At 43.5% G+C, this 72,089-nt stretch overlaps 1 protein-coding gene and 1 non-coding gene across 2 annotated transcripts in view; one reads left to right on the top strand and one right to left on the bottom strand.

The window, feature by feature from the left end:
• Positions 1 to 32,251: 32,251 nt before the first annotated feature.
• On the bottom strand, positions 32,252 to 32,434 carry LOC132956031 (U2 spliceosomal RNA). The gene has a single exon (XR_009665978.1). It is a non-coding gene; the product is annotated as a U2 spliceosomal RNA (small nuclear RNA).
• Positions 32,435 to 66,411: 33,977 nt separating this feature from the next.
• The window catches only part of dnah9 (dynein, axonemal, heavy chain 9), a 179,177-nt gene continuing 173,499 nt past the window's right edge, over positions 66,412 to 72,089 (top strand). Inside the window, exons 1-5 of the mRNA XM_061027577.1 lie at positions 66,412 to 66,762; positions 69,663 to 69,859; positions 69,948 to 70,106; positions 71,766 to 71,896; positions 72,000 to 72,089. The exon at positions 72,000 to 72,089 is cut by the window's right edge and continues 122 nt beyond it. Coding sequence (XP_060883560.1) covers positions 66,415 to 66,762; positions 69,663 to 69,859; positions 69,948 to 70,106; positions 71,766 to 71,896; positions 72,000 to 72,089 — 925 coding nt within the window. The 5' untranslated portion in view covers positions 66,412 to 66,414. The remainder of the gene's footprint in view (positions 66,763 to 69,662; positions 69,860 to 69,947; positions 70,107 to 71,765; positions 71,897 to 71,999) is intronic.

The following is a 72,089-nucleotide window of genomic DNA, read 5'->3' as shown; positions in this document are numbered from 1 at the left end:
TTTAACTGATTCCAATAAGACGGCTGTTATATTTATGTTTCCAGGACATTTTAATTCGTCTTATTATCTTCAGTCTTTCTTCTTGTTCCCTGTTTGTCAGAAACACTGATTACGACTTTATCAGATTATAATCTAATCATCTGAACATTGGGCTTTATTGAAAACCTCTGAACTTTAACACAGAAAGAAGCCGCTGCATTAAAGGGGTCGAGAGCGATAAACAACATAAACATTAAAAATCATCCCAGGCATGATCCTCAGAGGAACAGGGGGAAACATATAAATGCAATAAGGCTTTAGAGCGTTGGTATTAAACACGCTGAACGTTCTTCAGTAGCTCTGTTTGCACGTCACAGTAGCACGTGTTTCTGAGCTGGTGAGAGAAGTCAGAGAATCTGTGCTTTGAGACAGCATTTCCAATATGGCGACCGATGGGCTTTAAAAGTTTGCTTCAGAAACCAATGGGTGACATCACTGAGACTATGTCCATCTATACCTCAACACAGTCTATGCTCAAACAGGCCGTTTGGAGATTGTCCCTTCATGACATCATAAAAGGGCAGTAGCACCTCCCCCAGGTGGGTGACACTCCCACAGCTAGGTGTTTGTTCTGCCCTCTGAGTCTACCTTCTCACTGTAAACAATCGGACATGGAGTGAGAAAGCCCGAGACACCCAAGCCCTTCCAGAGAGGGGGCGTGGTCAGACACAGCTCATTTACATTTAAAGGTACAGACACAGAAACAGCCTGTTCTGAGCAGGGCTGAAATAGAGGGGTTTATAGACATGATCAAATACAGGATCAGAGTGGATTTAGAACAAGAAACTTCATAGAAATGAGGAGCTCTGAGACTTATTTACACTGATTAAAGAGGAGGATAATATGTGACCTTTAATAATAATGATCTTATTTACATTGTTACCTTCTACGTGAAAATGATCTGCAGGATGTTTCCAGCTTTGTACTGCCGCTCCTCAGCTGATTAAAATGCCAGCTCTTATAAAAACACATTAACATGAATCTGTGTACCGAGCTGACATGTAACAATGTGCTCCGTGCTGCTGGATGTTCTGGGACAATGGAAGTGAAAAGCAACAGATCTGTATTTGATTGATGTTCCTCTACAGAGTTTATTTTCTCTGATTTCTGCAGAACCAAACAAACAGCATGAGAGCTCGAGCTCCTCTGACACACACACACACGCACACACACACACACACACACACACACACACACACACACACACACACACACACACACACACACCAGTCAGGAGTCTTCAGACTGCAGCTGTTTGAAGAGAAGGGGAGAAAGAAACACGCTGCCTGATCCGTAAATATCTGAATAATTGGTTCATTCTGGTCGTTATTTTCTGCTCTCATACTTGTCAACCAACTACTTTGCTTTAGAAAAACAATCAAACTGTTGTTTTAGAACAGAATTACAAAGACAAACTCTGATAAACAAAACAGTCACATTGCTACAAACAGGATCGACTGAGAAATGATAATGATTATCGAGCTTTGCTGCAGCGTACTCGCCTGCTCCATACTTCAAAATAAAGACTGTTGGTTCTCTTCCAGCATCATATCTGGACATTAGGATCTATACTTTGGTTTTTGTGTGCAGTCCAAGTTAAGTGACAAAGTCTGAAGAGCAATGAGGTCTGAATTTAGTGCAAGTATGGGGAAATGAAGGGTTAAAAAAACGTTTAATTGAACAACAACACTCCAATCTTTGACGCCTCTTTAAATCACAACACCTCATTAGACGGTACTTTGACGCCAAACCCTGATATTTTCCTAAACCTAACCACCTTTACTTCACAAATCTAGTATAAGAGCATCCAAACCCTGCTTGTGTTTGCTTTGGAAGATGAATAAATAACATACCACAGACTGTAGATAATAACGGACGAAGCCTGAGTGATGTCCCCCGTCTGTTCCTGCAGGGGGCGCTGGAGTCTCATCGATGGCGGTCTCCATGCTGGAAATTCTGTCTCAGTCTAACTTTCAGTCAACCTAACGACAGGCTGAGAGCTGGAGCTGAGGCGGGTTTTAAGCATCCTGACAAACCGTTACACCGCGCCCGCCTGTCAATCAGGTCAGCTACGTGCCAACTCAAAATCAAAACAAAGCCGTTTTCAAAACATTCAACAAACGTACAGTGTGTGTCGATCGGGATATGAGCTAATCAGACCTATTTGGGTTTTTTTTTAACCAGGCTGTAAACATGTTAATCTCTGCTGTAAAAACAGGCTTTTTTGAATGGGTGTGTATGTGACTTCCTGTGCTTCTGCAGCCAGCCTCTAGTGGACACTCGAGGAACTGCAGGATTTTACACTTCAGCATTTTTCAACACCGGAGGTTGCCGCTTGATAAATACCTTTTATCCTGCTCTTTCTATGTTAAGTCTCCCCGTCTAAAATCTCATACAGAGACATTTTAAAACCAACATTACAACAAACAGCAGGTAAAAATAGATTTCAAGAGTAATGTAAGGGATTTTAAGGCTTTTCAACATTTTCTGTGGCCTTTACAGAGAAGCTTTATCCAACATTTCAGGAAGTAATATTTGTTTTCTGTCCTCTGGTTAGAAATAAAGTTGTAAACGTTCACTGCAGGTTTGAAGCAAACTCTCTTTCTGATTCAGGATGTAAACAAGACCAGGAAGAAGTCAAGTAAAAGCTAAAGGGGCATGAATGGTTAGGGTTAGGGATGCATGGAGGCATGGAGCTCCTTATGCACAGGGTCAAGTGTTGTGTTTTTATTACTGTTTCAAAGCCCATAATGCACTGCTGCGGTCCCTCCGTCGCCGCGGCTCGTCGTGACACTCGTGTTTTGACGGAGAACAGCGAAGCCCGCTGCCTGGGTAATCCCAGATTTCCTTCGGCGCAGCTCTGAGCTTAGCACAGGGCTTGACTAATAGCTTTCTTTTCAAATGATCGCTTTGCTACACGACTTCAGAAGGAGGCAGCCAGCGTGAAATTCAATTACGGCGCACACGCTCCGCAGCCCCGTCCTGAGCTGTCCGCTTTAATCCCTCGCCTGCCCTGAAGGATTCTGGTTCAGATGGACCCTCCTCTCCTCTCAGAGACTTCTCCTCATGTCTGTGTTACGTGTCCTGAACAACGTGTGTTTTCCTCCTGGCTCCGGCCTATCGCTGGCCCCCTTTGACCTTCAGAATCTCCTTTGGGTCTTTCTCCTCCCCGCTTCTCTGACCTCCTGCTAAAATATATATTCCTCTTATCCACACAATCTTAACCTCGCCACTCTTACTGTTATAATTGACTCTAAAACAAAAACGAGATTTCTCATTTGTCCTGAAAATGAATTTCCCAACGAGCACTTTTAGAGTCGGTTTAATTTGTTTCTCATGTATCTGAGGAAAAGCAGAAGAAGCATCGTTAAGGAGGAGGTCACATTGTATGAGTCAACATGAGTGTGTCATGGCGGATGGCTGTGTATTTCCTCTTGGCTTCAAAAAGTCCACATTTCCACCTCCACTTTCCCAGCTTCAACAATAGAAATACTAAATACTAAATATGACGGGCCTGAAATAAAATGTCCCGACCATTGACTGTATATCCTCAGTGAGATCAGCCATTGTTTTCTGAGGAGGCGTTATGAAATACCAATGGCGTGGTCACATTGGAAATGCTGACTCTGGCTAACTTTAGATCGAGCTAGTGTTGTAGTCCAGACCACACTAACCAAGATAAAGACAAACCCGAGACCAGAGTGCTCCTAGACCGAGACAAGACCAAGACCAAGGCAGGGTGAAACTGAGACGAGACCAAGACCAAGGCAGGGGGAGACTGAGACAAGACCAAGACCAAGACCAAGGCAGGGTGAAACTGAGACGAGACCAAGACCAAGGCAGGGGGAGACTGAGACAAGACCAAGACCAAGACCAAGACCAAGGCACGGTGAAACTGAGACGAGACCAAGACCAAGGCACGGTGAAACTGAGACAAGACCTAGACCGAGACAAGACCAAGACCAAGGCACGGTGAAACTGAGACAAGACCTAGACCGAGACAAGACCAAGACCAAGGCACGGTGAAACTGAGACGAGACCAAGACCGAGACAAGACCAAGACATTCAGGGATCTAGACCGAGACGAGACCAAGACCATAAAAATAACTAACAAATCATGATCTTGTGTGCAGGGGGCGTGTCACTCACTTAGATCGCAACACCGTTAAGGTTGCTGCCGTAACCGGGGGATAAAAATCAAACTACAAATGAATTGAAGTTATTTGTTTCTTTTAGAAAGAGGCGTGTTCTTTCTAATCTCAGTAATGAAGTGAAAAAAAGCCTGTCAGTGGTGGTCCTGACCGGTCTAGATTTAAATTTAATTCAGAAGTCTGCCCAGTCTGAGACCGAGTGAAAATGCTTTTGATTCCGAGACGAGACCGAGACCTTCAAAAAGAGACCAATTTCGAGTACTGCTACACTAGATCAATTTAAAAAGAGCAGAGGGGCACCTTTAGCGCCTCACGTGCCCACCTGTCTGTCAACTCAGCCATGCCCCTAATTATGCAAATGTAGCCATCCCAGGCAGTCCGTCCATCTGTTAATCCTTAATCATCAGCGGTCAAGGAAGCTGGAGGTGCTTTGAAACAGATGATAAACAGACACTAATAATGGGGGCCAGTAGAAAGCAAATCATTTTTTCGACCTTAGTATAGAAAATATTGGGACCAGTAGCTTAGTAGGTCAAAAGTCAGTAAAGGAGGCAACACATGGCACATAGTTTAAATATATTGAGAGGGGCTTACCTACCCCAGTTTAGATTGTAAACTCCTAATGTAAAGTGAGAACAGAGAGCTGAGCAGGCATTTCAAAAGTATCATGGGAGGCAGGATCAGTAAAGACACTGAAACTCCAAACATTAGCTTCTCTTCTCTCTCCTCTCAGGTTTAATCACGTCTCGTTTCTAAATCACTAATACAACCCAAGGTCAACAACACAGACCCAGACATGCGGTGGTCTCCGAGTCGGATGTCTGTTTAGGGGGCGAGGTTTGAAGGTGGGCCAATACCAGACGCTCTGAGCAGCCAGGACCGCCGAGAAATGCAGGGGAGGTTTCCTGCAGCGGATCCTGGGCTGGGAACAGAGTCTCCCAGACCCCTCTCCCATCCACAGACCCCCAAGAGAACGAGACAAAGAGGAGGGGGACCACACTGTTCTTGTACTCAAAATACCTCTGTTTAACTCTGCTGGCTCCTCTGCATGTCTTCTTCTTCCTCTGTCCTAATCTGGCTCTGTGTCCTTGGACTCTCACTTTTTTCTCACTATTTCTACTTTTCTCTTTCGCTCTCCTCTGCTGTGACACTTTCTCCGCTTTATTTCCTGTCCTGTGTGTGTGTGTGTGTGTGTGTGTGTGTGTGTGTGTGTGTGTGTGTGTGTGTGTGTGTGTGTGTGTGTGTGTGTGCGTGCGTGCGAGTCTCTGAGGGCTGGACTGGAAGCAGCCGTTGTGGTCTGGCCTGTGGTCAGGCGCTCATTCACTGATTTGCAAAGCGTAATGACATAATACTATGATTTGTGCTGCAGGGCAATAATGTTCCCGAGAGTGATTTTAGTTCAGATTTATGACAAAATGTGACATTTCTCTGCTGCAACACTGCAAGAAATAAAACAGAAACAAAGACAGAAACTCTTGACACTTCCTCACCGCTGATCCTTTTCATCCTTTTTTCGTATTCACACGAGGGACGACATATATCAGAGATTACGGCCTCACTGAACCGGTTCACACAAATCTGAGAAGGGGGAATCATTATTAAGAAACTGAACGGATATGAGGGGACATTAAGTCTTCTTATCAGATGGATGTATGGGAAATCCCATGCTTTCTGCCTCCACTGACAGTGGTGGTGTCATGAGGGCCGAGCGGCTGGGGACCCACAAATCACTTCTGTGAGTATCAGCCGACTAAATCCAATCTGAAGTCCGGCGGCTCCACGTGAACTTTCACACTGTCTGTTTACTCGGCTCTGGAAGTCTCCGGATCATCCAATCAAGATTATATGACGGCCTGTAATGATTTCAAAAAAGCCAAACAAAACTCCTGAGCCAAGGCCAAGAACGAAGGGCTCCCAGGGGGCCGCTGGTGTGGGGGCGGAGGTGGAGGACCGTGGAATGGAAATAGCTGTTTGTTGCGGCGGGGAAAGCCCCCATAGATTCTGGGACAGTGACCGCGAGCAGGCCTGATGGACACACAGCTGGAGCTAGCGGTGGTTGTAGGAGTGATGTTAAGTGACGGGCCCTTTGGCAGCACTGAGCAGCATATTTGTTTGGGTCTGTTTGTAGCCCAGAAGATGGGAAACAAGCTGGGTCTGTGTTCTCGGGAGGTCCTGGGGGAGCCGAGGACCGGAGGGAGGAGATTCTGCCAAAATGCCATGTCTGCTTGGCAAAGAAGACGTGCACGCCACGCCACGCTTGTCCTGCTCGCGGGGACGGAGTTTGTCTCGTCGAGGTCGATGAAAGAGAACAGTTTGACATCGGAGTCACAGCTCGCAGGAACATCAGGGTCAACGATACACACACACACACACACGAGACATGAACACAAATAAACAGCAGCAACACAGAGTGACACTCTGACGCTTCATATCACACTGATGGGAAATTTAGAGCACATTCTTTAAATAGTTGGAGCATTAAGTAATCCAATGAAGAGCCCCGCTTTAAAACCAGTTATGAGAAACCATGAATACAACCAGTAAGGCCTCTGAATTCTTACATCCATGTTTCCAAGACATCGTGTCCTAAACTTTGGTGAGATTAACCTCGACATAAACTGACGTCATTCTCATTTCAGCGTGCATGTTAACAGCGCTGATCCTTCATGCTCAGGTGCATCTCACACTTTGAGAATAGGAGACTCGCTGACTTTTACCACAAGCCACAGCAGTTTGCATATTGCATATTTGCATATTTGTGGAGCGCTTGCCTGTGTTAGTTAAGAGAAGGTGTTAGATTGACAGCAGTGTTCTTAGATGTCATAAGCCTGTTGGTTACTCCGAGTGCTCTCCCAGTCTCTCCCTGTTGTTTTTACAGGACCGGCTCAGCCATCATCATGTCTTTACGTTGATTCCACGACGGCCTATTATCGCCGTCCCAGTCTGTGAGTTCACGTTGTGTTTCAGCATTGCAGAAGCCCAGCAGGTGCTCCTGATAAACACACAGACATCAATCAAACAATCACTCAAACTTTATTTCTATAGCACCTCAGAGTGCTTTACAAAAGTGCAGAATATGTGATCGACAAAAAAGTAGTTTCATGTCATGCACACACACACAGCGCTGTGCTCCCCTCCTGGCTCAGCTGATCCCGTCTCTCCCCTGTAACGCCTCTGAAGACGGCACGGGGGGGGGGGGGTCACTTCATGCCTCAACTCAGCATGGCTGCACGTTATCGGACATGTCGGTCTACTGAATGACGGACGGCAACAAAGACCCCAAAGCTGCCCCCCAAAGTGCCTGGGTGAGACTTACTCATTACTCACCACAAATAACTAAAATGTTAGACATTACATGATGACTGAACAGTTTAATATACATGATATCAAAGATGCAACAGGAGAACGAGGGATGCCCAGTGTCCATAAACAGGCTTCACGTTACATTGTGTCCCACAGTTTCAGTATTTCATTTGTTTGTGCAGCTTCTTTCTGAAGCTCATATAAAGTGTATGTGCATATTTCTGCCTCACAGTCATAATAATAAAGCCAGCTGGTATTTAAGACTCAGTGCCAGCCTTCATTTCTGAATGACAGGTGATCTGTTGAGAGCTGTGGGAAAGCAGAGTCCTGCATAATGAATAACGAGGACGCTGCTGTTTAGTAAACGCTGGAAATAGAAAGATAAATGCACGATATCATAGACGCCTCACATCAACCTCAGTCAAAACGCCTCACTTGAAAAAATAAATCAGCTGATTGTTACTCCTCAGATTGTTTGTCAGACTGTGGAGGAGCGATGATCCTCTGACTGATTCCATCCGTTGATTAATGTGTAACCTGTTGCGACATCTTTCTGGCTCATCTGCAGCAAGATGGCGTCCTCTCGAACAGCCGAGTGAGAGACTTTTAAATGTAAGTAACTGATTTCATCTCAATCAAACAGCTGATGTTATTTGTGTTTTCTAGTTCTGGTGCAGCTGTTGAGGTTGCTAGGCGACAGGGGCAGGGCTTTGTAAATCCTCTTTCGACCATACCGTCTCATTTCGTTTCAGCCTGGCCCCCAATTCCCAATATAGTCTGTACACCCCACAGTCCATCAGGGCCATGGTTTTGCACCGTCTGACGGCGCGCAGTCTGCCTCACTGGACCCGTTTCTTGAACGTGAGCGCGGCTGAACGCAGCCATGAGCAACTGTACACACATCACAGGAGAACTACAAGATCACAGGAGAACTACAAGATCACAGGAGAACTACAAGATCACAGGAGAACTACAAGATCACAGGAGAACTAAAAGATCACAGGAGAACTACAAGATCACAGGAGAACTACAAGATCACAGGAGAACTAAAAGATCACAGGAGAACTACAAGATCACAGGAGAACTACAAGGTCACAGGATAACTACAAGGTCACAGGAGAACTACAAGGTCACGCAGGAATAAGGACAACAATGCTCAAACAACATGTTGCTTTGTCTCTCTGAGGATGATTTGTTGTTCATTCGGTGCCTGTTCTGACGTAATGTTGATAAAGTGATGGAAAACATGATCTTGAGTCTGTATGTTGTGTTTTATTTTGAAATTGACCGGACCCTCCGTGTGTTTCCTTGTCTGACTTCCTGTCCAGGAGCGACGCGTGTCGAGCTGGACAGGGCAATAGGACACAGCTATTGTTGCACCCTACGGTACTTTATCTATGTTACTGACATTCTGTTTTAGGTCCTCTCTCTTTGGATTGAAACGTCAGCGTGTCAGTGTTTCAAAAGACTTTCAGTGTATTGTAGGCATTACAAATCAACTTAAGCCTGATACCTTGTTGCATAATCAGAAGTTTCCACTTCTAGCGGGCAGGTTGTCAGGGGGGGAATGGTGTTTTTTTTTTTTTTCACATGGCAACAGGGACTTTAAAAACATGAGGCAGATACCCAGAGGATTAGAGAGATCTGTCTGAAGACTCTGACAGCAGGCTTGTTCCCCTTATCCAGTGACTGATGAAAAGCTCAAAACCCATTGGCTATTATCTGACGATTATATCCGCCTCTTTGAACAACAATCAAACTTGTCTGTGGACTTATACTGATAGAAACGTAAAAATACCTACCACCCCAAAGAACATGGTGAGGAGAAGTTTACGACTTCCACGGGCCTCAGGACGCTGGACGTCAGTCAGTAGCTGGTGGTGCTGAGAAAGTCACACAAGGTCACACCTACACATTCACACCCTGATGGTAGAGGCTGCTGAGTAAAGTGACATCAGAAGTAACTTATCCTATTCATACATTCACACGCCACCGCAGAAGCAGAGGGAGAAACTTGAGGTTCAGTTTCTTGCCCAAGGACACATCGGACATGTGGCTGCAGGAGCTGGGGATCAAACCTGCGACCTTCCGTCCACCACTGATCCACAGGTGCCCCAATAATACATTTGAATGATGATTATTGGGATGACTCAGAGTATTAACAGCAGTTCATACCGGTTTAAAATATTCAACATTTTACAGACACTTCCAAACTTCACACATACGGTGGCCCGGAAGGTCAACTGCAAAATCATTTCACAAAACGCCAACATTTCATACTTGTTTGTGATTGGTCAGAACCAAAGTCCTTAGCAACAGTCATACGTCATTTCCTGTTTACATTTGTAGAACTTTCACAGAGAACAAAATGTAAACAGGAAATGACGTTTTATTTTCAGAATAAAACACTCCGTTTTGACGGTTCATGCCAATGACCGTATATTTGTTTTAAATGGTTTCATACGGTTTTATACCACATAACTTCATATTATCTCGCACTGTCGCAAGTGAATCTGTGAACGCAGCCTGTGGGTGCACGCAGCCGTAACAGACCGGAGCGGATATGCAATGCACACGTATCTGGTGGAAGTTCTGGGTCAGTCTTTCTGAAATGTTTTTGGAGTTGACCTTCAGGGCCACCATAAGTTTTGCTGCTCAGTCTGCAGGATAGGCTGCAGTTGTTATCACAGACGTATGAGTGTACTACAGCTCTCTGTCACAAAAAGGGTCAGCTGCAGGTTTTTTTTTTTCTTTTGGGGGGGGGGGGACTGCGACACCCTCAGCACCACCAGCCCCCCCCCCCCCCCCCCCGTCTCCATTTCTAAGAGGAAGTCTGAGCCCTCTGTGGGTACCATAGTGGGCAACATGTACAGTGCACTCCAGAACATCAGATAATCAAAAACAAGTCTTGATTTAATGCACAATAACATTCCCCGTATTCATGAAGCATGTTCACAAACTGAACATGCATGCCAACTTCACCTGTTCCCATGGCAACAGCATCTGTGATAGGTAATTTTTCATGATGTGAGACCGTGTTATCTGATAATTCCCACAGTGCTTCATGCGGAAATCACACGAAACCAAACCACATGTGCAGTAAACATGAACGGGACGGACAGGCAGAGAGACGGCAGGCACGGTTCGAGAGCCGACCATGAAAAATGAAAACGTCTCCGTCATCCTGAGAAAGTTTTAATATCAGACCAATCCAATCTGTGATGCTCTGAGAGTCTGGGGAAGAGGAAGAGTAGTGATGGGGATGCCATGTGCAGCTGGCAGCATTAAAAGCAAACATGTTGCCCGTCACTGAGCGATGAATCATGGGGGGGGGGGGGGGCTCTGTGAATGTGTACGTGTGGATTTAGCCTCGGTCAGACTGTGTGGGAAACACAAAGAGGGGCTGGCCAAGTCAAATGGGTCGTCCTGCTCCCAAAGACTTCATTCTCTCTCTCTTTTCTCTCACTGTCCTTTTTAAATGTCATTCTTCCTTCTCGTGCTCTCTCATATCTCTAATTCACACATTACCTTACTCACTGATTCAAAATCTGGACTCAGGGGTCTGGGTTTTCAGAATGTGTAATGTTCTGGTTTGTGGTTTCCATTTGTAGTACGTTTATAGTCCGAGAAGTATTGACCAACCACGTATCAGCAGACTTTGCTGTATGCAGGAAAAAAACAGTCTGTGTCATACAATCCTTCATAATGACACCCTGAGCCCATCAGCTGTAATCTGACGAGGATTTGATTATCTCTAAACCGATACCTGCCTCTCAGAGCAGCTCACCAGGAACAAACATTTACACCTGAGTGAACAATCTGCTTCATGCAAAACATTTAGACCAGCATTTAAATTTCCTGACTTCCTTGAATGCATCAGAAACGATCGATCCGACTTCCATTCAACAAACAAACTTTTTCAAAGTTGTTTTCTTCTTCTCTTGACGACAGACCTGACAATGCTCGACTTTTGACTTTTTTAACTAATCTGTGATGTCTTAATAAAAAAAATTAAGCTATATTTTGGGCTTTTAAGTTTTTATTTGATGGGACAGTCGATAGAGTAGGAATCCAGGGAGAGAGTGGGGAATGATATGTGGGAAACGAGCGCTGGAGGATGATAGCCTCCATGGGGCGTGACCATAGACAGTAAATAATACTGGACTTTGATATCAACACATGGCCACTTCTCACTTTGCTGATTGGACTGTGAAAACTGCAGCAGCAACAGTCTCTGCCTTTTCTTGCCTTTTTGTCAGTCACTGGGTGTAGAAAGGGGAACAAGCCTGCTGTCAGAGTCTTCAGACAGATCTCTCTAATCCTCTGGGTATCTGCCTCATGTTTTTAAAGTCCCTGTTGCCATGTGAAAAAAAAAAAAAAAACATTCCCCCCGACAACCTGCACGCTAAAAGTGGAAACTTCTGATGAAGATCTGGATTATACAACAAGGCATCAGGCTTAAGTCGGTCTGTACTGCCTACAATACACTACTAGTTATCGATAGCTTGTTGCCATCTTAACGGTTTACTCTGAACTCATCAGCAGCTTGGAAAACCTCCAGCACTAAAAAGCTTTTTACACCGCAGGTCACACCTACACATTCACACCCTGATGGTAGAGGCTGCTGAGTAAAGAGTCCATCAGTATTAACTCATCCATTCATACACATTCACACACCGCTGATGAAGCAGTGGGAGCAATTCAGGGTTAAGCAAGGACACGTTGGACATGTAGCTGCAGGAGCTGGGACTTGAACCCTCGACCTTCTGGTTGAGAGACGACAGACTCTACCAACCGAGCCACAGCCGCCCCAGAACAGTACATTAACAATTTGAACTTTCACATTAATAACCTCCACAGGCTCCGCCTCTTTTATCCTATCCCGTCTGCTGGTGTGAACATAAATGTCTCGATCCGTTTCTAAATGTTTTATCATTAGAAGCTCAACACTCTGCAGCAGTTACGAGCCCGTGCCGTACATTAAATCTCTTTATGATTAATGCGTCAACAGAGAGGACAAAGACCCCTCCCCCTTCTTTCCTATAGGCTGATTCAGAAACAACAAACACACACACACACACACACACACACACACACACACACACACACACACACACACACACACACACACACACACACACACACACACATATTTATGAAGTTTCGAAGTAAAAACCAACTATTTTAAAGACCCTCTCGCTCTCATTGCACCTGTTAACCAGCCCCGGCTCTGTTTTTTCTGAGGCCGACAGGAAAAGGGCTTGAAATAGCTTTCCCATGAGCCTCTGGTCTAAAATAAAATAAAGGGGCTGGGGGGAGCCGCCCACCGCTCTGTTGTGACCCTGTCATGGGAACCATGCTGGACTGTCTGCACAGATTGAAGCGGAATAAATGAAACCGTTATCCCTGAGTGTGTCTATTTACATCTTGCAATGCATATGCTCATTTATCTTCAGAAATAATAAACACACACACACACACACACACACACACACACACACACACACACACACACACACAACAAGGCTAGTTTTAAATGTGTGTGTGTGTGCGTGTGTGTGCTTGCAGGCTGGTTCTGCACGTGCTCCTTCTGCTGGAGACTCGTCTTTAATTCAGACGACACAGTGTGAACAGCAATAATCAAATCGCATTTACAGTGTGGGAGTGAAGAGCCAATAAGACCTGTAAACAAAAAGGGCACGCTCGCTGTTCACGCCAAAGTAAACACACGCACACGCAGCACACTTCAACAAAAACATTTACATTAAACAGCACACAAAAGACCGTTTATTAAAAGAAAACAAGAATGCTTCACAACTTACAAAGCCGGAGCATCTCTGGAAACTCAAACAGGCTCTACACCCGGCAGAGGAGCGGGAGGATTCCTCCGCGGTGAATCAGGTTTTTTTAGAGGGGGGGGGGGGGGGGGGGGGGGGGGGTGGCAGGCGGTGAAGCAGAATGGGCTTAACAGAAGCACACGAAGCGGTGCTGTTCACCTTGCTCTGCTTCATTCTCAGACGGCGGCTATTTTAGGGACCTCTGATGACTCCGTCTTGGCCACGTCTCCCTTTTTCCACTGCAGAAAAAAAAAGTTATTCATAATCCTCCCAATAACTCAACTCTGTTTGTCCAGTGTGATAAAGCAAAGGGAGCGTTCACAATCTACATTTGCATTCTTCAGAAGTGATCGTGTTTGCGGGCTGGAGTCGGGGAGGCTGTTTACACGGGGACGCCTCAGAGATCCACACAGGAGACAACCAAAGGCCTCCCTGGGTGGGCAGAGTTTCACCCACTGATGCTCCGAGATCGTCTAAGAAAGAACAAAACTCTGAGGAATGAACAGATTCAGAGCAAACCGCCCGCCTAACGACTCGGCCCTCCTCTCAGCATCATTATCTGGACTTCAGAGCCTGTCGTTTTTTAAGAGGGAGGTTTGAAAAATGAGCAGAAATCCTCCTGAAAATAGAAACAGCAGGTCGCTGACAGAGGGAATCCCCCCTTTAATCTCATCTGTGCACTTTCAGGGAAGTTTAGGGTGCAGGTCAGGACCAGGAGAGCCAAAGGTTTAGAGTCAGGCATCTGATCTGAAGGGTCAGAGCTCGGGGGAGACCTCGGATCCTGTGCCGCTTTTATCTCGGCTGAAAATAATCAAAAACACACACTGGAGTGATTCTCTGAGAGTATTTCTGCCCAGTGAGAATACTATTGTAGGTAGTTCATGATCAGAATACATCACATATTGACCTTCTTTTGTAGTTTTTTAACAAGCTTCAAAGTTTAACAAGCTTCTAAAATCAAAGCAGGTTAAAGTAATTATCAGTTAAGCCTGGGTGGCTGTAGATTTACACTTGAAAGCTTAGGGAAGCAGATCTGTTGTGCTGATCTGTCCACCTCTGCCACGATTGAAGAGCAGCAATTTTTACATTTGGAAGGCTGAAAAAATTGTAAAAATAGATTAAACCCCTCTATTTCAGCCCTGCTCAGAACAGGCTGTTTCTGTGTCTGTACCTTTAAATGTAAATGAGCTGTGTCTGACCACGCCCCCTCTCTGGAAGGTCTTGGGTGTCTCGGGCTTTCTCGCTCCATGTCCTATTGTTTACAGTGAGAAGGCAGACTCAGAGGGCAGAGCAAACACCTAGCTGTGGGAGTGTCACCCACCTGGGGGAGGGGTTACTGCCCTTTGTGATGTCATGAAGGTAAAATCTCCAAACGGCCTGTTTGAACACACATTTTCTGAAAAGTGGAGCAGAGAAAAGACAGAGAGGATGGATTTTCTCATCATTGGGGGGTTTGTAGACAGACTAGAGACACATATTAGCGTTAGAAAAACTTGTTACATCATATGTGACCTTTAAAGGATTTCTGACAAACAAAAAACCTTTTTTTACAGTTGCTACAATGTAATATAAAAGTTGTTATTTTTGGCTGTTCTTTCTGTATTCTTCAAACTTTTTGTTTGTTTATTTTTTCACTTGACTATCGATCTTTGTCTGCAGCCCGGCTCTGACATGAGCAAATTCTTACAAGTCAAAGTCATGTTTGGCTCAAGTTGCCTTGAAAAGATTGTTTTTATCTGAACTTTATCCTCCACCGGATTCTTAAGGCTCAGCTTGAACACTTGTGTTGGACTCCAGAGCTGTTTCAGGACGAGCGGTCTGCACAGCGCCCTCTCTCCTCTCACAGCCTCGCTCGGACTTCACTCCTCTTCTGCTCAACTTTCAGAGGATTTACAGACTTTGATTCTCTGTTCTACACTCCTGTGTCTGTTTTCTCCCACAGTACATAAGACATTCTCACCATCTGAACCTCATTACTTATGTGCTTTTTTTATTGTCATAAAGTCGGTTTGAACCTGTGAATAACTGGGACGCCACAGAGTTAACACAGTTAGAGAGGAGAACTTTCTACGACGATTGATCAAATATTTTCCCTAAAAAAAGAGCATTGCAGAGCTATAATTTGGTCACAACTGTTAAATACATTTGCATTTTTAACCCACATTAGGCATCAATCACTCCCTAATTTAAGTTTAAATATATTTCTTCTCTAATCCAATCACATCAATCAAATCTCTCATTGGCATGTACTCATTTATAAGTCTATACTTTACCTGCTTCCCTCATGTTTGTGTAACTGTATTCATAGCTGCTCCTGCAGGAGAATCTGTGTCTGGGGGTCCTGGTCTCTTTAAATCTTTTTAAAAGTAGATTAACTGTGTTGAAGGATGATGCTTCAGGTTGTAGATGCTTTGACTGATGATGTATCTGCTCTGTGTTTTATTTTTGTAACTAACCTAAAGCTGCTGCCCCTCTTAGACTCTTAAATAAATTAAATTAGATTCTTCATCTCAAAGAGGATACACATAAATACAGCAGAAATCCAGTATATCCTCATGATCTCTCTGAGTCATGACTGTCTACAATGAGTGAGAAGCTCGAGTCCCGCTGGCTGTGTTGTTGTCAGAGCCGTGTTTACATAGACGGACGGCCGGCTCCTCCCCTTGTGTATAAAAGCTGTTTTAGTCAAGGACTAGAGAGAAGAAGAAGAACATACTCACTGATTATTTGGATGTTAGTAAGAGTTTTTAAATCACGGTCATTCTGTGTCAGTTTTCATGCAATGTGAAGCTACGAGCTAACGAAAGAGCACTAACATTAGCCTGCTAACATTAGCCTGCTAACACAACAATGCAGGACACAGCTGATTGCAGCTCGAACCAAGGACAAGTTTGTCCGCCGCTTGCTCTTAATGGTGCTTAATTATGGTGTGTTCTAATTGATAACTCCTTTGTGTGAACGCGAGTGGAGAAGGGTTGGAGGTTTGTCTCTGGAAGAGAGCGGAGGCTTCAGTATGGAGGAGGCGTGACCTAACAGCAGTTTGCTTTAGTTTCATGCTGGTGCTCAAGTGCGCCACCTACTGGATCAGAAAGTCCCACAATAGTTTTACTTCGGGCTGTCACAAAGAAGAATATCTTTGATATGATTCTCGTAAAAATCAGACAATATTGAGTCCTGCTTTGTTACCACAGCAAAGAAAAAGAAGTCAAAGATTGTGATTTTTCTTTTTAATGAACTTAAAGACAATGAGAACGATGAGGCTCTTGCTTTCTCGCTTTCTGCTGACACATTTATTTGACCATGTAACGTTTAGGTCTAAGCGACCTTCATCAAGATAACCTGATACCTTTACGGTACAAATGAAGTTGATATAGCAGAAGAATGTTTCTAATGTATGGACTTCATTTAATTTGCATATACAAGCAGCAGCTTCCATATAAGGAGCTTTAAAGACACATTATCAGCAGTAAAGAAAGTGATAAAGATTGCTAAATCACACAAACTAAACCCAGCATCGAGCTCTCACTCACTTCTCTGATCCTCTCCACCCATCGCTCCATCGCTCCATCGCTCCATCCCTCCCTCCGAGCACGCTGACATTAAACTCTGAATCCCTGACAGCAGAGTCCTCCCTCCATCACATGTCAGCCGCTTCACCCCGGGCAGAGGAATTAAAGAACGCAGAGATATGTTCGGATCATAATCCCCTCTCAGATCCACACACGCTGTGATCTCATGACACGCTCCACCACTTTGTACCATTTTTTAGTTATTTGAAAGAATCTCACAGGATGGAGCTGGAAGTGTGACCTCTGCTGGACTTCTGTGTTGACCCTTTGACCCCATAAGGAAGTTGTAAGGAAGACACTAAAGGTCCTGAGGTTATAAACAACGATAACATGAGACCCAGAGTGTTTCTGAACTGAGCCAAGTGGAATATTGAAGAAGAGCAGTTTGTGGATTATGGCAACAACACGAGGGACATTGATCGTCCTCCAGAGTTTCTGTGAGATCTCGTATCTGTGGAATCGTTACTAAAAAACAGCAGGTGGGTGGTCTCGCAGCCTGGCCGAATCCGTGTGAACGTTCAGAGGATTATAATTTAAAAAATCAGTTGAAACTGACTTCATGTTTGTGGTCTCAGATGTTTTAAAAATCATCTAGTCTAGAGAGTCACCAGCCTAATGAAGCCGGGAGAGATTGAGGAAGTTAGCAAACTCATTTCACACTTGCTCAAATCTGCAAATGTCTGGTTTTCTTATCACTACTGTTCACCCAAATATTTGCAGCAAAAAAAAAAAGACCTTAAAGTTGGAATGAACATAAGTCAGTCTGACAGGACAGATAGTCAATCAAAGTTTAGGATGTTTGGGGTGGCACCTGGGCTGGCCAATCAGATTTCTAGGGGGGCCCATGCCACCCCTTTGGACACGCCCCTGGATACTGACTCCTATCCATATGTGCACTGGCTGACAAATAAGTAAATGTACGATAAACAGTTATCGTACATCAACAAGCTTACACGCCCTCACAGTATCCCTGCTACTAAGTGATGAATTATGAACACAAGATTAGAATATCACTCACAGATTAAAGTTCAGGCCACATTATCGAACAGCTCATGAGCTGCGTAACCGGAACAGAGACAGATTATTTTTCCACATTTTTAAATCCAACCAAAGACACAAAACCCGCAGAGAGGTGACCCACTGCAGGAGACGGCTCCTAGTGGACTTTAGAGGAACTGCAGGTTTTTTCAGTTTCTTCATCTTAAACAACAAATGTTTCCTCCAAATCTTAACATGTCTTCTGTTCTATCTTCACATGCTGTGTCTATTTAGTTCTTGTCTATGTTTTCCTCTCCCTGATTCTGTGAGGTCACTTTGTAAAGATCTCACATTGCTCTGTGCTTCTGAAGGAACTTGGGGCTCCTTCACTGATCGTCAGATGTTCCATCTTTCCAGGAAAGTACACAAACACAAACATAAATTCGGTGTACACAGACCAGAGGGATGTTTGAGTGACACCGGTTTGATGTTGCAGGTCTCCTGACACACGCCGCCGTTGAAAAAACAAACCTGAAGCTGTCGAGGTTTGACAATAAAAAGACCCGATGAGCTTCTCGCTGACAGTCTGTAATAAATGTCACGGCCGCGTACGCTTTCTGGAGCAGACAAAAAACATACCACGCAGCAGGTAACGCACACACACACACACAGAGAAGGCATGCAGGTCTGCTATTGAGAGTCAAACAGCTCCTGCAGAGTGATGGTATTATGAGAGGGAACTTTTATGGGCTGGAAAAATGTATATGGTCACTTTTCATGAGGAGCAGTAATGTTTGAATCCCTGCAGACGAGCCATAAAATCATCATCCTGAGACGGTTTCTGTCACAACTTTTCTCTGTTTGAAACATGAGAATAAATGTTCATGCTAAAGGCTCTGGTACCTTTTTTCTACAGTTATAATAAAGCATGATACTCTGTAGGAAACACACAGACTTAGAGTCAGGTACAGGCTATCAAACATATCCAATTAAAATATATCGTATGACAAATATGAATATGAGTGCGGGCGTCAGAGATAAATGGCTCTGTGTGACTCTTTGTTCAGTAAAAACAAGCAGACAGGAGTCTTACCTGTTCACCTGAAGATGAGAGGCATTCCAGCTTCAAACCACAGCCAGGAGAACTCCACCTGTCACAGAGATACAGAGCACACATTCACTTATTGATCACTTTATTAGATACACCTGAGCAAACAAATCTTCTGCTAAATATTACATATTTTACTTTGTGTTGCCTACATCAAAATGAAATCCCCCTATTCTTAAAATGGGAGGAGCCTTTATTTAGTTGTGTCCGTTTTTAACTTAACTATCAGGCCAGCACTGTTGGTCTGAGTGTGCTGACTTGCCAGGACCTGCACACAAGTTAGGACGCCAGAAAAGAAAGATGGTGAGGAGCATCTGACCCCAACAAGGCAGCTCCCAAGCTCATCTGACGAGGCGAATGTTAGCCAGGAGTTTGGCACTATCCCTGCTGATCCAACACACATCTATGGATCAGTGGAGGGACCAATCAAGAAGCCTTTCAGGAGCCTAATCGTCTCTGTGGGCGGGGCTATATATTGACATAAATCATCGAGGATTTCATTCAGATGTATGTTTTAACATTGACATATTTTTTTGTCGGTGTTCTGAAGAATTAGCTTTAGCGCTTCAAACTCAACAAACACAGCGACCATTTAATGTTGATTTTTGGACAATGCCTCTGCGGTTGTCGTAGTAACAACAGATGTTGAAAAATCAGAAGACATGCTCGTTAGGTTAACTGGTGACTCTAAACTGCCTGTAGTTGTGAATGTGAGTGTGGCTGGTTGTCTGTCACTATATGTCAGCACAGTGATTGACCTGCAACCAGTCCAGGGTGTAACCCCGCCTCTCACCCAATGACAGCGGGGATCGGCTCCAGCCCCCTGCGACCCCATATGGCTTATGAAGCATAGATACAGAATCGATGGATGGATAGATTTTTTTAATAATTCAACATGAATGTTTCTTCTTTCTGAACTTGATGGTTGGTATTTATGTGGCTTCATTTCCTTGTTATTCTCCTGTTTTTCTTGTATCATTTATGTGCCGATACCAGTCAGCTTTACTTTACAGCTTTTGGAAACTGAAGTTTCTCTGAAGCACTGGAGAAATTTGGACCGCAGAAAAACATGTTTGTGTTATGTTTATCTTCTGCTTCCAGCTTGGATGTGCTTCATCTGAGAAAAACGACGCAGTTTGGGTAAATGTCCTGAGCTGTGACTTCTACTGATGATGTTTCTTTATGTGCTTCCTCAACAAGACAACCATCTAGAACTTATGCAGCAAAAATAATAATTATACACTTGTTAATCAATGTGGTAAGGAATTAAATTGGACACCTTTGAGATCCGCTGTGTCCAATGAGCCTTTGAAGGTAATCCAAACCCTGGTCTTTAACACAAAGTATATTTAATAACCTTAAAAATATTTACCATTCACATGAAAAACTTTTTTTCTGAGTTTCATGTTTCAACATCATCACCATCAGACACACTGCAGGAGGATTTGGAAACAGCCGCCATGATTTAGGTTTTCTTTGACTGATAGCTCTTCAGTTCAAAGAAGCTCAACCCTCTGAAAGCTTCTTCCATCCCCGTCGATCACGATGTTTGCAGACGTTCTTTTCCCTCTCTCTATATCGGGGCAACAAACTGCCAAGTAAACAGGCGTGTAATCAAGCAGCCAATAAATACACCCGACCACACCCGTGCACACACTTAGCGTGGATCTAGCAGAGCGCCAACAGCTGTGCGTAACACTGGGAGATCTCAGAGAGGGCACGGCGGGGGGAAACAGCCACGTTCCTGTTAATGGAAGACGACTTGATTTCTGCACCTTAGAGCCAAAAGTCTGAGCTTATTACCCAACCACGTGGAGCTCATGTTTGAAGTCTGTGTGCGGAGCGATCTGAGAGACTCAGAGGAGAGGAAACAGAGGAGGGTCCTGCTACAGTCCTGCTTGTTTGTAGAGGTGTGAACTTAATTGCTTAAGGACTTTATGAGCCGTCTGAGTTCACTATCTTACCCAAGCAAACAGAAAAACACGCCGAGTAAAGACGGTCACACACCCTCAGCATGCATGTTCTTTATGTTTCTCAGGAGACAGAGCACGAGGTCACGGCAGATATAAATCTTTCAATAAGCCGAGAGAGCGAGAAGGATTAAGATGGAGTGTTTGTCTTCTGATGGTTTCTGATGAAAACGCCACAAAAAAATAATATATCGTCTTTCATTACTTTTAAATTAAACATGGGGCCTTTTATACATATTTTGAGGTTCAAATGAATAATACAGTCTATGTTTTTGACTCCTCATGTAGATTGCTTCGGCCTGCAGCGGTGAAACGGGCTGAAGTGGCTTCAGTATTTATCCAATAAAGTCCTCTTAAAGTTCTGGACTTGTCACAGACTTGTTGTTTTGAGTGTCTAAGTGTTGTGTTAGGGGGAACAACATGCAGGAAAGGAGCCACAGGTCAGATTCAAACCCGGGTCACCAGCTTTCAAGGACCGTAGCCTCTGTACATGGGGACGCACACACTTACCAATAGGCTATCGGCGCCCTTTTAACCTGTATTTTCTTTTAAAGGGGACATATTCTGAAAAATCCACTTGTACAGTGTTTTTGAACATATATTTGGGTAACCTGAGTGTCTACTGACCCACAACATGTGAAATAAACCCATCCAGTCCTTTGTTTGTGGTCTGCATAAGTCTTACTACACAGAGAAAAATGCTCCGTTTCTAATTTGCTCTCCTTGTGATGTCACAGTGGGATTCCAGTAAAAAAAAATCCCCTCCCCTCCCCTGATATCTCCACCCATGGACTCCACCCCCAGCCTAGAACAAAACTTTTGCACAGGTCGGCCATTTTTATATAGAGGAGTGATGTCTACAAGGAAAACTCATGCTCATTGCATTTAAAGAGACACACACACCAAAACGGAGCATTCTGAGAGTTTATACAGGGTCACAAACCTCCTCTGGTGCTTGATTCATGTTATATTTTTACCAAAGCACAGCACAGATGTTTCATTTAGAACACAGGGGACTGTTTGAAAAGGTGGAGAAGGGGGATAACATGTCCTCTTTAACTGAACGATAAAGCGACCTTTGACGTAACATCTGGTGTTTCCATGGCAACAATAAACATATCGTGTCTGTCATTGCACAACAAGACAAGTCCTGTTAGAGCTACAAAATTACAGATTTTCTTGGCTTTGATAACTGCTGGAAATATTTGAGGTAAAGAATTCAACAAAAAGTACTCATCAGGTCATATTAATAAAGTACCAGAGTGACCCTTTCGTTTTTGAATCATTGAAGAAACACAGCTCGCCTGCGTGCTCTAATGCAGCCCATAAACATAATTCTTTCCCATGTGATAAGACGACTACAAACTCTTTCCAAAGAAATGGTGGTGACATGAAGTCATGCCGTTCCTCTTGGCTACTTTAATGACAGCAGTGAGTATTGTTTTTTTAAAGGAGACGGCCAACAACAACAGCGACCCTCAAAGATCTCTTTGGACTCTTTATGCAGCGGGATCATCTTCTGTAACCTAAAGAGAGAAACCTAAATAACTCTTCAGCTCTGTTATCTCATCTCCAGAGACACAAGAGTGTGACACAGAATCTATTCTAACAGGAATGTGTTTGTTTTCTTGGAATAACACTTTCTCTCCCAAGTGACGGATTCAGAGAAACATCTGTTTCAGGACATAAACACCACGGTCGCGTCCACTCATCCACATCGATGCCGACTCCTGACAGCTTTACTTTGCTCTTTTTTTCAGCCCTGTTATTTTGATCTACTGATGCAGGCTGCTTAAAGTTACACTGAGGAGGAATCAGACCTCTTCCCACTTACTCTGTTATTCCAGGCACATCGTGTACCCAAACATCACAAGTCTCTCGTTACAGCGGAACAATCCTACTCTGGTACTTCAGCCCGAGGGCAATTCTGCTCCGGTTCTGTTGGTTTCTCATGTGCGTCTGATGGATGCAGTCATCTCATTATTCCTACTCCATCTAATAGTTATAATAATAATAATAATAATGATGTTCAGGAACTCAAAGACACACGTCATCAACAATAATCCACACATAAACAGAACACACATCACAATCAGAGTCTTGAGTAATGATTTGAATGTGGAAAGGTCAGTGCAGTTTTTTGTTTTTTGGGGGGGTGGGGGGAAATTTTATAAAAAACATTTACAAGATGAGAAAAAACATTTACAAGATGAGAAACACTTTTACCAGTCCCCAAACACATTTACAAACCACAGAATCTTGATGGAAAGGGAATGTACCAAATGCAGGAAGTGACCCGGAAGTGACTGAGTGAGGGGTCATTTTGTTTGTTTGTGCGGAAAGTCTTGGATACGGAGTGATACGGAGTTTGTGGAACTCATTTGAGCCGATTAGTCAGTTTTGCTTTTGAAGGATCCAGCATCTCGGAGGTCTGCAAATAACTCCATCCAGAACTGAGACTTCTAGAAATGAATGTAATCTTATACATACTGTATGTGATTAACATAAAAATTAATTAAAATAAAATAATCCGCCAAGACTTTATGCCAAGTCACTTCAGGGTCACTTTCTGCATTTGGTACATTCCCTTTACGTCTAGATTCTGTACTTTGTAAATGTGTTTGGGGACTGGTAAAAGTGTTTCACATCGTGTAAATATGTTTTATCAAATGTGTTTTGTTATTTTGTTATTTTGTTTTCTAAAATGTAAAAATGTTTTTCAAAATGTAAATGTGTCTCAATGTGTCTAAAAGTGTTTCACTCTGTAATTTTGCTTTGTACTTCTCAGCCACCGTACTTTATGTGTCAGGAGCAGGATTTTGAATTGGGTACGGTATGGGACTGGGAGCTAGTGGAGATTTGCAGAGCAGGGGTGATGTGCTCACGGGAGTGTGGGTGTGAAGGCGTGCAGCAGAGACAGCTCCTATTTATAAAGTTTTATCTGCTCAGAGTTTATTCTCCAGCCTCAGATACCTTATTTTTAGGTTGAGGGATAATTAAACTGAAGCAAAGATTTAATGTATTTCTTGCCGTCTGAAAGAGGTTTTAGTCTTTGAACTGAAGTGATCTAACATACATTTCTAACATAAGGCGCACCATGCCCGTGAGGTAAAAACAATCCCTCCGTCATTCTCTCCAATGACACTCCGAGGAAACATCTAACTTCCTCGTCTCGGGTCACGGCCGGTGTCACCAAAGTGCTGCTCAATTACCAGCCTTAGTGGCAGGGAGAGACCAAGCGTGAAGGCCACCACAAAGGATCCAGGTAGCATTCAACAGGAAACATCACCTCAGCCAATTACCCATGAGCTCATATGTTGCCAAAACAGGCTTTAATCCGAGCGGGGAGCACACGGAGGGCGGGAGGGCAGCTTCCAAAACCTCTGCCCGGGGTGACGGGGCTCACAGGGAGGGAGACACAGAACTCATGAATGATCACTTTCACTGACTGAGAGGGCACTAATGCAGACAGAGTGCCGACTTTAAACGCCCATTATGTATCTATAAGATTTAGTCGGGTATGAAAGAGCAGTAAACTAGACATACTTTCTGAATTTACAACCTTCCACAGCCTGGAGTTGATTAAATTCACCGTCTTTACTCTGATTTAACAGAAGCCTGCAGAGACGTCGATCCCGGCTCTGTTGTCATATTAAAACCCGAATAATACAAAGCAGAAGACGGCGTGATATGTTGTGACCTCTCTGCAGGTATGTGTAGGATGATGGATGATGAAGCCGTACGCATATATAAATGAACATAACACACAAGTGAAACCAGGCTTCTATCAGACACATACCAAACTTCTGTGCAAAGAACGCGAGAACAACGTTAGGAACATCATTTATGTCACAAATCGCCTGCGAGCCACGTGTCCTGTCATCTGAGAGGTCAACCGGAGAACTGTCTGAGCACAAATGACATGTAACCATAACAACCAGACTACTGAGTGAGGTAAGAAAGGCCAGAGGAATCTTCACATTTCTTTGTTATGTACAGTAACCACAGGTGATACCTGCAAATGTTCCATATTTCAGAATGGGCTATAATTGCAGCTCTTTCCTTTTGTTTAATGTTTTAGTAGCTCGCTGTCCGATGCATAAGATGCACCTTTATTACCTGTTTTTACTAGAGTCTGTCTCCTGCAGTGAGTCAGTCCCCATAGAGCCCCATGTTAAAATGTCCAACTTTACAGCTGCAGTTCCTCCAGTGTCCACTAGAGTCTGTCTCCTGCAGTGAGTATATAAACATGTTTACAGCCTGGTACAAAAAAAGTTTGGGTCTCTAGAGCTCAACTCTCTCTTCAACTGTACAGGCTGAATGTTTATACAACTCACCTATTATCATCACATTAAGACTTAAGGTGACATGGCGTGGCCTCTTTCAATCAATCAATCAATCAATCAATCAATCAATCAATCAATCAATCAATCATTATTTGTATAGCGCCAATTCATAACAAATGTTATCTTGAGACGCTTTACAAAAGAGCAGATGGGATAATATGCAGGAAGGATTTCTCCTTTGTAATCTAACGTTCCTGTTGTCCACACTTTCTTGCCGCTGAGGTGGAGTTCGTAGCAGGCCGTGCATGAATGAGGATGCTGATGGTCGTTGGGATGACACAGTCATGGTGGTGGCTGGGCGTCAGGGACGTTGGGTGGTAGTGGTGCCAGATCACCACGCTGAAGGTGGGGAGCTCCGTCTACTCGAGAGTGACAGGTGGGAGCTGCTAGGTGTCCCCTCAGCTAATTCAGTCCCCTACCTTTAACCTCTGGGCTGTGTGTGTGCTGTTGGAGCCTTTTGGAGATTTGTTCATGTAAATATCAGACTAATAATCTGTCTCTCTGTGAGCTTTATTGGACTAACAGACCGTCCAACAAGTCGGAGCTCCACTTTCTACACAGTCACATTAAAACTACATTTACATGTTAGTTCAACGGTTTTAATCCCCAACTCCTCCCCCTGCGTAAGCTGAGTGTGAATGTGTATAATGGATTAGTTAATACTGTTACTCTATATTGCACTGTACTGTATCCTGCCTACAGGATCCACAGTACTTCTACCATTCATGTTTTTAATGGTTCTCTTCAACACCAGAAAGTACAGCTGCACGCACTGATGAAGATATGCAGCAGGCATTCCCACTTGTCACAGCAGGTGTAACTAATAACATCCAAACTGGCTCTTTTAAATGTAACTATCCCATGGAGACATGATCATGAAACAGTATGCAAAAACGGTCCAGGAATCGACACACCTGAGAGGAAGGCAGCCATCTTTAATTCTTGTTATAAACTACACCTGGGCCTTTCCTGCTAACACGTGTTATAATGTCCGCAGTATGAAAGATTTGAAACAAAGCCAGGAGAATGATAGGTGGCCTGGGACTCAATGAAAATGGATTGTGTGGTATGCAGTGAGACTATGAACACCTGTTATGAAGAGACGTGAGAGTTTCTGATTTCATGTTCAGAAAGTTACTAAAGACATTTTAACTCGTTCTTTTTTTCATGAATGTATGAAACATATAGAATAGACAAGACAATGGTCACATGGTCCTCTGAAGGTAGGGAGGTGTGGGCCAAAGCACACCAATCACTTATGGAAACTGTATTAAGGTGCAAAGTATGGTCCGACTGATTTTTGGGCCGATACCGATATTGGGGAGAAAATAAATCTGATACCGATATATCAGCTGATATTGTTCTTCGATCTTCGATCTGAAGAGATAGATAGAAATAGATATACGTATTTATTGTGTTGATCCCTTTACAACGAAGAAAAGATGGTCACTCAGCTGGAAAGTAACTGCTCATGTAAGTGCATCACTGCTCGACACTCTGGAGAGTGATGATGCTTGTTGTAATCCATATAGCGCCCTCTGCTGGTGAAAGAGAACTGCTAGTGTAATACAATGATACTCAAATGAAATGCTGTTTGACTGGTGAATAAATCTCGTAATCTCAGCGCATATCAGAGATAAATTAGCCGATGAGTATGTTAATATCGGCCGATATTACCAGCTGGCCGATTAATCAGTCGGGCTCTAGTGCAAAGGACTCATGATTCGATGCACAGCGTCTTCCTCAGAGTCAGAGTACTTCTGGTGGTGACGATGTTAAACCGTTCAGTTGGCTGTTTGTCCTTATTGAGCCTCCAATATGGTCCGCGGTGTGTATCGAGGTCTTTTACTGTCAGGCTGCACAGGACTAGAATCCTCTCATCATGTCCTAATCGTACTTTTTATAAACACCGTTTCATAGTTCGTTTACATCATGGCGGTGTGTCCACCAAACAAACAGCAGCGCACACACTGCTGCTTCAACAGAATCAGATCGATGTTTGTTCACTGGAGGAGAACGTGAGCGGGACACCCGGATAATTTGTTTGTGTGTGTGGCCATGAACACACACACACACACACACACACACACACACACACACACACACACACACACACACACACACACACACAGTACATGGCTGTATTTGTGTGTGTGTGTGTGTGTGTGTGTGTTCATTGTTAGTATTTACGCCAAACACATGTAAGCACTCAAGGGCCACCGTGTGTAAACTCGGCGTAGTAAATATGAAATGAGGAAATGTTTATGCAAATGTAATTAGCAAACTAATGGGCTCTCACATCAACAGATATTGATTGAGAACATCTGCTAATGTGTGAGATCATAAAATTCTTCAGTCCAGGTTTCAGAGTGTAATCAGGCCTGCTGAGCGCTCAACGCCAAGTCACAGACGAAACACAACCTGTCACTCTCTGTTCATAGGAATCTGATTAGCGTCTAAACCCAGGTTAACTCAATATCCAATTAAAAGCGGGTCTGTGAACACGCTGTCCTTCTGTTAACATGTGTTAGCTGTGACAGTCATCAGTGAATCCAGATGGTCGGCACATTCCCGACATTTTAAACACTCACAGTAAAAACGAACAAGTGCATTAGAGAGGCGATATCGTCCTGTTGATCTGCTCCTATGTTAAGATATAAGCAGCAACGTCATGGTCATTTAATCGTCATGCCAAATATGCTTTTAGTCACAGTTAGAACAGCCGCTCTGTAAGCCCGTTTCACTGCAATGAGACACTTTTTATTGTTTGATCAGAGAGATATAAAAGGTATGTATAGATTTCATAATTAACAGTCTCTGTATTTCCTCTCAAGAAACGAGTGAAATTCTGTGGAAGCATTTGAGTCATACTCATACTTTAAAAATGAATGTTTGAAGCCTGAGTTACGTCACCTGTCTGTTCCTGCAGGGGGCGCTGGAGTCCCACCGATGGCGGTCTCCATGCTGGAAATGCTGTCTCAGCCTAACTTAAATTCTAAATTCCAGCACATGTGTCTGGTGGAAGTTCTGTGTCAGTCAACCAAACGACAGGCTGCGAGCTGAGGCGGGTTTTCAGCCTCCTGACAAACCGTTACAATCAGGTCAGCTACGCGCCTAACTATGGCTAACACGTATCAATCATGAAAGTAAACATGTTGCTTTGTCTTTCTGAGGATGATTTGTTGTTTTTTTTCGATAAAGTGATGGAATATAAGATCATGAACCTGTACATTGTGTTTTATTTTGATATCGACTAGACGCTCTGTGTGTCTCCTTGTCTGACTTCCTGTCCGGGTCGATCTATTCTGTCCAGCTGCAATGTGCTTGCCGCGGAGTCCGTCGAAAAAATAGACTCGCAGCGTATTTGAAACAAAGAAGAGTGTAGTGGCGTTAATGGCACGCTCCTAATGTGGACCGCGGCGCTCGCTGTGGAAACACGATCATTGACTGAAATGGTAAATGGACTTGAGCTTGTATATTTCTTCTCTAAGCTTCTGACTACTCAAAGCTCTTTCACACCGACAAATTCACACCCTGATGGTAGAGGCTGCTGTGTAAAGAGTCCATCAGTGTTAACTCATCCATTTATCACATTCACACACCGCTGACGAAGCAGCGGGAGCAATTCAGGTGTTGTGCCCAAATACACATATCGGACATGTGAGTCACATATCGACGACCAACTCTACCCCTGAGCCACAGCTGCCCCTTAAGTGGCAGCAAACGGCGTCGAAGAAACTCTGAAGCAGCAGTTTCATTTGAGATACTGTGAGTGAGGAATCGACTCGCTGTCTGAATCTGAGTGAAGTATCCCGACAGGCCATAAATTGTGTCAAACGTAATGAATGACATCATGAGAAGTCCTGACGTTTCACAACTTAAAGTCTGGGAAAGAGCTGCCCATGCTGAATTCAAAAGGTTTCATTTTAAACTCACATCGCTGACATACTCCAGATAGCTGGAATCATTTCCTGAAGAGTACTAACCACATGAACTGTTGACAGATCCATCATCAGAAACCATTTTCCCGTCCCGCCGAGCCAGCTCCTCATTTCTCTGTGTCTGCTTCATATATTACAGCTTGTGATGATCCGTGTCTGGATATCGATAACAAAACGATACTTTGATTTATTCACAAACTTATGAAGTCTTTCAACCAAACGTGTCTGTTCTGAGTTAACATGACTGATGAGAGAGAGAATGAAGCCGACTGGACTGATCTTTTTATGTCAACTCTGCCGCCTCTCCTCGTTTATTTCCCAAACTAAACGAGATCCTGTCGTGTACTGCACATACTTAAAGCAGAACGGTTCCACATCCCAGCCTTTTGAAGTCTGCAGATTCTTTGCACAGGTATGAATTTGAAGGTCAGGGGAGCTCTCGATGAAAGGTTAAAATACAAGAAAGCGTCTCGGCCCGATTGTGGATTACGTCTCATGAACTCAATCCCTTTAAGCCGCGTCACAAACCCACCAAAGTATCCGACAGAATCCGCTTCAAGAATTCATAATGACATCTTAAAACCTTCCAGTGCACAGCAGCAGAATAAACTCATTAAAGCTTGCAAAGGTGTTGCTTAACCTTCCAGATATGTCTTTAACTTTTATCTCCGTGCCTTTTTTATTCAGTAAGTCAGAATCTGACCTCTTGGACTAAAGGTCAGGGACTATATGAGGCACCTGAAGGCTGCGGGTCATCCTGGGTACCTTTGAAGCTTTAACCCAAATTGATAGAAAAGGAATAGCTAGAACAGGTAGAGCCTTGATTCATTTAGCACAATGTAAGTAATTGAATCCGCCACGGATTGGCTCCATCCTTCGGCGTGCACCCAAACCCACTGGGTCTGTTTCTGAAGCGTGAGCCCAGCATAGGGCAGCCATGAGCAGCTGTACTCGCAGGTTAAGGATATCAAAGGAGAACGACGAGATCACGAGGGAAAAAAGAGCACAACGTGCCAACATTAGGTTACACTGGGAGTGTATATTGTGTTTTATTTTGAAAAGCATAGAGAGAGAGATCAAGTGAATTTGAAAATAAAACACAACATACAGTCTCCTGATTGACTTTTAGCCAACATCGTGGCCGCGTTTATGCTCCAGAAACCGACCCTGTGGGGAAGGACGCACTCCTGACTCCTGCCGTAGGACAGAGCAAAACCACCACAGAGACAGAACGCTCTACGCACAAACCCTGTGGAATCCACAACTTAGGTCTTCCACCTTTTCAAACAGTCTCCTGTGGTCTGTGCTGTGCTTTGGTCAAAATATAACATGAATCAAGCACCAGAGGAGGTTTGTGACCCTGTATAAACCAGCTCTCTCAGAACGCTCCGTTTTGGTGTGTGTCTCTTTAAATGCAATGATCAAAGATCAAAGGCAGATGGCAACAAACACATCATTAAGTAGGATTAGCTTTTATATCTCTGGCGTTGTACCTGTGAGGTGACTCAAAGTGAGCTCAGGTCAGATGTTGCTCTCTGAGGATTAACTCCAGTTTGATATCATAACGCCGCTGCTCCCGGTTCGTCTACACCTCGCTCTCCTCACTCTGCTGTATCATGGGAATCATTCTCCTCCTTCTGATGTTTTTACATGACTGGACGGGTGGCATCTTCATCCATACGCTGCGTGAGCTGCTTCACACACAGAATGTAAAGTAGAGTTCACTGGTAGCAGGCTGACTCATCTCTGTTTAACAGGCTGATAGATAACATACAGCACAATAATGCTCCTGTGTGACTCCATGCAACCAACATGTCGGAAGCACTTCCTGCTTTACATGAGACAATGTCATTTCTTTCACTTTGAATTTACAACATGTGCAGGAGGTCAAAGAGAGAGATGCTTCTACTCTCACAGGCGGACATTTACATACAGATATGACCTGACGGCAGCACTCACGATACCATGTAAAGTAACAAAAACAGGATCAAAACAGCTGTTTGACATCTGGACCGGCTCCTGCACAATCTAAACACATTACTTATTATTGCAATTACTCGTGTCTTACCATGTAATTAGACATCATGGGAAAGCCATAGGCTGTTTCAGCAGCAGAACTCAAGTTGGATGTGCTCGCCAACTCGGTGGACTTGAACTTTAATGAAACACATGTGGACAGAAGAGCTAATTCATGCGCAGAGAGGGAGCGTGCAGAGAGTGTGGGTGGCATTGAGCTGCAGGAAGTGTCGACGAGAGGTGAAAGAACGGGCGCGAAACACGCCAAAGCCACACGTTACCTCAGTTTACACCCTCGCGCTCATGTGGCCAACGATTAGCACGTCAGAGCGCCCAGTTTGCATCACATGCTTTTCTTTTCTGTCCTGTTGAGTCTCTGATTCAACAAGAACACATTTTAAATTGGATCGGACATCTCCATAAATCAGTACAATTTGAATGTTTTTAGCCGTAGCTGCCCGGAGAATTTAAATATTTATTTTTTATTATTTTGTATCACAACAGGTGATACTTGTGCACTCATAGAAGGTATTCAAAAATTGAGTGCTCATCTTCTATCTATAAAACCACATCAAATGTCCAGCATCAAAATCATTTCAGCTCATTAATTCTTTGGACAAATGTCAAATGAATAGACTGTTTGAATAGTTATACCCATTACTTAAAGGTGGAGTCCTTAGAAATGTTCACAACATTCAAAGACGGTCCCTCCTCCTCCTGGGTTCATCGCCCCTCACTGCAGGACGTAGTGTGTACGTATACTGATTGTACCTACACTGCAAACTACCTGCCTGTCCAACAGGAAGCAGACCAACTTCACGTCCACATTCCCTGTCATTGGCTGGAGGAAACACACCAGCTCCGCCCAGAAACGTGCCGAGTCAACCAGAACAAAGCAGAACAGTAAAATCCAGTCAGAGGACAGAGTCTCTGCAGACACAGTCACCAGCACACATGTATGGAGGCCCAGAAGGGACGATGGAGCAGCTTTACTTTAGGAGAAGTCTGTATTTTATTTATGTAGGGAAAAGCTACTGACTCCATCATTAATGTCACATTCAAATTCAGTTCAAATTCAAAAAAACTTTATTTGTCCCCGGGGAGCAATTCAAAGGTACAGATATTAAACTGATAAGAATACCACACTTGATCTTAGCCAAAAGGCAGAGAAGCGACGACTCGAATCGTATAGAAACAGCAGGGTGACACTGAAAACTTCCCACGGCAGACTAATGCACAGAAACAGAGAGGAAACATCAGCACGTGTGAGTGTGAAGTAAAGACCGGTGTGTCTGAGGGAAACCACAGAGCGAGCTATCACACCGAGATAACAGGACTCCCTGTGAGCTTTAACTATAGAGCAGCAACAGGTCAAAGTCCAACCTTCAATGTGAGTCACCAATACAAGAATCATAGCAAAATAAACAGGATGCCATTAGACGCAGGTTAAGGTGACCATGATGATAGAGTTTTAGGCTTTAACGGCGGGTCGTCCAACAGATAAAGATGATCAGAAGCAGTTTAGAAAAGAAGCTTTGAAACATGAGCACAGCACTCAAACTAATCCCCAACAACTGACGCTAGACGCAGCCCGTTTCAGTGATTTGTTGTCTGAAGTGCCTCCTGGTGAAACGCGACACTGTGACTGCTGCCTGTTTTTATCTGCAGGAGGCCACAACACGAGGAGGAGCGGAGGAGGTAAACATGTTGTTTTATAAATATTTGTGTTGTTTTTGTGGTGAATTGTTTGTGCATGTTTATAACGGCGTCCACTCGTCCTCTGACACTCAGGCTAACTTTCAGTCAACTAAGCAGGCTGAGAGCTGGAGCCGAGGCAGGCTTCAAGAATCTGGACAAACAGCTACAACACACCCGCCTGTCAGTAAAATAAGCCACGCCCCTTATTGTTAATAACTCTTATCCTTCATCAAATCAAAACGGATGTGTCATCAAAACATTCAACCCCCGTACAGTGTGTGTCGATCGAGACATGAGCTAATCAGACCTGTTTGGTTTTTTGAACCAGGCTGTAAACATGTTAATCTCTGCTGTAAAAACAGACTTTTTAGAATGGGTGTGTATGTGACTTCCTGTTCTTCTGTAGCCAGCCTCTAGTGGACACTCAAGGAACACAACTCTTAAATGTTTTTCTTTCTTTTTTGAAATTTTTCACCTCTGGAGGTAGCTGCTTGGACTATGAAGAACGGTCAGGATTCAACAATCAGAAAATGATTACTGGTTAGAGATGCAACTACACAGAGCAAGTCAAAGCTCTCGATTCACCAGTCGACCTTCGTTCAAACCGTCACCTACGGTCATGAGCTTTCGGTAGTGACCAAAAAAGGGGGGGGGGGGTTCTTGGATACTAGCAGCTGAAGTTTCCTCTGGAGGGTGTCTGGGCTTGGCCTTAGAGAGAGGGGGAGGAGCTCAGACATTCGGGGGGAGCTCGGAGTAGAGCCGGTACTCCTTGACATCAAAAGGAGCTAGTTGAGGTGGTTCGGGCGTCTGATGAGGATTCTCCCAGACGCCTCTCTTTGGAGGTTTTTCCGGCCACGCCCATCTGGGAGGAGACCATAGGGTAGACCCAGTGCTCGCTGGTGGGATTATATTTCCGGTCTGGCCTGAGAACACCTCTGAATAACCCCCGAAGGATGGATGGATGGACTAGACTTGGGATTCAATTATCAATTTACCTCTGACTGGATCTCATCACATGGCACTGGATGTGTTAAGACTTGTATGGGATCATCTCGATGCTAAATTAGCAAAAATGACAGTAAGTTATACAGAAAAATAGTCAATTTTATTACCCACAATCCTCTGCAAACGTCTGAGAAAACCACCTGCGGCCAATGAAACAACTACATTACATGAGGCGACAGCTGTAACCTCAAAAAGCTCATAACATTCAAACGTCATCAGATATGAGACGCAAAATGAATCTCTCAATTAGTACCAGCTGTTTGTTGACAAAAACTACGCTCGAATAATTGAAGGCATACAACGGGACTAAAATAATCTTCACACTCCCCACGAGGTGCCAAAGTGAACAAACCTCCCACCACTGCAGCCCTGCGATCCAGCACTCTAATCTGGAGGAGAAACACTTGACACCATGTTTAATATCTAAAAATAGAACATCACGTCCTGTGGTGGTTTATCTGTAAAGTGACACTCTGTGTATGTTTCCTCAATGTTCACTGTTTCTGTTATCACCAAAGCTGTGGCTGCTTTCCTTTTCCTCGTGTTGGCTGCTCCAACATGCACAAAGACACGTTTTTAGTGATGAGTGAGGTCGCTGCAGGCCGTGGAGCCCGCACGCTGCAGGCCGTGGAGCTAGGACGCTGCACGCCGTGGAGCTCGGACGCTGCAGGCCGTGGAGCTCGGACGCTGCAGGCCGTGGAGCTAGGACGCTGCAGGCCGTGGAGCTCGGACGCTGCAGGCCGTGGAGCTAGGACGCTGCAGGCCGTGGAGCTAGGACGCTGCAGGCCGTGGAGCCCGGATGCTGCACGCCGTGGAGCCAGGACGCTGCACGCTTCCTCTTTAGATTCCCAAACATAAACTGTATCATTACTCTAAATTGGCTTTTGTTTCATGCCCATAATAGTAAGAAAACAAGTCTGAAAATCCATGAAAATATGAAAACGCTGCTTTCTGAGCTCCCCCTGCCATGCTGCAATCATGTTATTAATGGAAGAAAGCAGATTGTTTGGATATCATATCCCCGTGATAATTAAATCCAAATGTTTTGAAAGGAAAGCTTATCCAGAACATGACTGCTGGCTGGATCTCAGATGAATTGATTCGTAAATAAACAGTCGGATAACGGGGGTTTGTACACGACTGAGAGCAAACACTGACCTTGTTTTCGTGTAAATCCAAAGAGGCGACTTCTCGAGATGTTACGACATCAGAAACCCCCTCACGGAGACAGAGAAGTTCCTCAGATGTCGGCCCAGAATCCTGACATGAGCATTTGAAACTGTCAATCTGTCCTCATGATTAAATAAAAGAGTGCCGCAGTGGCCGCGTTAAACAGACATCAGAGCTGGAAGCTGAACTCGAGCTCCATAGTTTCACTCACCACCATGTGCACTTCAGCAGCTGCTCTCCATAAACACTAATTGGAGTCACTTGTTTTAATTTGCTTCACTACCGTCGGCTCCGTCCATGACTCCCCCTCAGATACGTGATTATTCAAACATTTAACGTCCAATTTCCTGCTCAGTAATTACTGCGAGCGTCCTCACACCCTCTGCTGCTACTCAAATGTTCAACTGTGCAGCATGCAAAGCAGCCGGCCTGCAGCTCGCCGCTTTGCATGATGAACATCTGACAGTCTTCCTTCCTGCTGCTGGCGGCTCTATCAATGGAGAGGCCCGGATGTCTGTGGGAATATTGTAACTAACAGCAAATGGAAGGAAAATCATGTAACAAGAAGTACATCATATTTACAGGTTTAGAAAGTTTGCATGCTCACTGTTATCCCTTTATGGATCAAAGAAAATACTAAGGGAGGTCATTTTTCAGAGATTTTCTATACATGTGCCTTTCTGTCTGCAGAAGTGATGGAGCATGTGTTGAAGGGTCCGTGAAGGGTTGGTCGCGGTGTTGAGCATCAACAAGAAAACAGGACAAGCGTTTTTAAACCTTTTCGGACGCAGCTTCACCTGTGACAAAGTAAAGAAGCTCTCCATGAACATTTCCCATTTCAGTCCATTCAGTTACTCCATGGTTGAAATTCTGAAATTTTGTCTGTCGAGTCTTTAACCATCCTCCGATCTCCTTTCTAAAGGACCAATCACAGCCCTCCTCTGTGCACACACACACACACACACACACAGCTGTAGAGGTCTACAGATGTGATGTCTTTATGGCTGCAAGTGCACGCTACATTTAGACATTTTTTTAGCGCTTTACTTTACTATGTTTTAGCACAATTTCACGACTAAAGACACACATGTTCCTCCGCCTCCACACCCTGAGAGGAACCTGTGCACGCGAGGGGACACAGTCAAAGTGCACACAGAAAGACTCCTGTCAAAACGGGAACCAGAACTAACATGCAGCCTTTAAAGAGCCCATATTATGCCCTTTTTGGGGTTCGTATATTTAATCTATGTACCTACTAAAGTATGTTCACAATAGCTAAAGTTCGAAAAAAGTGTCTGTTTTCATGTACTGCCGCTCCATGCACCGGCTCGCTTCTGACTCTCTCTCTAAGGCTCTGAAGTGCCCACGTTCAGAGTCCCCACGTGTGCCAAGTCTGATCTGATTGGTCGGCCTGCCGTAATTGGTCAGTTGCTCAGCACGGTTCTCGGAAATGTCCCGCCTCTTTTACCATATTGGGAATGCAGCCACTGGCTCTGTCCGAGGGGAGCATAAACATTAGCACCTTAGCACTACTGTTCTACCGCAGGCTACGGCATATCGTGGGCGTGCTACAGAAGTTAACGGGCGTGCAACATGAGCTGCAGGGCTTGCCACAACGAGCCAATGGGCTTAGATCAGTGATATCACACTGACAATGACGTCGGACTGACAAATTTTTATCGAGGGGGGCTAGAACTGAGCGTTACATGCAGCTAATGCTACAGCTAACAGGAGGAGGTAGGAGAAGTCGCGTTTCCGCGGACTTTGAATTTTTGCACATAGATGTGCCTAAACATGCACAGGACACATGGAAAACACACTAAAGAGCATATAAAACCAGAAAAAGCATAATATGGGACCTTTAATACTCACAAACATTATGATGATTGTTTGTAAGCGTGTTTTAAGTGTGCACAGAGAGAGAGAGAGAGTGCACATGTGCAGAGAGTAACAGGGCGGATTGGTTGTAAGCTGCTGATGTCACCACTTAAAGTAGATAAACTTCTATGAGAATATCATGTGTTTACCAAAGTGCTGGTCTTGAGTGCTCTCCTTCTGAACCCTGCATCATGTGTTTATTCTGACATTGGAGGCACATAGTGAAGCCCACAGAGCTCAGTGTTAGTCATTATTTTTTCGGCATAAAAGGTCACTTCAGCGTTTTGCATCTCCAGTTCTAGAGAATTAAGGAGGACGAAGAATTGGTCGGATCAGACGCAGAGATTTCTTCTTCTTGGATCAGCTTATAGAACATTCATATCATCCGATCCTGATATCAGATGATGACTTTACAGCTTCTCCAGCTGACGTCTCATCTCAGGCTGCTTTACCATAAATAGTAATTTCTGTTGAGTGACCACTGGTTTCACTGGAAAACACCAAATACCAGTGGAATGAGACGGGAGAGGCTGCCTTCAAACTGCCTTCAAGTGTCACAAATGTTGTAATCAGTTAGTCGTATTTTAGAAAAGATAAAACTTTATTGTCTCCAGCTTCACAAGAACAAAAACTAAAACATGATGACGAACAAGGGAGCAACCTGGGGTCAAGTATTTCTCCCAAGGACACATCGGACATATAGCTGCAGGAGCTGGGGATCGAACCCCCAACCTTCCAGTTGAGAAATGACCGACTTCTTTTGGACATCTAAGGCCGTACTATGCAACCATGTTCAAAGACAAAATACTCTCTACCCACAGACTGTAAATATTAATGGACGAAGCCTGAGTGACGTCACCCATCTGTTCCTGCAGGGGGCGCTGGAGGCTCATCTGCAGAAGCCGCCATGCTGGAAATGCTGTCTCAGTCTAACTTTCAGACAGCCTAACGACAGGCTGAGAGCTGGAGCTGAGGCGGGTTTTATACACTGAATAACTCTTATCCTTCATCAAATCAAAACAGATGAGTCATCAAAACATTCACCCCCCGTACAGTGTGTGTCGATCGAGACATGAGCTAATCAGAACCTGTTAGTTTTTTTGAACCAGGCTCTAAACATGTTAATCTCTGCTGTAAAAACAGGCTTTTTAGAATGGGTGTGTGTGTGACTTCCTGTGCTTCTGCAGCCAGCCTCTAGTGGACACTCGAGGAACTGCAGGATTTTACACTTCAGCATCAGCTTCATTTTTCAAGACCGGAGGTTGCCGCTTGTTTCTACCATAGTCTTATTCACCATTTCAAGAATCTTTTGACTTTACTTCTCTGAAATATTAAAAGGTAACTGTGAGTTTCCAAGTAACAACACGTTGTTATGTGCGGACCTGTTACTCTCCCTCTCTCGCTCCCTCTCTGCTAGCAATCTGCACTCAGGTGTGGAGGAGGGGAATTAAAGGATGTGGGAGGGGCTGGGCCAGTCACTCACACACAACTCCGGGCAGAAAGTGAGGAGCTCTTTTTTTTCCTCTTCTGTGCTCTGTAAAGTTGGACATTTTAACATGGAGCTATATGGGGATTGACTCACATTTGGAGACAGCCTCAAGTGGCCATAAGAGGAACTGCACATTAGTTTCTTTTTACAGTTGCTGCTTCTTGGTGAAGAACAAAAAGTGAAATGCACAAAACTGAGGCGATAAGACAGATGTGACTTAAGTTTTTTTTTCCTCCAGAGGGAATAAAGAATGCATATAGACTCTAAAAAGTGCTTCCAGAAGAGTCTGCACAGGCCATTATAATCTTTTATAGACCCTATTTTTCAAACATACTTTATAGTCTTGTCTTTTATTTTAATGTCCTTTTACATCATTTCATCTGCATTTCTCCATCTTTTTGATCTCCTTTTTGAATCCTTTCAAAGACTCCCCTGTTGGTCTCCCTTCGTTAAAAACGTCTCTGATATCAGCGAGACAAACCTGGTTACATTTAAAAACTAAGCATACAAAGTTTTTTTATAAATAAATAAACAGTCTTCTTAATGGAGATGCTTTGCAGACAGATTAGCCACCCTTTCATTTAGCACTTGCTCACAGGTTGGACCGAACACCGAGGTGAGTCAGAGATTGGAAGCAGGTGTGTTTTGTGTGTTTCTTTATGTCTCAGCCTGGCGCACAAACAGCTGTATGATCCTGCTCCATGTTTGAACTGCATTTCATTCACATGCTGCACAATAATGTTAATGACGGGCTGTCCAAGGCAACGAGAGAGTCATGGAGCTGATCCCAGCGTCAAACAAACGCACGTGAAATAAACACACGGGTGTGTTTTACCTGCAGGACGATAAAATATGAAACCGTGTGTTTAAACGAGAAGCAGACTCCTTTGGATAGTTAAAGTTCCCCCTTTGATTGAATCAGGTCAATGAGCTCGATATCAGATTTTTGATCAGATCATGGGGGCGGCTAATGTGGGAGTAACGTCACCGCATACTTTCTGGTGAGTCATAGGCTGGAGGCTAAAAGTGTGGGGGGGGGGGGGTCCGCAGTGACCTTATGATGCTGTAATTCAGCGTAGAGCATGTCACTTTTTCTAAAAATAACAGCCTGTTCGGACAGAAATAGCAGCTCTATTTCTGTGTGCTGTTTCTGTTGGACGCCTGTGGTCGACTCTCTCCGGAGGCGTGCATGCGAGCGAGCGAGGGAGCGGATAGGAGGAGGGGAGGGGATGTGTTTTGTTTTTCATTCTTTCCCCCTTTTAAAAAATGAGGAGGTGGAATCTGGAGAGCAGAGAGAATCTTTTCAATCAAACGACCCACATTCGTCCAAAACGAGAAGTTCAGAGTCCATCTGTTGGCGGGGAGAACGGGTCGTACGATTTAAGGGGGGGGTCATCACACTATGTCATCCCACTCAACAACATGCTCTAATGACGGCAGGTAAATTGATACCATTTGTCTGAAAAGCGCTCTCCTCCTGCCCGGTTCAAGCTTCCAGCAAAGCCCTCGACGTGTTACATGATTACAATTATATCATTTTTCACGGCGAGTCTTTTTGTGGCGTCCAGTTGGAGACGGAGAGAGCGATGAATCACCACAACATGAATTTATTACTCATTCTGTTTGACCTCCAAACCCCAAAGAAGCAGTCCAGCAGGGACTGATGTGTTTGCTGATGTTTGAGGATCTGAAAATGCTTCAGACCTCCAGAATCTGTAGAACCAACCAGACGTTAAAGAAGATACTCCAACCATAAGGTCTTTTATTTGAAAGTTATTATATCAAAAACATCTTTCACATCAAAGGTATGTTCAATATTTTTTAGACCCAGCTAACGCAACATCTGCTGAACAGCCGTATTTCCACAGCGCAAAGAATGACAGCTAAAGATGAATTCCTACGGCACTGCTGCGGTCCGTCCGATCCAGTGGCAGGGCACGCGCCGTCCGACGGAGCAAAACCGTGTTTGCTCCATCGGACGGCACGTGCCCTGCCACTGGATCCATTTCTGGAACGCAAGCACAGCCATGAGCAGCTGTACACACATCACAGGAAAACTACAAGATCAAGATCAAGTGTAATGTTGATTAAAAAAAAAAAAATGGAATATACGATCGGGAGTCTGTATTGTTGTGTTTTATTTTGAAATTGACCGGACGCTCTGTGCGTTTCCTTGTCTGACTTTCTGTCTGGGTCGTTCTATTCTGCCCAGCTTGACGCGTGCTTGCAGCGTACTCTGTCAGAGCAGAGTGTAGTGGCGCTGCTGGCACGCTCCGGAGACGGACCGCTGCGCTCGCTGTGAAAACACAATCAGTGACTAGAGTGGCAGCGAACTGCAGCTTAGTGCTGATGGGAAGTTTAAGTTTTCAGTTCTCCCTGAAGTCAGGAACATTGTTGTAAAGTTAACTTTACGTAGAAGGTCGTTTTAAAAGTAGAAAAATGTTTCACTTTTTGGACCGCTCGCATTCAATCACGCAGCTGTTGAAGGGAGTAATGGCTGCTTATCAACTTCTGGTTTTCTCCCTCATTTGTCCAGTAGATTGTTAAATTAGTTAATCAAGTGTTTAAGGGTTAAACATACGAGTGTAGCCTCTTCAACTCCCCGTCTACACACACACTCACCCACACACACACTCTCTCTCACACACACACACACTCAGTCACACACACTCTCACACACGCACACACACACACACACAGACACAGTCACACACACTCACATCCCGTCTCCAGACAACATGCTTCTGATACTTAAAGAAACTTTGTTTAGGCTGCCCTGCCTTTAGAAGCCTCACAGCTAGAACAACTTCCTACAGACTTTTTTCTGTCCCAAACACAGACACAGGAATGTGTGTTTTAAGGAAAAAGACCAAATCCAACGAGCAGGATATCAGCCCACAACATGACCGCTTAGATCGGGATTTACAACAACACACCGTCATGAAGCTGTGCATGGGGGATGTGGTCCTAAAGAAAGTCCCACCACGTGAACACGTTTCCTAAAGAAGATTCTCGCAGAGAACATGATACTGTGCAGATTACATCCTTTTATTACCGACATAAACATGCTTCTGTTTCTGTAGCTGAAAGAGTCACTAAGGTTTCATGTTTTTATCAAACATGAACACAAAATGTTCAGTGTTATCACACTTTGTTTACCTTTATAAATATCCGCTCCTGGAAGCTAAAGCACAATGTTTTTAAAGGTGTAAAAAATGTTGAATTTTTACTCTCTTTACTTCATGTGTGTGCGTCATGAATTAGATGGGGTCTTTTTGTCTCAGTAGTACGACTTTAGAGACTGTAGCTGACGATCTTTTTGGTATTTAAGGCTCAGTCGGTTCACCCCACTATTTGCAAGTCATTGCCTTTACATGCAAAAGTTAAGTGGGGCTACAGTAACAGCTTGATTAGGACATTTAATTGGACGTCTGTCTTTGTCCCAGTATACAAGCATGGAAGGATAATTTATCAACAGTACGTACTATGGTACATCTGGCTCCTATGCCTCCTCTCAGCTTATTATTGTTGGATCTTCTTCTGGTTGACCTTTTACATCCCAACAAACAATCAACAAACAGGTTAAGAAGCTGAAAACTGACTGTATGTCGAATGGTGAAAACACATGGACCACTTTTACAGCTCGGTACATTTAACTCCTGGTTCTCGCTCTAACTCTCTCCATGTAGATGCCTTTGTCTTGTTTTCTTCTTCACATTTAGACTGCTCAGCTTTGGGTTGACAACTCGGCACGGGGACTGTGGAGCATGCACAGAACGTCTCGGCAAGTAAGGATCTGATTGAGGCGTATATGTGAGAGTTAATCGACCTTCAACCCCGTTATCTGCAGCTCAAAATCTTAACAACCACAAAAATTAAGTACAAGTTTATAAGGCTTCCATAGACCTGCAATTTGATGCAAAGTTCTGATGGGTGCAGATGTAAATGAGTATTTAAATATGCTAGGTATGACTAAGGGCACAGACACACACACTAGACGGTCTTTGCCGTAAAGACCCACTGAAGCTACGGACCTATTACAGATCAGTGGGTGGGACCTCACTCCCAGAATCTAAAAGCAACGTCCGCCATATTGCTTGGTAGCTATGCTAACAGGCTCTGTGGAGAAAGATGAGACTAACTGATATGGATGAAGGGGATTTTGAAGGTCTTGTGCTCGAATCGGATCTTCGTGGCTATCTCTGCGAGCCGCAATACAGCGACGAGCAGTTGAAGCTGATGGAGGAACAGGGAGCAGCAACCGAGGCACAAGACCTGCCTGTTGGCTTCGATGAGGACGAGGAGCCGGGGCCAGTTTGAGCTGGGGCGGAGCTGTGCATTCTGGGAGTTGTTGTCTTTCATCCACATGAGCCAAAAAGACACTTTCTGCCTTTTCTCAGTCAAGAAGGCACCAACCAAATGTATTTCACATTTCTACTACATATATGACACAATGTCAATACAGATTCATGTTTCAACGGGTGAAGTATCCCTTTAAAGCACGGTAAGAGACAACTGGGCTTAGTGTGAGTGTGAGTGTGCCCTATATGCCAAAGTCAAGCCTCATCCTGTCTTCCACATCCTGCGATCTCTTGGATAAGACAAACTTGATCCAGCAGGCCAGAGTGTCGCCTCAAAACTAAAATAAGTTGTACATTTTTAGGATTCATAGCATGAATGAGGTGTGAATTCCGGGGATTACGGTTACAACAACGTGAAAGTGATTCAGTAGTCAACAGAGGAGCGTTTATTTTCTGCTGAGGATCAATTTGTTTTCTTTCATGAATCAAATAAGCAGCGAGGGTTAGGGTCTGTCCGGAGGCTCTGCACAGTCCGGCTCTGTTCTCTGCTGTATATGTTTCTTCAGCAACCTCATCCTTCACACTCACAGTCGCATCTCACGTCTGTTCCTCAACACACTCAAACCCTTTCATATTTCCAGACACCTCCACTATGATACTGTCAGGTGAGAAAATAAAGATTTTTTTTTTTTTTTAGCTGTAACATCATCCTGAGCGCAGAATTTGTACAGAAAGAGCAGCGATACGTCCTCCTCTGTGATTATTTAGTCTATTTTATGAGAAATATTGACGTGAAACTCCATCACCTGGTTCGAATATGAGCCTCTGTCTCTGCCAGCTTGTCTGCAGGAGAACGTTCGGATGCCAATTGAATGAGGAACTCCGTCATGAGATGGTCTGATGACAGGATTAGATTGGATTGAAAGCTTTGACGGGTTCACGTCTGGGTCCATGTGTGCCAAATCGTGCAGCGCCAGACATGTAATCACCGTATGGATGCACCAGGTCAGCATTACAGAGCTGGACTCGAACGACTCGGCAGTGGCACTTCTCCTCCTCCTCTGTGATCTCATCACTAATGCTAACTGACTCGACTCCAAACACAAGCAGGGCGAGAGATTCAAACGGTACGAGGCGGCCTCAGTAAAGCAGGTCCATGATGTAATGTTTCTCAAAAGCAGCAGGGCGAGGTCTAAACTCATGAAAGTCTCGGGCCAATTGGAAACAGATTTGACCTGACAAGTGTGATTGTAGTCTGTTGTTTCAAGACAAGACCTGAGTGTGTGTTTCTGTGTGTGTGCGAGGAGAGATAAGGCCGGGGAGTTAGGTGGCGGGCCTCGAATTTCTTTTTACCATCCATGAAATCCACAAACACGGCGCGGCCAGGGGAGTCTTAAGAGATGGAGATGAGCCCGGAGGTGCAGCTGATGAACGTGCAGGAGCGGCCAAGACACATAAAACGAGAGATCTGTGCAGCCATTGAAGTGAATTTGGAGCAGTTGTTTCTAATTAGGTGCAGCTCCTGGGATCAGCCCAGAAGATACGCTCCTCCTGAACGTCTCTGCTTCTATAAACATCCCTCCTCGGGATCCTTAGCCCTCCCGGGGCCTCAGACCTGCTTCTGATGCTCTTAAATATATGCCAAGAAGTCTACATGACCTGCATGCTTGCTGCAGTTTTAACCAATAATAACCACATTTGGAATATTAGTGGATGACACACAAGGTAAAAGTTTGTGCATAGCTTTTTAAATCAGCAGATTATAGTCTGTGAACTGTGTTACATGGAAAATTAAAAAATAATACGTAAATTTGCACCAGAAGAAGAACACGATGCAAGTCACTCAAATCGTCGTCACTGTTGAATTCACAGTTTTTTTTTCCCTGTTGAAATTTAATCAAATACCAGTATTATATACAAAGTCAAGAGAAGCACTAATTAGTGACAATTAATGATGTGATTTCCTTCGTTGAGTATTCCTGCAAGTTAAGATTTGTTTTGAACTTTTTAAAGCCATGCCAACCATGTTTCTCTAACTTTAGTATGTGTCTCTAGTCTGTCTACAAATGCCCCAATGATGAGAAAAGTCCATCCTCTCAGTCTTCTGCCTGCTCCACTTTTCAGAAAATGTGTGCTCAAACAGGCCGTTTGGAGATTTTCCCTTCATGACATCACAAAGGGCAGTAACCCCTCCCCCAGGTGGGTCCATCTGTCAGCGTCGCGAACAATGCCGCCGTTCGCTGACACTCTAGTCTATGATTGTTTTTCCACAGTAAGCGCCGCGGCCCGTCTCCAAAGCGTGCCAGCAGCGCCTCTAAACTCTGCTCTGTTTCAAATACGCTGTGAGTCTATTTGAAACGGAGCTCACTCCAAGCACACGTCAAGCTGGACAGAATAGATCGACCCGGACAGGAAGTCAGACAAGGAAACGCACAGAGCACCCGGTAAATTTCAAAATAAAACACAATGTACAGACTCCTGATCGTATGTTCCATCACTTTATCAACATTACAAAAAATCATCCTCAGAAAGACAAAGCAGCATGTTGTTGGCACATTTTTCTCTTTATTCCCGCGTGATCAAGTAGTTCTCCTGAGATCTTGTAGTTCTCCTGTGATCTTGTAGTTCTCTTGTAGTTCTCCTGTGATCTTGTAGTTCTCCTGTGATCTTGTAGTTCTCTTGTGATCTTGTAGTTCTCCTGTGATCTTGTAGTTCTCTTGTGATCTTGTAGTTCTCCTGTAATGTGTGTACAGCTGCTAATGACTTAGCCCACTCCAGAAACGTAGCCAGTGGGGCAGGGCATGCGCTATTCGACGTAGGAAAACCCTGGCGCTGACGGACCATAGGAGCACACAGTTTGTGGAAATTGGGAGTCACGACTCGAACAAGGTGAACTCCAAAGGTGACGTATGGTAGGCAGAGTCCGAGATATGCCAATCAAATGCAATGCATTGATATGCCAATGTGACCTGTAACGTCCACACAGTCTTCGGAAAAGGGCAAAATTAGCATTTTTAGATCGAAGTTTTCAAACAATTAAAAACCAGATGTTTGTTGATGCTTAGTGGGACTGATATCAAAACACATTTTAACTATTTAGAGTCACATTTTCAGGGTTCAAAAGAGACATAAATCTCTTAGTTTCTCCTGACCCTTTCACTTTCTCTGTTCCCTTTCTCTCCTTCAGACGAATCATCACCTCCCCTTCAGTTATAAAAACAGGTTCACCTTTTTCTTATCACTGTCTGCAGCTACCTCTCCAAAGCCTGCAGTTATGAATCTTAATACTGTGTTCCTTTGAAGCCAGAATCGCCATGAATTCTTCAGTGAAATATCTTCATCCTTTCTTACCTCACTTTGATCGCTGAGTAGGAGTGAAGCACAGAAACTGTTACAACTTTTTGAGACCGTTCGAGTCAGACAGAGGACAGACGAGCTTCGCAATCCTTTTTGAATGACACGGCACAATATTATTCTACTGTAATTTATGTTTCAGTCCAGACCTATGCGCTTATAGAAGTGAGGCTGTGAATAAGAAGAAGCCAAATACTCTCCGTTTTCTCACTCTGATTAAGTTAAGTTCAGTCTGCCGCTGACAGCGAGGATAAGAGGAGATATATGACATAACTCTCACTGACCTCTGGGTGCAGGGGGGATCCTGATCCACAGATCCAGGAAGGGGGGCGTCCTCGTCCAGCTGGCCTGCTGCAGCTCCACAAGCACCGCTGTTACAGTGTGAATAAACGGACGTGTTCCCTCCTCCAAGTGCCCGTTAAGTCTATTTATAATCCAGGTTTTGTTTGCAGACTGGGCTCTTACCTCCTCACTCTTATCTCTGAGTTATTAACGGAGCAGTGAGGTCATTGCATGAGAGTAATTTCCTCCAAAACGAGCGTGCAGCGGTGGGGAATTGAAGAGTTCCAGTGGCTCAGTAACTTGGTAATCATTCAGAAAAGATCAACCATTCCTTCTTTTTACCGGACTGATCTCTAACACTCTTCTCACTCATCACCCAGGTGCAAATTTAGGGAAATGGACTCCGTAAGTTTCTTGTGAAAAAAACAGTTTTTTGTCCAGTCATCTCTCTAAACTTTTAAGGAATTTTTAATGTTGCTTGAACCAGACAGTCAGGGAATATTTTCTTATCCGTAACATAAATATTTTCTTTTCTCTTGAGGAATATAATTTGCACGAGAGTTCTGATGAAAGGTCACATATTCTCCTCCTCTTCAATCAGTGTAAATAAGTCTCAGAGCTCCTCAAAACATGTGTGTGAAGTCTCTTGTTCTAAATCCACTCTGATCCTGTGTTTGATCATGACTATAAACACCTCTATTTCAGCCCTGCTCAGAACAGGCTGTTTTTGTGTCTGTACCTTTAAATGTAAATGAGCTGTGTCTGACCACGCCCCCTCTCTGGAAGATGCTTGGGTGTCTTGGGCTTTCTCGCTCCATGCCCTATTGTTTACGGTGAGAAGGCAGACTCAGAGGGCAGAACAAACACCTAGCTGTGGGAGTGCATGTGTGAACAACCAGATCAGGAGGATTTCAGGGTCAGCCCTACTGAAATTCTCTAGAAATTTTCAGGGGTGCATTTGAGAGAACTCGCTTGAAATGTTTCATGGGGGCGGATCTCAGTGCACTCAAAAGAATGTAGGACCTCGTTTACTATCCTCCTGGAGTATCCTAAGCCAATCGTCTGTCTGTGTATCTTGTTTTGTGTAACGTTAGGCGCACAGAAAAGTAGCTGAGTTTCTATTATGTCCAAACCTTTTCTCTCACTCAGTTTGATGGACAGTCGAGCTCCTGGGAAAAGTGGCCTTGCAGCAGAGCGGAGGGCATTAAGAGCTTTTAGCGACGCCCCGAGGCATGCTCATGTGATACCCTGTAAGAAACCGGCTCATATTTTACAGTCAGCTCCATATTAACCAGAAGCTTCCACCGTTCACCTCAGATCAAGAGCAAAGTATCAAAACATTCAGAGGATGAGCAGCGAACCTGCGTTTTCCGAGGATAAGACCCCCCGACTTATCAGCCGGGGGGTTCAGGTGGTGGTCAGGAGGAGAATAAAGACAGAGAGTAAAACCTGTGTGCCTAACGTGAGATTAAAGACATGCATCCTTAATGTGAAGTGTTTGCCACAGCCATGATGTAATCCATGATACATCACGATAAAATGCAGAAAATCCACTTTTGCAGAACAGGAGAGGGAGACGTCAGCCGTTTGATTGATGGAATTGTTACAGAGTCTACTTAACAATCGTCTAAATTTAGCTGTGATTTCGTTTCCCTGTTCTGAGGTTGGATGTCTGGCCTGAGCCCGAGCATTACCTCACTGCGAGCTCTGAGTGAGTGTTTGAAGAGCGGGCAGAGAGAGGCTGCTGTCATCCAGTCGTAATAGAAACGATTGTAATGTTGAACCGAGCCCAGCCTGGACTGTAAGAGCAAAACAAGAACAATGTTTAACATCCAGATGTATTTTTCTACTGCAGAAAAGTGAAAACATGCTCATGTTCAGAGCAGAGCGAAGCAGCCAGGTGGTCTGCGTTTCCTCACACACTCTCTCGCTCTCTCTCTTTCTCTCTCTCTTTCTCTCTCATATATCTTTATTTGCATTTTGACAAATGTTCCTGTTGTTGTGAGTAGAGTGAAGTGCATCGGGTCCATGTTACGAGCTGTAGGTTGATGTAGGAGAAGACGGAGAGAGGAGATGATGACATAAACCTGACGCACTGTTATCGTTGGATTATTCAAACTAAATGTAAAGGACACAGACATGCATTACAGATACTCAGAATAAAGACCAGTTCACATCTAGTTTGGTGTTGCAGAGAAATGGAAGTGAAGAGGTTAAATTAAAGCTCCCGTGAGGAACATCTGTTTGGTGTTGTCGATCTCGTCTTGCACAGGTGTAGCTTGTGTTTTCTGATAAAGTCATCCGTCTATCTTTTAGCCGTTACCGCTCACTGTGATTCTTCAACATCATGAATATTGTAAAAAAAGTTGGTTGCTGCCGAATCACCTTGACTGTCACCTGCACCCCTGTCACCTGTGGATACCGGTCCTACCGTTGCCTCAATTCAGTGGTAGATAAGTAACTCCTGTGCTCGCCGACCTGTCACTGTTTTTCTCAGTGTAGTCTGGTGTGTTTGTAGAGAGTGATTTAACAGCTGTTTGTAAAAAACATCACCGTCTTCTGTAACAAAATGACTATCTCTGCAGGGATCCTTTCTGTAAAGTTGTCACACCCTAAGAATAACAACCGGAGCCTGTAAGGGACAAGCACAACAACTTTGAGAGGATGTAAGTATTTCAATGCTGCAGCCTGAAGCAATCTTCTGTCAAATCTTTTGTCTCTATTTTCCAATGAGACCCCAAAATATGACCCAAAGCTGCTTCCTTTTAAAGCAACAATCTGTAACTTTTCAATCTTATAATAGTCGTTTCAAAGTTGATCTAATAGAACAATAACTTCAAAATGTGGCATCTCTCTCATGTCCACAGAGCGCCCAGCTCGCCTGTTTTCAGCACTATGTGTAATGTATCTGGTGAGAAGTGTGGAAGTATTTACGGTCCACACAGCAGCCTTCAGCTACAAAGCAGCCAGTTACTCTGTACTGTTTGATACAACGGCTGAGAGGAAGAGGACGGAGACGGATGAAGATAAGAAAAGAAAGAGTGTGAGTGAGCGAGGAGCAGAGTGTTCATCCCTGCAGATATTATTCAGAACAGACTGAGACGTAACGTTAGCCTGTAACGTTAGCGGTGTCATCGTTGTCTCATGTTTAGCAGCTTTACCGGCTGCAGAAAGTCCTCTAACCCGAGTTATGTCTCAGGTTAAAGAAATCAATGAATCCATCTGACTCCAAAAAGTCGTCTCTTTCCTCGTTAATCTTCAAGTTAGCTTTATAAGTTTGAACCTTACAAACCTTTCTCAACTAGCATGTAATAAATGATCCTCTCCAATGTAGACATTAAGCTACAGCCTGTAGTCATCATGGTAACAAATACACAAACACAAACTCCACATGCTAACAGCTAGCGAACAGTTAACGGGCTGTAGATGCTGGCAGAGTCAGATTTGATCTAAATCCTGTTATTTTACTAAACCTTGTCAGTCGACGTCGTTCTTAAGCTTCTCACGATGTCTTTGCCGACTTCTCCGCCCTCTGATTGTCGACAAACGCAGGATGTTGATGAGGGGGAGGAAACAGCGCAGAGTCCTTCTACGAGCAACAAAATCCAGCTGACTTCCACAATGTGCTGATAACGTGATGAGGGTGAATAATAAGTAATTCACTGCAGAGCTCTGACTGCAGCAGCTTTTCACTTTGCTGCAGTCTAATTCAAAGGAGGTTTCCAGGTTATAGTCGGAGTCAAACACCCGGGTATGAATTTAGATTTATGAGTGAGAATCGATGCTTTGTCCCACACAATAGGATATTTAACATATGAGGTCTTGTTCTGACAGACATTAGTGTTGTTGTCATGGTCCGTCTCCACCACATTTACTGCATTTCACTCTTTAAACAGCATGAAAGAATTCAACGTTAACATGAGCAGTGACGCCATGTTGTTGTTCGGGATAATTCTTTCTGCAACCTGTGAAATGTACACGATTTAAACTGTTTCATTTCAAGTTTCTCGCATGCATGAAAAAGGAGTAAATCTTTCTATTTTTAGATGCATATAAGACATCACTCTCTTGAACATTTCATGATATAACATAATGAGCATTCAGAGCAGATTTGATCACTCTGCAGGTTTAGAGGCATGGCATACTGAGCTGCTCTCATCAGGCATGACTTTACAAATAAATGTTCTCCCGTTTCCCATGAAACTGAGCGCTGGAGGCCTGAACCGCTCCAACATGGTGCAGCGAGAGGGCGTCTATATGAGGTTATCTACGAGCAGCACAGACGGCCAAATGCTTACTCATTTCAATGTCCCCGATAAGACGACAAAATCTCTGGAAAGAATGGAAACAACTTGAACTTAATCATTGTTTTTTCCTGAAGAATTCGGTTTGTTTTAGATCATTTTTTTAAATCCTCTGAATGCAGAGTAGCTGAAGGCTCCATGGGAAATCAGAGGACAAAATGTTTTAACACATTCACATGCTATCACACATTTAGAGACTGTTTCCCACTAAACCATCTCAAATATGAAACTGAGTGATTCCACAAACCCCAAGCTAAAAAAAAAGCCTCCTATCTTGATTTAAGATTGATTTTCACCCTCAAAGCGTCCCGACTTCAAACGGAGAGGAAATCAGATTTTATCCGCCAAGCTTTCACCTGCGTGTGTAAACATCATCCAGCAGTGTCTTTAATACATCACAAGAGGTTTGATGCATATTCTCCTGCAGCCAACACAAACACAACACTGTTGCTTTTAAATCTAGGATGACATCTTGGGACATTGAGCCAGCATGTGGAGATTACAGTGAAACTAATTTATGATTCTTCTCTGCTCTGAAGAGAAACACTGCAGAGCGGCTGATGTTCCAGACAGAAGGAAGTTACAGCCAGCGTTCTTTGACCACATCTTTAAACCTTCCTTGTACCATTAAGTTTAAGGTTTCATAAAGAACACCTGACAGATTTGATATCTTTTGTTTTTACACATAATGAAGCGTTAGCAGTAGACACACCTGAGCAGAGGAGCCCCTGGAGTATGTATTTTTAGTACACAGGCTCAGTATTTTTAGTTTATAACAGATGGTAATTTGGAACACCTGTCCCTAGAAGAGTTTTTGTGTAGACTACCAGGGGAACTGACACCTTGAGCTCCTATCTCTCTCTCTCTCTCTCTCTCTCTCTGTGCGATCACATCATATTACTGTATGTTGCTATCTATAAATCTTAGTTACTAACCACAAACGTATTTTCCTTGGAGCTCCTGAGCTCTGATGTCTTGTAGGTTCCCTGGGGTTGATGGTTGGGGACAGCCTGACAGCCCCCCCCCCCCCCCCCCCCCCACCTTTCTGAGTCAGTGTGTTAGAAGCCCAGGAGGCCTCGTCCGGTAGCAGAGGCCGGAATCTCAAGTAGACAGAGCTCCCCCAACCTTCAGCAAGTTGATCTGGCACTACCATCCGACGTCCATGACGCCCAGCCACCACCATCGGACTTTGTCGTCCACAGAACCATCGCCGTCCTCACCGACAAGGATGTGTGGACAACAGGAACGTAAGGAATGCAAAGGTGAAATCCTGCCTGAATCATAAGGAGCTTGGCTACACTGAGAACTTATTGAACATCTTCTTTTTTTTTCAGACAGATCATGAGATCTGGCTTAACCATGCCTTAATTATCACTGCAGGCTGGTAATGTAACCAAATATTGTTGACTGACTGATTATTTTCAATCTTTACACATTGGACATGTTCCTGTGACCAAAGTATTGACTGATTTTCTCTCAAGACTGGCGAGGAGACGCTTCTGGTCGAGGCTCTGGTGTCGTCTGAGTTGTGTGATGAAATAAGACAGCTGTGATGCTCTGTGGGTGCACACACACACTCACACACACACACACACACACACACACTCACACACGCACACACACACATACACACACACACACATTTACAAACACACACACACATACACACGCATATCCTCCACCTTTACGACAAACACACACCCTGCAGCAGGTTTCTAGTGAAAAGACGGCGGTGAAGGAAACGATCCATCACTCGGAGTAAACTGTAAACAGGCTAATGACACGTGGCAATATAAAATGGAAAATTCAAATAAACAGCAGCGGGCCTGTTTGGAGGCGCTGGTGGTACAACAGCCCAAACACTGGGCATTAGAGTAATCATTAGCAGTCATAAGTCAGCACGCTGGAGATGTTAAATAAACAGTATACTTCTGTAGAGCATATACAACAAGGCCCGAATTTACTTTAGCCATATCACAGGAATCTGTGAGCTACAGGACACTCACCAGCCGTGCCACAGACGCCATCTTTAATGTCATGTCAGGCTTTTGTTAGACCGTTAGAACAACTTACTACTGTACGCCTTGGTGGCCTCTGAGCTGATTTGTAGCTGTTATGGGACATAACAAGAAACACATACTGTTTCATATCTTCAGATCTCTTCGGTCTATACATTGTCGGTCTGATATATTACACGTGATGATCTGCAGCTCAGTGGGTTTTAAAAGTCTTTTCAATGAAGTTAACCCTTTGTTAACTTTGTGAGGGGCTGTGGCTTCCAGCAACTGTTACCCAAATTCTACCCACATATAAAACATTTGTTTAAACAAGCTTTGAAGCATATCCTTCAAGAAACTGATGATATTTTAAAGCCTCTTTCTTCATTTTCTGTTCAAGCTGCATTTTAAAGGTCACATATTATACAAAACACACTTCACCATGTTGTTCTTACTTTAATGTGCCCCCCCCCCCCCCCCCCCCCCCAATGATGAGAAAAGTCCATCCTCTCTGTCTTCTGCCTGCTCCACTTTTCAGAAAATGTGTGCTCAAACAGGCCGTTGGGGAGATTTTCCCTTTATGACATCACAAAGGACAGTAGCCCCTCCCCCAGGTGGGTGACACTCCCACAGCTAGGTGTTTGTTCTGCCCTCTGAGTCTGCCTTCTCACTGTAAACAATAGGACATGGAGCGAGAAAGCCCGAGCCACCCAAGCCCTTCCAGAGAGGGGGCGTGGTCAGACACAGCTCATTTACATTTAAAGGTACAGACACAGAAACAGCCTGTTCTGAGCAGGGCTGAAATAGAGGGGTTTATAGGCATGATCAAATACAGGATCAGAGTGGATTTAGAACAAGAAACTTCACACACATGTTTTGAGGAGCTCTGAGACTTATTTACACTGTTTGAAGAAGAGGAGAATATGTGACCTTTAACCAAAAATCTGTTGAACATTGAACTAACTTTATGCAGAGACAAGCAACCTAGCACTCATAAACATACAAATGCAATACTCTAAACAGATTAACCTGTCTACAACCCAGTTAACGGTTGCACTGAAATGTAGTTGTAACAGGTATCTTAAAATTTTTTAGAATTCATAAACTTCTTCTCAGAAGTTGACTTCTTTTGCAGATTCTAAAATAACATTAGCAACACAACATTCAGTGCGTGCATACACTGGCGGACTACGGATGTTTCAGGGACAGGGGCGAAAATAATAAAAAGGGCTCACTATTGGACATGTGTCCTCTCGAGGGCACTTCATCATGTTTTGTCAACTGGAAGGGCACCATGGAGGGCACTTCATTATGATTTGTTGACTAAGAGGAAACCCTGGAGTAAACTTCATCCTGTTCGATCTACCACAGGAGCATCCAAGAAGGCACTTTCACTGCGTTTTTCCTGAACAATAGAGTAGAACTGGGTGAGTCCAACAGTGTGTGCATATGAGCACGACAGCTTTCTTCATTTTAGACATCCAGAACATTTAAATTGTGTAATCTTTCTCAGCTAGCTTAAATGACCTGACAGCTTTACTTTAAAGGTTTTAAAATGTGACTTTCTTGTCTTGACCTTAATGAAGCAAAAATCTGATAAACTCATGTAAATATTGTAGAGAAAAGTACCGAAAGACACTCAGTTTGCAAATTTTTCTCTTTATTCCCGCATGATCCTGTAGTTCTCCTGTGATCTTGTGAACCCGTAAGTACAGCTGCTCATGGCTGCGCTCACAAACAGACTCAGTTGAGCAGGACGCCGTCGGACGGAGTTCAAGGGTGCAACATGGACTTTTGGACAAAATAAGGAAATTGGCAGTGAGAGATTAACCAGCCATTACAGACATTTATTATTAATAATGTGACCTTGCCATTTGACTCTCAAAAGGCTTGTATATTATTATCATGAACTGGCGCTCTGCATGTCCTAATAAAACTCTTGTCAATTTTTTAAGTTTTCTGACCAAGCTTCCATCTCACATGTTTGTCTTACTGTTATCTCGCTCACTTATTCTGCAGCTCTAACTATGTTTTGAGTTCAACTTGATTAAAAAAAGTAAAAATCATTTCCACTATTTCTCAATATACTCTGCTTGTTTTAAACCCAGAAATGATTTATTAAACCATTAGCTGTGGAGCATGCCGGCCTGATGCTGACACTGACCTCACAGGTGAAACTCTGCCTCTAATTGGCTCCTAATGAGGGTCGATTACACGACTATTAAGCTCCGCTGGGCCGCGTGGTCGGCTTACATCACTGCCAGATACTATAATGTGAAGCCCAGGTAAGGTGTCACCGCGGGGTTAAATCCCAGAGAGACTTCAGTTAGAGCCGTAATTGAAGCTATTAGGAGTGCAACTTTATGCAATTTGAATAATCGCTTCATAAAATATGTTCTTAAAGGCTTTTAGAACCGTTATTGAGAACTGCCTCATGCTGGGGAACAGTAGCCTCTCAGGCACCACTCTCTTTTTAACCCTTTCTTCTTCCAGCTGTGGGTTAGGGTTAGCAAAACAAAACCCATCCATCCATCCATCCATTCATATTCTTCCACTTGTCCGACGTCGAGTCGCGGTGGCAGTAGGTGAAATACATCAACCCTGCAGTCCCTCTCCCCAGCTCCTCCTGGGGGATCCTGAGGCGTTTCCAGGCCAGACGGGATATATAATCCCTCCAGCGAGCTCTGGGTCTACCATGGGATCTCCTCTCAGTGGGGCGTGCCCGGAAAACCTAAAAAGGAAGGCGTCAAGGAGGATCCTAGATGGATCCCTGGACCACCTCAACTGGCACCAACACCACTCAACAACTATCTCTAAGGCTGAGCCCAGACACCCTCCAGAGGAAACTCATTTCAGCCGCTTGTATCAGCGATCTTATTCTTTCTGTCACCATCCAAAGCTCATGACCACAGGTGAGGGCTGGAAAGAAGATCGACCAGTCAGTCTGTCAGTCTCACAGTTCATTCTACCCTCACTTGTTAACAAGACCCCGAGATACTTTAACTCCTTCACTTGGGGCAAAGACTCACTCCCCACCCAGAGAGCAATCCACTGTTTTCCGGCAGAGAACCATGGCCTCAGGCTTTGAGGTGCTGACAAAAACAAAACAAGATGCTTATTAGTCCAAAAAGACTCCCAAAGTCAGATAACTGTCTTTAAAAACATATTAAAAACGCTAACATAAAGAAATAATACTGATTTAGAAAACTTGCTGTACCCTATGTTAAGATCTATTCAACACTTCAGCAACACAACCTTTTTCCTTTTGAATTATATACATGCCATCTTATAAACAAATCTTCCAAATATCAAAGAAAATGGCCCCAAGAAACCTTTAACACCAACGTAAAGTTTTGCTTCTTGGGAATAATTTCTCTTATCCAGAAAATTGTCGTCATTATCCGAGTAATTGCTTCCAAGATAACACTATCGGTTTCTGGAAAGTCGTTTATCATAATTAGTATCCTGCAATTGTTGTTATCTAGAAAGAGATCAGACATTTAAAAGACACAAACACGGACTAATATCAAGCTTAATGTCTCATTTGGAGTAAGTTGAAGGATGATGGAATTCTTTGGGGATTATCTTTGAGGAATATTAAATCTCCAGACAAAAAAAATACCTTTGTTAAACATCATCATGTTCTATGTCTTTAAATAAAGTCCGGCCAGAATTTGAAAAATGAAGCTCTAGCGTAAGTTCAGTAAGGAAGACTATATAACTGCCTTCACGATCGGGTCTTTCTCATTCATCTTTTTTGCATGCTTACTCTTGTTTCCGCTGTCATTCTTGAGCTGTCATTTTCTGGGGGCTGTCATTGGTTAATCAGCTGTCTCGTCAGCGGTACTCACCGAACCAATGGTGTTCCGCCCTTATTTTCAACCTATCATTGTTCTGCTCCCCTGTTAAATATGATTCTTTCGCTCCCTTAGTCCCTTCATGCTGATGTTTCGTGCGCCCCTCCTCCTCCCCAACACCGCCATCTCGCAGAATCATCATCCATCATTTCTCATCCCATCTGGTCTCATCAAGTCATCAGCTTCACCACCACCAGTGTCTGGACTCCATGGGGGGGATCTATTCTGACGTTGCTAAGAATTGTCATTCTACACATCGCCCACCCCATAGAGTCCAAGCGCCAAAATATTTCTGTCAAGAAACATTTCCATATTTCATTGTAATAAATAGTTGTCTTTATTCAATTTTCTCTCCTGATTGAACCATCGTTAAGATGAAAATTTACAAGTTATTGAGGTGAAGGTCATCACTGTATCTTTTCAAATCAAAACGTTTTATATATTTTTCAAATCTGGATAATGACATTTACTCTTTTGGACAACTTAAGTGTGTTTTCCAAGGACACATCGGACAAGAGGTTGCAGGAGCTCGGGATCGAACCATCGACCTTCCTGTTGAGAGACGACCGACTCTACCAACTGATCTACAGCCACCCTACATATTTTCCATTTGGAATTTCCACATTTGAATTAATATCATCATTATAATTTTCCCCGTGCAGTGGTTAGCGCTATTGCCGCACAGCGAGAAGACTTCCTGTTTGGAGTTTGTATGTTCTCCCCGGGCAGGGGTGGGTTCTCTCCGGGTACTCTGACTTCCTCCAACAGTCCAAAGACATTCACTGGCGACTCTTCATTGCCTGTAGGTGTGAATGCATGTAGCTGGTCTGTCTCTGTAGGTTAGCCCTGTGAGTCCGGGCTGAAGAGCTGAAAACACTGAATTAAATTGGGTTTAAAGGTTCATTTTTGGGCTTTTATGTCTTTATTGTAGAAATAGGACAACAGACAGGGTCAGAAAAAAAGAGAGAGAGACTTGGGAATAACATGCAGAAAAAGGAGCCACGGACTCAAACCGAGGCTGCCAATGGGCGGCACACTGGCACCAACCACCAGGCCAACCGTGCCCATTCCCATTGAGGGAATGAGGGAATAAAAAAAACAGCAACACATTTTAGTTGTGTTGGCTTTCTTTCTTTCTCCCTGAGAGGGAATCAATCCTGTAAGCTATATTCTGACAAAAATATTTAAGCCTTTTGGAAACGATGGCCAACCTTCAGGGCATTCTGGTGACTTTTAGAGAGATAGATAAAATCCTCTGATGGGAGCCGGGATGTCATTACAGTGGATTCTAGTCCAACACGACCAAGAGTGCCAATATGTGATTGGTCAATACATCTTCTAAACTCCAGACCTTTGCCTGCAGATTCAGCATTGTGATGCAGAATCTGGAAAGTGAGATCAGGAGGGAACGAGCACTTTTATGTTCTGCTGTTCAAAGTGGCCCAACTGTGAGCCCACATGTTCCTGACTGTACAGTATTAAATGGGTTTCTTACATGCTAAGACTTCTATTAGCTCTCAATAATATGTGTGAAAAAAGGTCCTGCATTTATGTCATCCTGTTGGTCCCCTGACAGCCATTACTAACCCAATATCCTGTTACAGAGAGAGAGAGAGAGAGAGAGAGAGAGCCTCCGGCGTGTTTCTTTTGGCCCCTCACCAAATCTCAAAGTATGAAAATTACCCGTCCAGTCGTGGTCCGCAGCTCTTTAAAAGCCATCACAGCTCCTTCTGACAAACCTCCCCACGGATCAGAGACCAGAACTGACTGGCAGAACACGACTCTGCCCACCGCCACCGCCGACCACAAAACCTCCCTCCCTCCCTCCCACCTCCCCTCGTTCAGAGGAACAAAGTGAGTACAGAGCTGTTTGTAAGGCCACATAATTCAGCGACCCCGAGGCCCGGCGATTACAGTCATGCACAGAGCCCAGATAAACAGCTTCGGCTTCCTCTCGGCTCGTTATCAGCTTTCTCATACACTCGCTAAAGGCCCGTGTCACATCCCTCTGGAGTGTAGGCCCCAGAAATAGCTCCACATGTCGTCTCTGGGTGTGCTTATTGTGAGGCTGCTGGTTCTATCACTGTGGCAGCCTCCATATGTGTAAACTCAGACAGTCGCTGGAGGACCACTTGTGCTGGAGTGCAGCGTAATAATAGGCTGTCAGTGAAGTTCAACGAGGCTGTCAGGAGAAAGCAGCATTGCCTCATAACCGACAATCACGAGAGAACATAGCTAGAGGTCGAGAAAATCAGCCAAAGTTATGAGTCCTTACTTTGATTTTACAAACGTTCGCCCTCGCTCAGTGTGAGTCAAGTATGATTAATGCTGCTGCTGCTGACATGAAGAGAACAAATGAATCAAACTCAATCCAAACCGAGCAGGGAAGGCATCATTCAGGAGCATTCAGGATTACTGGCATTCCCGCGAGGCTGAGGTATTCACCAGATTCCTCAAACACATTCATGCACAAACAGCATCTGGTGTCAGGTGCTGCGTTCGCTGTCAGGTTAGGAGCGTTCAAAGTGAGCTGGCAACTCCGGTTCTTCCTGAAACAGATGCTTGCTGTTATGAACTGTGGCATATCCTCAGTACTAGACTTTGCATCACATTTCTCGGTTAGCCCGCTCTGCCAGGAACCACTTGGACCGATGTACGAAAGCTCTCCTGCTACACAACTCGTGCAAATGTAAAATGTGCGTGTGTGTGTTCTTTTTGAATTTGAAGACGTTGAGGGAAAACCGGATTCAAAAACCATTCACATTTAATATGTCCACTTGTGGTCTTTGCAGGGTTTTGGGGTTATTGAATATTTGACAGCTGGTCTCTTCAAACTGTTTCCTTTGAAACTGAATAGTCCCAGTTAGCTCGGTGTTTAACTACCATTATGGAAAGAGCTGGTTTAGCTTGGCATCTCTCTGTCGTATGCATGAGGTCACTTTTAGGCACACAGGCATGAAACTTCTGTTTGTCTCACAGACGTGTGTGTGACGTGTTGCAAAGGCATGTGTGTGTGTGTCAGGAGCTGTGGAGCTGGCTGAACAGTGCTAATAGCATGGTTTACACATCACCTCGCAAGCCACAAGCTCATTTACTGGAACAGCAACCGAGTGTGTGTGTGTGTGTGTGGGGGGGGGGGGGATGCATGTTTGAGCTGGATAGAGACATTTCTGATGGTTAACATGCACAAGAACAATGTTTGCATGAGTGGAACCTGACCTCATGAATGAGAGTTACGCAGACACTTCAAAATAAAAGTTTCATTATGTTGTGATCACCACACAAAAGTGTCCACTTGAGGCTGTCTCTAAAAGTGAGTCAGTCTTCATAGAGCTCCATGTTAAAATGTCCCAACTTTTTTTTTGTTATGAGACCAACAAACAGTTAAACGTACAATATGTCGATTTTTTACACTAAAATATCTAAATTAATTAAAGATTGACTAAATCTATGTTGTTGGTTTTTTGTTGTTGAGTTCTTATCTTGAGTTATAACCTCAAATATTTCCAACAGTTATCAACGCCAGAGAAATCTTTCATTCTGTTGTTGCAACGGGACGTGTCTTGTTGTGTCGGCCGCCTTGACATGTTTATAGTTGCCATGGAAACCACAGATTGTAACATGAAAGACTGCTGCATAAGGAAGCGTGAGCTGCTCCTGAAAGCAGGTCGGTTTCACCCAGTCGTCATGACTACGGTCAACTTGGAGTTCGTTTTCATCGGGGGAGGGGGATGTAGAAGAGAGAATCACTCCCATGATTCTCCGCCAGCCTCTACGTCATATTTGTTATTGTTTTGAATGAGAGCCCCCTTATGTGCCCCCACTGTGCCTTTAACTTGACTTTTCTGTGGTTTCAAGCGACAAGTTTACAGCGTTTTAATCTAACAGGCGATTTTTGTTTTCTCAATGAGTGACAAGCTAACGGTTAACTTGTGTTTTGTAGTTGAGCCATATAAAAGTTGACTTTCGATTGTTTTTTTGATTTAACAGGCAACAGTTGCCCTGTTTTTTTGTGTTGAGTGAGATGTCAACAGATGTTGTTTTTTAAGATATTTTTTCCCCCACAGGACAGTGGAGAGTCGTAAATAAGGGAGAGAGAGAGAGAGAGAGAGAGAGAGAACAGGAAATAACATGCAGGCCTTTGTACATGAGGTACACACACAAACAACTAGGCCACTGGCACCCCAACAAGCTAACAGTTGACTTTGATTGACTTTGAGTTTTTGATTGAAAAGGCAACAGTTGCCCTGGTTCTGGTACCTCCTTAAAGATTTAATTTTTAATTTAATTTTAATTTTTAATTTTTTGTGCCTTTATAGTAGAGATGGACAGTGGATAAAGTCAGAAATCAGAGCGAGAGAGTGGGGAAATGACATGCGGAAAAGGAGCCACAGGTCAGATTTGAAAAAGGGGCTGCCCGCTTTTTTCAGCATGGCTTGCAAACCTCAAAGAAAATGTGTCAGTAACTGTAACGTACCTGAAGAAGCCTGTTTGAAGACATGTTTTGGTTTTAAATGTTGTTAGAAATGAATTGAAATGCGCTCAACTGTTGTGCAATGTGATTCAGGAGTGACGGACCGGACAGTTAAAGCTTGACCAAGGTTAAACAAACACAGAGTTATTCTTTAATTAAAGCTTCTAATTAGGTTTTATTTTCACTTTAACTTCAAATAAACAGACCTATCTGTTTGTGGCTCATGTAGGAATGTAAATACACGAATGCAGACGGGAATAGCGGTCTTTTAAACAGGTGTACATGCAGACCATACCAGTGGACCTGGACCTGGACCCGGGTCAAGAGCGAGTCATTCTCAAACTTCATTTAGACACGAAGGAATGTCTGCAGAGTCCCACGTTGTTGATTTTGTGTGACTAAGCTCACATGCCTGGAAATATAAAAAGAAATGAGTCATTATTCTTTCTTACGATACTCAGACGGGCTGCGAGCTTCGTTCAGTTTGAGTTTGGAGGAGCGCCTTTGTGTTGAAGGATAGTTTAGGATAAATACCAAACACTTTTATTTCTGCTGAACTGAATCCAGATCTGCTCTCCCTCTCTTTCTGACGCTCGTACACAAACCAACGCTGTAAAAACCAGAAAGTTAAAGATGTCAAGTGAAGAATTTTAACAAGTAAATAAAGGACTTTTAACCTGTACCTGTTTACAAGGTCTCCTGTGACGCTCAGAACTTCTCCACAGTGACCAACAGAAAAATGGTTCACCGATGCACCAACGGACAAAAAGAAGCTTACCACTACAGGTTTATCCTGTTTATCCCCAGGAATGTTTCATTTTCATATTCATGCTTCTGCTTTGAGTTAACGTGGACATAAATGTTATGAAAGAGAGCAAAAGGACTTGAGGACAAAATGACTGCATCTCAGATAAATGTTTTGATACGTCCCTTTGTAAAGATCGTTCAGAACCTAAAGAAAAAAGCAAATGTGTTCTTCCAATTTAACACTTTAACAAAACGTATTCATAAGAAACTACAGGGCGATAGTGGCCTAGTGGTCAGTGCGTGCGCCCCGTGTGCAGGTGTTCGTCCTGGAAGCTGGCAGCCCAGTTTCAAATCCGACCTGTGGCTCCTTCCTGCATGTCATTCCCCACTCTCTCTCTCCGACGATTTCCGACTTTGTCCACTGTCCTGCTCCTCTTTTTACTAAATGCATTAAAAAGTCCCCCTAAATAAACAAAAATAAAATCAAGACCCTCTCCAAGTCTCCAGTAACAGTTTCTCTCTAAATCCAGGCCTCGAATGGACTCACAGAAAGAGCGTTACTGACCTCTGCTGGTGAAAGGAAGGCAGTGCAACAGCCTGTTCATCATATAGTTCAGACCAAAACTCTACTGCCCAAAGTTCATAGTGATATATATTACTGTATAAGAAAGGGAAGCACAACTTCAAGCCAAGACAGAGGATTTTATGCAATGCATTTAAGAGATTTTAACATGTTTGTATCACTGTACAGTTTCTGAATCAGTGCAATATTTACATTTTATTCTTGCGTTGTTTTATGACTTTATATTTTACAACATTTGTTGAGGTACCATTTTTAAAGAGACTTTTGGTTTGTTCTGGGTTACACTGAGAATTGTTTCTGGTACTTTGTGTTCGTGTTTAAGTAAAATAAATATTGAAATTCTGGAAAAGCCTTCAAAGGACTTTAAAGTTCAGTTTACACCAGCTCAACATTAGAACTGTTTAGTCCAGGTCTTTTGTACTAGAACACGTACGCTTTATTTAGGTGCAGCTATAAAGTGCCAGAGTGAGAATTTATAAATTATTTTATACCTAAACAGTCAATACTGGAAATGAACCAGGAACAACTGTAACAATGCAGGTCTCATATCCTCCTCCTCTTCATCCAGTGTAAATAAATCTCAGAGCTCCTCAAAACATGTGTGTGAAGTTTCTTGTTCTAAATCCACTCTGATCCTGTATTTGATCATGTCTATAAACCCCTCTATTTCAGCCCTGCTCAGAACAGACTGTTATTTTGTATAACATGTCCTTTAACTATTTCTCCAAGCTTTTGCAATATGCTATTCTTAATTTTTTGACACTTTGACTTCACAGTGAACTTTTTTACTTTGTCAGATTAAAGTTGAAGATTAAATCTGTTCAGGAATTGTAAAAAAAAAAAAAAAAAAAAAAAGAAGCATTTATACACTCACTTTTTTTCTCAAGAAATGTCCCTACACTGCTCGGTTATCAGTTCGTCCCTGCTGCTTTGCTTATTGTATGAGCTGAACTAAAGACCCTGATGAGGCTGACGTTCCTGGTTTATGTATTTCATCTGAAAGCAGCCTGCAGCTCCATCGTATCAGCGACCAGACGGCTTCTTTGATTCTGAAATGGAAAGTCTGTCATGGCTCTCTTTGCTCTGGCATCTTAATCTACAAAGTCCTTCTGAGAAAATAATCCTCCTCAGCTTCTGGACAACATGAATGAGTCACAACTTACTGTCTGCAGACACAAATAATTGAATATTCATTCACAAACATCTTCCTCAGAGGGAGGTCCAGTTATACCGTGATATTGACCCCCATGAGACAAAACATGCCAAAGAAAACATTTGATGCTGAGTTGCTGATAATCCTGTTTCTCATCCTACATCAGAAAACAGAACAGACGACGTTCACATTGTGTTTTCTGCAGCCAATTCTTCTTGAGTGCAGACTTTGAGTAAGATATTTGATCCTTTTTACACAAAGGAAAGAAATACAGACAGATAAGAACCTCTAAGAAAACTCAATATAGTTCAAAACAGGAGGCACACTAATCTTCTGCATGTCTGAGTTGAGTAATTCCAGGAACCCATTTTATCTTGTTCTTGCATTAAAAGAGAAAGTCATCTGGGGAAGTCCTTCTTTGAACAGGTTCCTGACTTGTCCTTAGGACAATACTGACACCTGGTGGCCAAGAATGGCAATCATATCTCACTACCAAGCCATGGTAATTGGCCACTCAATCACAGGGCTGACGTAAAGAGACAGACAACTATCCACACAGCCGGGGATTCAAACCAGGAATCTCCTCTGGTAGTTAAAGTTTGAGAAATCAACTCCTCTGATAATCAGCACTAAAAATATCTAGCAAAAAAAGAGACACTACAAAGATTTAAAATTGACATTGGGTATTGATATTGGTATTTTTACAATAGAAAAAAAAACCAGTTATTAATTTGTTTAATTTGTTTACAGCTATTTTTAGGTGGATATTCAACTTTTGATGAGAAGAAATCTACGTTGGCTGGGAAGTGCAAAACAAAATTACAAAGCTTGAAACACTTTTACCAAGGACAAAAGACATTTACAAGATGTCCAAAACTTTCACGTGCGCTGAGAAAATTTACAAACAACAGAATCTTGCGGGAAAGGGAATCTACTAATGTGATTAAGAAATGTAATCACTTGAAAGCCCTTGTTCCCTCATTAGTCAACATTCATTCTTATCACTCTCCCTCTGTCTTTCTGCCATGGTGAGTACCTAATTGGGGTATTTTACTCTTTAAATAGCCTAATAAACCAACCAGATGCTGCCACAACCTCTAACGACCAATCGTCCTGCTGCTGTCATATTTTAAAATCAATTCTCGCTCTCTCACTGTCACTGTGTCGATTCAGTTGGATTGCTGCGACCTCCGTTCCATCTCAACAAAGTTCAAGACCAGCTCCTCCTAAAGCCTGGCTCACACTGTGCGATTTTTCCCCGATTGTATAAAAGTCGGGGTGGCATGTCAGCTCACACTGTTCGACTGAATCGTTTTCGACGCCCGACCAGACCTTGAGATTGACGTGCTCACACTGTACGACCCGATTGTCGGGCACAGCCGGAGAGCTCACACTGTACGAGTGAAATCGGGATGGAGTTGACAATTGTTAATAATGTTTAATTTGAAAAAAACAAAGGACCCCGGTTGCTGAAAGAGAAGGAAGTGGAACTTGTTGTAGGATATAGAAAAGTTGATACAATTGTAGATATATGGATACAAGTTTCAGAAAAGTGCTGCACTGATGATCTGTACAGAAAAGTCGCCATGACTACAGTCCTCCTCCCATGTCTCTCATGATTATGTTGTAGTCACTCACAACTTCTGCCGGACCCTTTCATGACGTAATCGTCAAGATTTTAAATTCTAAATATTAAACATGTTTGAAATAAATCGAGGCGTCCCCGACGATCGGCGGGCAGATCGGGGACGTTAAGATTGGATCTTTGTACCACTCACACTACAAGATAATCTGAGCAGATAATCGGGTCCTTGAGCCTTGAGGACCCTGCGATTGTCGGGAAGGAAGAATCGGAGCTCAAATCGGCCCGATTACTCTACAGTGTGAGCCAGGCTTAAGCCCACTCCTCTTCACATCATGCCAATCTCCATCACCACCACTGACTCCATCAGGGGGGTATCCATCCTATCCTGCTGTCGGCCTCACTTCCTCTTCAAGAACAGCTACATGAAGGCATCATGATGGAGTCTAAGTGCCAAAGACAAAGCTCATTTATCTTTCTTGAACTTGTTAAAAACACAATTGTTGCAGGGCGCTGGTGGCACAGTGGTTAGTGCGCGCGCGCCACATGTATGGAGGCTATAGTCTTCCAAGTGGGCAGCCTAGGTTCAAATCCCACCTGTGGCTCCTTTCCTGCATGTCATTTCCCACTCTCTCTCTCTCCCTGATTTCCAACTCTATCCACTGTCCTCTCCATTAAAGGCACAAAAAGCCCAAAAATAAATCTTTAAAAAACACAATTGTTGACTCTTAGTGTCTCCTGATTGAAATTAACTTTGGGTTTAGGCAACTTAAGGCTTGATAGCCTACATTTCATATTTGTTACATTTTATTTCAAGTTTTCTGTAGGCCTATTTTCTGTATTTTTGTTACCTGCATAATAAAGATATTTTCTCTTTAAGTCTACAAAACATGATAATCCTGAGGTTTGCAGGTCGAACAGGTTTTATAAATCACTCCCTTTTTCATTCCTTTTTTGCACGGTAAAGGTTTACTGTAGTCGTTTTAAGTAAAAAATGATTAGCATATGTAGTCTTAGGGGGAAAACAATGGTTTTAAACACTGAATTACTGTGATCACACTTTGCAAACTTCCCCCTGAAAGTCAAACAAAGACCTCAGGCGGAAACAAAGGTCTTGCAAAGGGATGTCCCGGTCCAGGGTCAGCTCCAGGTCGCTCATGTCCCCTCAGCAACAGCCTGATTAATGCAAACACTAGGTTACTATGGAGACAGAGACACAATCAGTTCAAACCCTCACCGGGACAGCCTGACCCGGGACAGCAAAGCACAGAATCCTGCGGTCATGGAGGACACACCTGCTGAGGATAGGAGACTGGACTTTATTTCGGACTACGTGCTCAGGACTCTGAAACTTAAACAGGACAAATGGCAGAAGTGTTTGTGCAGTGAGGAGAACCGGCAGCTGCTGCAGGATTTCTTGGACAGACCCGATCAGAGGACCCTGGTGGTGTCTGTGACTGCAGCCGGACTCCTGCAGCCCTCCGCCGGCTTCACAGGATCCAGACACAAGGCGGTGTACTTTATTAAACAGAACAAAACAGCACTGAGTGCAGAAACCATGAAGGAAAATCTGGTCTATGGGGACCTGTCCTACGCTCCACTGGATCAGTTTTCTGCTCTGGTTGAGGAGGTGAGCAACAGGGCAGGAAGTGTTAATTATTGTCACAGAGTTTGGTACTTAACTCCTTTCTCAGACAGATTTATACAGCCCAACTGAGAGTTTTAAAATTTTAAATGAAAGAAAAAATACTTTCACTTTCTTAAGAGGCCACACTGGTTCAAAACGCAAAATAAAATCACTCCAGCACCGCTAATTTGTCTATTGGTGGTTCGCTTTAATTAGTACGGTAAGTATTGACGTCATGCTGCATTCAAGTGCTCCTCAGACAAAGCCTTTCTCGACTCCTATTTGTTCACGTAGGCTACATTTAATGATCATTTGGTGAAAATACGGACGACACAAAAAAACATTATATTTCTAATTGTATAACATCGCTCTACAAAAGTCACCCCTGCTATTTCCGTATTGTCAAATTTCGGAAAAATGTATTTCAGACAGGGAATATTTATGGCAGAGTTGGAGAAATGTTTGATACACCTGCTGCAAAGTTGCTTACGGTTACTTGACTTAAAAATAGGCCCCCGAAGGAACATTATGGACCAAAGAAAATGTTGGTTTTGTGGTCTAAAACTTACAACTAATTCACTTATTTGAAATATTTATGACTATTTCCCGTAATATATTATTATCGTATGTAAAAGGTTTATGCACATTAACCCTGCTCAGTTCTAAGCCCCAAATATGACACAAGTACTTATTTTGGCATCTGTCGTTGCTTCCCTTTACACCTTAAAGCTCGTGAACACACCATGTCTGAACAACAACCATGATATTTCCCACTGTTGGAGTAGGACATGAATGCGCCATTATCAACTAGGACTTGTAATTTCCGTGACCATCGCTGTTTGACACCTTTCACCTGTTTGTCACTCTGTGCTTTGAATGCGCCTTTTGTCATTCACATACACCATTTAAACTCACTATTGTAGTAATGGGGAATACCTTAGGTGCTAGTCATCATTAAAGGTAGGTGTAAATATGTAAGCAGTGAAGGACTAGCTACTTTAATTGCCTTTAGCTCATTTGGATACAGTAGCAGCAGCTTAGCCAGCAGATCCTCTTTCCCGCCAATCAGCGGCTGGTGGATCAATGCGGAATGTAGCTATCTTTGTCATTAAATAACCTTGAAATACAACACTGCATTTTTTTAAAAATGATGGTCAATTAGGTTTTTGCTACTTACTATTGGAATAATCCACTTTTGTGGGATAGACCAGGTGCTTTTACATCTACTACCTGGGTAACTAGCTCACTGGCAGTCAGCTTCACCCTGACTAGCTAAGCTAAGTGGATTTCAAACGTTTTCGTCATGTCCCCCTTTGAGGAGGAAAATGTGAGGGTTGGGTAAGGTGGGATTCATATACCTAGGCAGCCTGACTAGATGAAGTGTGCAAGGCTGTTGAACCTGGTAGGCCTATTGCAGCGTCATGTGATGCCACTGGGCCCAAAAATATTTTTTCCCATAAACTTGCATTGGGAAAAAGACCTCTATAAATCAGCAGATACATTTTTTTTAGTACATCAACTTCACAGTATGAACACTTAAATAAGCCTTTTTAAAAGTTGTAAAATGCATATGCATTACGTAGAATCTCTGAATTCGACTAAAGCTGAATTCAGAGATATTGTGTAGACATAAAGAACACAGATCAGAGCCACGGGACTGCGATTTGAATTGTGCATGCTCTATGGGCCCAGTAACTAGGACAATCTGGATACTTATACAATACAATACAATACTTTATTGTCCACTAGGGGGGAAATTAAATGTCCCAGTTGGTACACAGGTAAAAGCACATAACACAGGAAGAAACATAGACAACAGGAAGAAATGCATAACAATTAAAGCAGCCAGTCAGCGTGGAAGCTTATTAAGAGCTTCAATAGCCAAGGGTTAACGCTCTTTTGAAGCGTGCCATCTGCCAGGTCAGAGTCCTGTATCTCCGACCTGATGTCAGAAAAGACGAGTGGATTGAGTGGGTGATAGAGGTCATAAGCTAAGTTGAGTGCTCTGAGTCAGGGTGTTGTAGCTGACATGTGAGAGTGACCAATAATTTCTTAATCAATATTTGTGATACGGGAGATTTTATTTTTGTTCACAATAGTTAACATGTTGAAGACGCAGGGTGAGCAGTAGAGGAGGAGGGGTCACATGGGGAAGTCAGATTTTTTACTCCATGCACCACTGAGCAGCTTTCATAGGAACGGACGGGGCTCTGCCTCCGATGCTGCATTCACTTCTATGATGCATCCATGGCTCTACCCCCCCAGGGGCCGCGCCCCACACTTTGAGAAGCACTGAGGAAAGCCAACTACACCAACTAGGCAGCTCTTCAATATCCAAATTGTAAATACAGTATATTACTTTAGGTCTGACTTTTGAGTGCCATAACATATGTAGATGTCAGTTAAAACAGTAGGAGGAACTCAAGTAATCTAAATTAATATGTGTGGTTAAAAGTAAGTCAACTGAGGTTACATTAGCACAATATTTACTAAAATTATAAAGCTTTTAATATTAAATTAGGGCCCTGAAAAAGGATAATTGATTTCCTTAAGGCCTGCAACATTTAGCGGTGCATAAAGTAGTCCTTTAAAGCAAATTTGCAAGTAATTACATTTAAGCAAAGTAATTACCAATTCATCCGGGCTGCCTTGGGGTTTGGAGCTTTAATGCATTTGCTTGGTTTATAAACCAGCCAGACTGTTTCTATCTGTTTCTGTAACATATATGGTTTACTTACCAAAGAATTATGATACAAAGCCATGCATTACATTTATCAAACACGAGATTAAGTGGCTTCTCATCAGCCAGCGACAGCATTTATTCTTTCACTGTGATAATAACCACTGCTGCATGCATGAAGAACTGAGTAAAGCAAATATCCTTCATCCTGAAATGCCTCCAGGTTGTGGCTCCTCTGCTGTCGAACAGCAGGAATCACGCTGAATGGCCTCAGGTGGTCTCTCAGGACATCAGACGCCATGTCCACTCCCTCAAAACCAATGTGTTCGTGGTGTCGGGCCAAGTCCAAGGCAAGACTCTGCTGCCGCTCCCTGCAGGCTCAGAGAGAGTGGAGCAGGCCACCCTGGAGACGGACACCAGGTAAACAAATGCAGTAGACATAAAAGGGTCATGTCAATGCAACATTTGTCTCATGTCAGCTTTAAACAGTACTTGTGAAACTCCACAGGAGGGAAATGATGGACAAAAGCATCATCCACTCCTTGGAGTCGGCTGTGATTGAGTGGAGCCATCAGATCCGAGCCGTCCTGAAGAAAGACTCCTCTGAGGCTCTGCTGGAAGGCAAAAACCCCACGCCGCACACAGAGCTGCTCTTCTGGAACAACAGGTCGGCCCCTCTGATATTACAAAAACTGAATATCTAACTTCTGAGCAGCTTTTGTTCTAGTCCTCCGATTGTTTGAAACTTGCACGTCCCCACAGGACCTCAGAGTTGAATTGGTTTAAAAAGTTTCTGCTGGTGCTTGTAATTATTTCATTTTCAGAACACCTGTGCTATCAAGTGAAAAATGTAATTTGGAGCCTTGTGCTCCTTCTTTTTACTTCTGTCTTGTGGCTTCTTACACAGCAGAGTATCTACTTTCATTATTTATTATACCTCAGCAAAAAATGGACTCTTATCTTTTTTCTACCTTCACATATCTATAAAGATGTTTATCCACTTGTGTTTCACAAAAGCTGAAAGTGGTTTTAATAAAGATAAAGATATCTGATCAAAATGTAAGAATATAAATTACAAAACACCAAAACAACACAGATAACCGAGATAAAAACACCTCACTGTCACTGTTAGATGTTAAAAATAAAACGATAGAAAACTTCTGTAAATTTTCTAGATAACATAGAGTTAAACTAACTTGTTATGGACACACTTAATTAATGTTGAGAATCAAGGGAAAAGTAACACCTAGTGTTTGAAATGGGTACTGCAGTCCAAATTCAACACATGCTCACGCAGGTTGCCATGTGGTGGACACTGAAGCTTCAATGTTTATCCAGCTCTGCATCGGTCTGTAAACCTTTCTGTGTTCTAACCTCTCTCCATTTTTCAAAAGCATCTCCAATATTGATCCTAGTTTGAGCACGTTTCTGCTCGTGGAGCTTATTAGAAACATGCAGAGGCTTTTTAGGTCGGGTACAATCACTTCTATCTAACAACTTCTCTTGCCCGCTTCCATCGCTGCAACACCTGTTGGTTTGACCTGACAACTGGTCTCATATCTGGCAAACCGAGGGGCGTCCAAAACAGCTGTGTGGGGGTGCCTTAAAACCGCCTACCTTCTCTGGTCCAAACAAATCCAGAGCATTCAGGACCAGAATCTAAAGTTAGAAGGAGGACATACTGACTGCTGCATTGTTGTCAGAGAAGCCAACACTTCAACATAGCATGAATGTCTGATCATCTAGTAAGGTCACTTTATCATTTCAGTCTCTACATATCTTACATATTGGACCTTAAAAGGTGATATGTTTATTTGGTAAAGTCTGACCATGCAGCTCAATCAATTAATGCCCTCAAAGCTGAGTCCTTATTCCGCTCTTTCTCAACCAATATTGGTGCTGAAATAAAGCCAAAAGCCTGATGTCTGTTCAGGAATCCTGTTATCTTTTAGACATGAATCCTAAGTGACTGTGACACACTTTACAGCCTGTTTACCTTCTGCTAGCACAATAATTGCTTTAAGTACCATCTAACCATTTAGACCACAAATTACGTAAAAAATAGGGCCCAGATATAAACATTATGGAATTCCTTTTGAAAACATCGTCCTGTGTGCAGAGGAAGCTTGCTTAAAACTATTTTCTTTTCATGTAAGGATGTTTTAGAGGATTCCTCCGTGCTGGTGTGAGAATTGTCTTGAGAGCTGGCCACTTTAGAAGCAGCTTTGATGATGAACATTGGAAGAAAGTTAACCACGAACCCAATCCAGTTGTCTGTCCTAATGTGAAAGAAACCTGTTTGTGCTCTGTTGTTTTCTCTGTGAAGATGTGCAGATCTTGAGTGCATCCACTCTCAGTTAAAGTCCTCTAAGGTGAATAAGATGGGGATGCTGTTGGAGGCTGTGGAGAGCAGCTATTCACCTGCTTTTACCAACATGAAACAGGCCGTCCTCACAGGTAATTACATATATGAATCTGAGGGTGAATTAAGGTCAAATTATGCCTCTTTTCTTTTTCTCTATGTGCTTGGTCTGACTTTGAACATATCTTCACTCTGCAGCCCTGGAGGAGGCAAAGGACATCTGCACCCACTTGAGGCCCCTGCAGCGCCTGTTTGAGGACATGGAGAACGCTGAGTTCCCCGAAGTCA

This window comes from Labrus mixtus, chromosome 21 (genome assembly GCF_963584025.1).
Source record: "Labrus mixtus chromosome 21, fLabMix1.1, whole genome shotgun sequence".
In the NCBI taxonomy this organism is placed as follows: Eukaryota; Metazoa; Chordata; class Actinopteri; order Labriformes; family Labridae; genus Labrus; species Labrus mixtus.
The sequence above is the reverse complement of the archived record's forward strand: the minus strand, read 5'-3'. Positions and strand labels throughout refer to the sequence as shown.